Source organism: Adiantum capillus-veneris, chromosome 23, assembly GCF_014529385.1.
Source record: "Adiantum capillus-veneris isolate H3 chromosome 23, ASM1452938v2, whole genome shotgun sequence".
In the NCBI taxonomy this organism is placed as follows: domain Eukaryota; kingdom Viridiplantae; phylum Streptophyta; class Polypodiopsida; order Polypodiales; family Pteridaceae; genus Adiantum; species Adiantum capillus-veneris.
Window position 1 is genome coordinate 4,334,734 of NC_140953.1, and position 72,089 is coordinate 4,406,822.

The 72,089-nt window shown below is 43.4% G+C and overlaps 1 protein-coding gene across 2 annotated transcripts; it reads left to right on the top strand.

Annotated features, from left to right (window-relative positions):
• The first annotated feature begins 15,509 nt into the window (after positions 1 to 15,509).
• LOC147427347 (ARM repeat superfamily protein) lies at positions 15,510 to 56,807 on the top strand. Of its 2 annotated transcripts, none has more exons than XM_086497480.1 (7): positions 15,510 to 15,780; positions 16,548 to 16,639; positions 55,346 to 55,496; positions 55,587 to 55,714; positions 55,803 to 55,961; positions 56,110 to 56,292; positions 56,376 to 56,807. In XM_086497480.1, the coding sequence occupies exons 1-7, from the start codon at positions 15,537 to 15,539 to the stop codon at positions 56,589 to 56,591; spliced, it is 1,173 nt and encodes a 390-aa protein (XP_086353606.1). In that variant the 5' UTR covers positions 15,510 to 15,536; the 3' UTR covers positions 56,592 to 56,807. The 2 variants fall into 2 exon arrangements, with proteins under 2 accessions (XP_086353606.1, XP_086353607.1); XM_086497481.1 differs by lacking the exon at positions 15,510 to 15,780 and adding an exon at positions 54,955 to 55,208.
• Positions 56,808 to 72,089: the final 15,282 nt, after the last annotated feature.

A 72,089-nucleotide genomic window follows, 5' to 3' on the forward strand; every position in this document is an offset into this window, starting at 1 on the left:
TTACTGTCTCTATTACATGACAGCAAGGGCTGAACAAAATCTTCCACAAACACTACATTCCACAAAACCAAAATATTCTTTGTTTGCGGATGATACAACATGTAACCTTTGCTTTCAACACTATAACCAACAAAAATACATTTGACAGCCTTATCATCCAATTTTCTATGTTGCACTTGTGGCACTAAACCATAAGCCAAACAGCCCAAAACACGCATGTGCTAAATAGATGGCTTTCTATCATGCCATGCTTCATATGGAGTCATAGACTGAAATGTTTTCGTAGTACACCTATTGAGTACATAAGTGGCACACATGACAGCCTCAAGCCAAAACGAATGTGGTAAAGCTTGACTCTTGACCATACATCTTGCCATTTCTGTAAGAGACTTGTTTTTCCTCTTAGCAACACCATTTTGTTGAGGCGTATACAGCACTGTACATTGGTGTTTTATCCCACGACTAAAATGCATTAAATTCATGAGACATATACTCCCCCCCTCGATCGGAACGGAGGGTGCCCACAGTACATTTTGATACATTCTCAGCCATAGCCAAAAATTGTTTGAAGCACATAAAAACTTTGGACTTTGCTTTAAGCGGAAATACCCATGCATGCCTGGAGTAATCATCAATGAAAGTCATGAAGTACAGTAATTGCCCAAGGATGGAGTTTGCACGGGTCCACAAACATCACTATGCACAAGCTGCAACCTACATGTGGCCCTAACTGAACCATGCTTTAAAAACTTAGAACATTGCATTTTACCCAAAATACAACCTTCACAAACATGTTTGATAGGTGCTTCAAGAGGCAGCAAAGAAGCAACCATATCAAATTTCTGCAAATGCAGCAAAGTGGCAAAATTCAGATGCCCAAAACGTGCATGCCAAAGTTTTGCATCTGAAATAGCCCTTGAATCTGGAACTGCATTTGCAAAATTTTGTCCACACTTGTCATACAAAGTGAGCTTATACAACCCATGACACAAAAGGCCAGATGCAATTTCATCACCAAAACTGAGATCATGAATTGTACGTTTGTCATCCACAAATTTGACTACAAGTCCAAGTCTAGCAAGTGCGGATACAGACAAAAGATTCTTCTTGATCCAGGTGCAAAAAGTGCATGAACAAGTGTGAAAGAACTTCCATTTGCAGCAGTAAGCACAATCTTTCCAACCCCCTAAACCATATAAGAGGCATTGTTGGCACAAGTGACTAAATTCCCATGAGGGATAGACTCAAGAGAGGTGAACAATTCATGATGTGAGGTAATGTGCTTTGTAGCACCGCTGTCGAAATACAACACATGTGAATTTGCAGCAACTCACAAGCATGCATCATGGACAGCTGGATTGTAAGTGCACTCTACACTAAAGGCCCATTTTGCATCAACATCAGCATCACAGTATCCTTTTACAGAAGACTCAACAATCGCTACATTTGTAGTGGAACCAGCATTTGCAGTGGAACCATCCTCTTTCTTCTTAGCCTCTTTGGCCTTTACCTTAGGACACTGCTTGATCAAATGATGATTAGATCTACAATAATGGCAACGCATCTTCTTTTTGCCCTTATCATCACAATTTCTAGACAAGTTGTTGCCAGCAGAAGCATTAGGAACAAAAGTTTTGCCACTCGCAACAGAACCATAAGAAGTGGTTGCATTGTTGTTACGACCCTTTCTTTGAGAAGCAATAAAAGCATGTTCAAATGCACGCTACCTAGTCCTGGTCTTTTTGGAAAGTGACTCTTGCAACAGCAATGTGCATAATGCATCAGACTTGACAACTTCAGGATTTCCTTGGGTCATTAGTCTCCAAGTACTAGCAAAAGTCTGGTATGAATCTGGTAAGGCAGCAGAAACAGTCTGCACAAGGGAACTGTCTGAAATGACTTCACTTGCAGAAATCAGTTGCTCATTGATATCCTTGACACCAGCAAGGAAAGTGTCCATATCATCATGCATAATCTTCGATTCCAACTCTTTACGCAGCAAAGCAATTTTAGCCTCATTGCGGCTTGCATAAAGACCTGCTACAATATCCCAAGCATGTTTTGCAGATTTTGCTGAACGAATGTGAGGAACAATGGTGCGCTTCACAGACAACGCCATCAATGCATGAGCTTGCGCATCCTTTACATCCCAAGGAGCTTGTTCTGTCGTAGGCAAAACAACTCCTTGCAGCAAGACCTGCAACATCCTCAACATCACCTACATCCTCAGAACCAGGATGTACATCAATGCTCTGCACAATATTCCAAACGCCGTTTGACACAAGAACATGTTGCATCATGTAAGCCCACATAGGTTAATTGTCCCCATCCAACCTGTCCTCAGCAGCAAACATCTTGAACACATGTGTGTTGTTGTCAGCCATGGTAAATACTGCACCTGATGTGAAAACTGCCCGAAAAGACGAGAAACAAAGCGGGAGCAACATGTGTTATATAGCACAAACCGTAGAAGACTATAAGACACATGTTATGCAGAAAATAGCACTGATAGAAATTTTGCACAAAATGAAAAAATTGCCTGTGCAAACCTACCTGTAGTGAAAACGGAGACCGAAATGAGCCCGAATCAAAAATCTGAGCAGACTGAGCTCTACAAGCACTCCTGAAATTTTTATCGACCTGCGAACACTTGCCAAAGCTCACAAAAATCGAAGAAAGTGAGCATGCGTGTGCTGGAGATGCTGGCGACTAAGCCCGGGAGGACGCAACCTGCTCTAATACCAATTGTTGGAATTAGGGTTGCAAGGAAACGCACACAGCTTGGAGAAGATGAAGGAAGCTCAAGGCACACAATAGAGAGTATACTACTTAGTGTGCAATGGAAAGATAGGTAGCCCTAAAGTGATGGGCGTATATACAATGCTCGAGGGAAAAAACCTCCTAAAGTGGGAAAAAATGCCCCGGTGATCCTAGTGTGTTCACACACATCACTACCACATGTTTGTCGTTCAAAAGATAGACTTTTCCATGCAAAGGTAGCAATTATGTGCGGGATTACCCGAAGAGATGGCCGAACACATTAACTCTCAACGGCCTAGTACTATTAGCAAAGTAATCCATCACACCATGGTTGCTTCACACATCAATTTCCATCAATGGGCTAGACGTAATGTCAATCCCATGGACAACAAAGGGAAAAATGATGCAAAGGGAAAAACCAATGTTCAAAATTCTTCCCAAGGCACTTCCAACAACAACAACAACAATCAGTCCAAGGAGAAGGGAGTTTACAAAGGTAAAAACAAACTCTCTCCTGAAGAGCTTGAAGCTTTTTGCAAGGACCATAAGTGTTTCAAGTGTGGGGAGCAAGGACATGGCTATTGTTCTTGCCCCAAGAGGAATACTTGCAATGAGACTCCCAAGGCTTCCACCATCGAAGCTCCAAAAGAGGATGCACATTACAAATGATCATCACTTTCCTATGCTTGGGGAAAGGTAAGAGAGCATGATGCCTTCATCTTGTTTGACCCTGGCTCTACTCACAACTTCATATCAATGGAGTTGGCCACCAAGTTGGGCATTCAAGCTTTTGAGATGGGAGATATGGTAACGGTTGATGCAGCTTTCAAGGGACAACAAGCCTCCATTACTCCATTTATTGGGAAGTTGAGGCTTCATGTCCAAAGCTATGTCGACAAAGAAGACTTCTTCATCTCTCCTCTCCAACATGAGGATGCTATCCAAGGGGCGCCATGGTTTGATTGCATGGCTGCCAATATGAAGTTCCCTGAAAGGAGAATCTACTTCACCCATAGGGGAAAGAACATGTATATAGATGCTAGTGAGCGTGGTCGCACTATTCCACTTGTAAATCCTCCTGATTTTGATAAGTCAATGAAGAGCTCAGTTTCTGGGCACATGATTTTTTTCAAAGAGTCTCTAAAAGATCCTAATGTTTCATCAAACGTAAATGGTAGGAATCAAGAAGAGTTAGACTTGTCTAATTTTCTAAAAGGATTCCAAGATGTGTTCATTGATGATACCCTATGGACTTACCTCCAAAACAAGGGGATGATGACCATCGCATTGAGCTTCTTCCAGGAAGCTCACCGCCTAACAAGCCTCCTTATCGAGTCTCAGAAGCTCAACAAGAGGAGATCATGAGGCAAGTACATGAATTGGTAGACAAAGGGATGGTGAGGTCTAGCTCCTCTCCCTTTTTTTCTCCAGTCCTTTTAGTGCAAAAGAAAGATGGTACATACCGTATGTGTGTGGACTATCGAGCACTAAACCATATCACTATCAAAAACAGATTTCCCATGCCTCGGGTAGAAGGTCTATTTGATAAGCTACTAGGCTCTACCTACTTCAGTAGGATCGACCTTAAAAGTGGCTATCATCAAATAAGGAAGATATACTAAAGATTGTGTTTGCACAACATTTGGTCTTTATGAATATCTAGTCATGCATTTTGGCTTAACTAATGCACCAGCAGCTACGTTCAATCGTTTAATGGAGGAAATTTTTAGACCTTACCGTAAATTCACTAGAGTGTTCTTTGATGATATCATCATCTACTCCAAGTCTTTGGAGGAACATAAGCAACATCTCCAAAGTGATTTTTCAAGCATTGAGGGAGAATAAGCTTTTTCTCAACCAAAAGAAAAGTGATTTTTTCCTTCAAGAGATTCAATACTTAGGTCATATTATCTCTCAAGATGGTATCCGTATGGATCCATCGAAGTTAGAGGTAATAAAAGCATGGCCTAACCCAAGGAATCTACATGAGCTAAGAAGCTTTATTGGTATGTGCACATACTATAGACGCTTCATAGCAAAATTCTCCCAAGTAGCAGGACCACTACATGACTTAACTAAGAAGAACGTTAAGTATGTATGGACTGCTAAGGAGCAAAATGCTTTTGGCAAGCTCAAGGAGAAGCTTACCTCTCAACTAGTTCTCATGTTTCCCGATCTCTCAAAGCCATTTGAGGTCCAATGTGATGCTTGTGGTGATTGCCTTGGAGCAGTTTTGCTTCAAGAAGCGCATGCCATATCATATGAGAGCCGAAGGCTCAATACGGATGAACGAGTCTTGGGCATTTATGAGAAAGAGCTTTTAGTTATTCTACATTCCCTAGACACATGGAAGCACTACCTATTGGGGACTCCATTTATCCTACGAACCGACCACCAAAGTCTCAAGTATTTTATGACAAAAACCAAGCTCTCCGACAAAAAAATGATGTGGGCAAATTTTCTTTCGCAATTTAATTTTTATATTGCTCACATTACTGGTAAGCACAATCAAGTGGCCAATGCACTTTCACGACGATCAAAAGTTAATATGGTGTCTATAGCTACTCACAATGATCTATCTTCTATGATAGATGAGTATGTTATTGACCCTGACTTTAGAGACATAATGTCAGCCCTTGCTTTGGGGAAGAAAGAGGAACCATTCACCTTGCAGGATGGTTATCTTCTCCACAGCAATAGGCTATGTGTTACCCATTCCCTTCGTGAGAAAGTTATGTATGAATCCGATGCTCCTCCCTATGCAGGGCATAGAGGTATTCAACCTACTCTCTGAGGAGTAGAGACATATTTCTATTGGCCTACCATGAAAGTGGACATACAAGAGTATGTTTCAAAATGTGTAGTATGCCAAAAGACCAAATATGATTGAGGGAAGCAACCTGGATTACTCCGGCCATTGCCTATCCCAAATTCACCATGGGAGAGTATATCCATGGATTTCATCTTTGGATTACCCAAGTCTATCCATGGGAATAGGGGAATATAGACAATAGTCGACTGGTTTAGCAAGCAAGCACACTTTATCCCTGCCAAAAAGACTATTAAGGCACACCAAATGGCAACTCTCTTCATATCTCAGATTTTCAAACATCATAGATTACCAACATCCATCGTGTCGGATAGAGATCCTAGAATGACCAGTAATTTTTGGAAAGGTCTCTTTGAAAATCTAGGAACAAGATTGAATTTCTCTTTGGCCTATCACCCACAAACGGATGACCAAAGTGAGATAGCCAATCTTACGATACTCGATCTACTCAAGACTTATGTTATCGAAGTATATCAACGCTCACAATGGGAAAAGTACTTACCTCTGAGAGTATGCATACAATAATACTGTACATACTTCTACGAGAAAAGCACCTTTTGAGATCTTTGAGGGAAGACCTAAAAGTCCCTTGCTACTCAAAGTACATGGGAAGATCTTCGCCGCCGATGAGTATAGCTGTGACCTACAAGAATCTTTTCAAAAGATTAAGGAGGCTGTATCCATCTCTCAATAAAGGCAAAAAGCTGCTGCTGACAAGCACAGAAGGGCCTTAACGTTCAAAGAAAATGATTGGGTCTTACTTAAGTTTCCTAAGGCTCAATTAAGGCAAAGGACGGCCAATAATCCTACGGGCCATCAAAAGTATTATGTTAAGCTAGCAAAAAGATACTATGGTCCTTTCCACATCTTGAAGCCCATCAATGAGATGGCTTACCAACTCAAATTGCCCAACCATTGGCTCATACACAATGCTTTTCATGTGAGCCTACTCAAGCCCTACAAAGGAGAGCCACCAAGGGAACCAATTATTGAAGACCCTCCCGAAGTTGAAGACCAAGAAGAGGTGCTACAACCCGAAGCTATCCTTCGGCATGAAGACAAGGTACTACGACATGGTAATATTATCCGACGGTATCTTATTAAATTCAAAAATTATCCTTTTGAAGATGCTAGATGGATGCAAGGAATACAGCTTAAGGATAGTATGAACCTTGTCAATGTTTACAATGCTACATTAGAGTAAGCAAATGTACAAATTTCTTTTAAATGACTCGTGTTTTTGTCTCATACGACTAGTTTTCTTTTGTAATTATGCACAAATTTAACTAGTATGTATGCTTAGAATCATGTTTGTGATGACGACGTCTCTCAAACACCAAGTAGAATTTTGTCACTCTACTTCGGGAGAATGAAATGGACTAAAGAGTAGACATGCTTGCGGCAGCTATGTCTCCCAAGCACCAAATGGATTAGTCATCCATCTTGGAAAGATGTTGTAGGATTAAAAGGGATCCTCTACCCGGTAAGTAAGATTGACTCATGACTAAGGCTTTATCTCTTCTACCTCATAGTCGAGGACGACTATGATTTCAAGAGAGAGGTAATGTCATAAAAACTAATATCTAACCAACCCAAATGATTTTCTCATATTAAACTGATCACTTAATGTGGGAGAACAAACGAGAACAAGGGTTAAGATATTGAGATGTGCTTATAGATCTATCTCAATACGGTGGTGCAACCAAAGTTGGTCCGAGCTAGGAAGTGGTCTATGCCAGGCAAAGGTTGCAGGCAGGGGCAGTGCAGAAGGCTAGGGCAGGTACCAAGGTCCTGGGCAGCCAAAGGGTAGCGGAAATGTATGCCTAATGTGGTTTTTTAGGACAAAGGTGTGCTGCAAAGAGCTAAGTAAGGTGATGGCCTTCTATGCTCGAGATGTGGATTTTATGTGCTGGAATGTAGTGTTCAGTGTGCTGTAGAAATCTGTTCAGATGGCTTGTCAAACGGAGCCTCGGTGTGCAGGATATTGGAGTTTAAAGTTAGAAGGTTTAGCAAATTCCCGACAGGCAAAGCAGCTGGGGACAGGTGGTATGGGTGGATATTAGCGGATACATGTGTAGAGCTAAATTATAGAGCGTGCGTGTTTTCTCAAATTGCAAATTGGAGCTTTGGATGGCAAGTTATGATCAGTTGAAGATTTTTCGGGGGCCAGGTTTGATCCCACTTGCCCGCATTGGAGAATGCGCCATCTGACGTTTTTTAGGCCTCGACAAAGTTCAAGCAGATAGAGAGCGCCGAGGGGAGTCGCCAGGAATTGATGCTCGTGATTCTAGCCCTGAGCACCAAGCTCCGGCCTGAGAAAGCTTGGCACTGTTGGGAGTGGACTGGCTGCATATGGTTTTTTTTGAGTTTTGGTCACCTCAAATCGCAGGCCCGGGGAATTCGGAGTGCGGTGAGCACAGGGGAGTTCAAAGTCAAGAACAGGCTCCATCAATCAGGTTTTGCGGCTTGGGAACCCGGCCTCTGAGTAAAATATGGTAGGCTTGTGAAGTGGGGCCAAAAAAATGAGTGTGAAGAGTTTAATAAAAAAAAAGAAGGGGGCCTTGGATATTACCCCAAGAGGGGAGCGCCCAATTGCTGCCGTGTGGCACTGGGTAAATCCCACATGCGTTGGAGGAGGTGCGGCGCTCGGAGTATATAAGTTGGGCCATGCGGCCCATTTGAAGTATAGGTTGGAGAGGGGGCCCTTGGAGCTCCCGTGGACTATGGCATGAGCAGCTGGTGGCGCTCCCAGCGCTGTGCGTGAGCGCAGGGGCGGCGGGTGGTGGTTTTGGCCGGTGTTGAGACGGGCCTGTGCTGTGGTGCACCAGTGTCAGGGGAAGGACGGTGTCCGACCGATGATGTGGCCGCCCGACGGGGGTTCGTTCCCGCGGTCTTCAAGGCCCATTTTTTGAAAGCATAGGGGGAGAGCATTAGCGACCTTGCTAATGCCTCCCCAGCATGTAAGGGGGCAATCCCATGTGGAATGGGAAGGTAGAAGAGAGTGGCCGGCCAATGCAGCCACGGGCCCGTATACGGTCAATCCGGTCAAGGCAAGAAGCAATCTAGGGCCAAGAGGGAGAAGCCCAAAAGGGGCCGCCAGGTGTACAAGACAAAGGCAAGGAGCCATTTCAAGGCCGACTGAGCAAGCCCAAAAGCAAGGTGGGAGCCATACCAAAAGTGAAGGAGGAGAAAGAAATAGAGAGAGAAAAGGCTGGAGGGAGTCGGACAAAGAGGGTCAAAACTAGGCCAAAGAGGTAGTGCAAGGCTAAGCCCCCCAAAGGTGTAAAAAATGAAGGAAAATTAATAAATAATAAAAAATACCTAGGGGCAATAGCAACATCGCTAATGCCCCCCCCCCCCCCCCCCCCCCCCCCCCCCCCTCAAGTGCAAAAAGAGCAGGAGAGGGCAGATGAAAGCAAAGCGGGTACCTCCTCCAAAAGATGCCAAATGTGAATGCCAGATGGGCCAATGAAAGGGTACTTTCCAAAGTTGAAGGTCTCCCCCTATAAAAGTAAAATTTTAATCAAATTAGGGGCTTTTTTGTGTCATTTGAAGCCTACAAAGTGAAATTTCTCTGACAAACCTATCCCTTTGTACTTTTTCCTTGAAAATGGTGATGGTGATGGCAGTACAAGCCTTTGTATATGCCTTTTGAAGAGCAATCAAGCCACTTTTGCCCCGTCTTGTTGTTGTTCCCCTTCCCCCCTTCTCTTTCTCCCGCTTTCATGTTTCCCCTCGGTGCCGGTAGTGTGGTGTGTGTGCCCCCCCGGACGGACGGTGCTTTGTGTGACAGAGTGAGATTGAGCGGCTGTGTGAGTGTGTAAGGGTGGAGATAGACCGTGGCAGCAAGTGTGCGTTGTGTGGTGGATTTGTGGAGTGTGTGAGCAATGGAAGTTGAGCAGGCGGTGGTCTACCAGGGTGAAGTGTATTTTTTAAGGTGTTTTTCTAGAGGATAGGGGTGCTGTGGATACCCTGAGCTATAGAGAGGCCCTTGTGTTTGTGTCGGGCGTGTTCCCCCATTCCCCCTCTCCATCTTCTGGTGCCCCCACGGAGGAGTGTGTTGATGCTCCTAATTGAATTCAAAGTGGTGATTTTGGAGATTCCAAAGGTGCGGCCTGTGAAGAGCAGGTGCTGCTAGTGATGGCTTGGGCGGGATTTCCCATTTTTACTGTGGTTGAGGATGTGAAAACCTGGCTTCAAGATTACGGATTGTTCATGTTGTAAAGCGGTTTATCGAGAGAAGATGGTGCGGTACAGATGTTCCCGCTCCTAGATAGTGGTAAAGCGAGGCTATGGTTCGGTAGCCTGCGTGATGAAGACAAGGCAGATTGTGAAGCCCTAGAGGCGGCTTTTCGAAGTAGATTTGTAGCAGATGCACAGCTAGATGAAGTAAAGCGGAAGATGGACGGATTGAACCAAAGCTTGGAGGGTGATTTTCAAGCGTTCGAGTGGGAATTCAAATCCCTATGGGGGAAATTGATCAAGGTAACTACTGCAAAAAATGCTAGTTTTTTAAAATTGAGTAAATTCATGGATTGCCTACATGAGGAAGTGCGTGATAAGGTGGAAATAGATGGCCCGGTGTCATATGAAGAGGCAGTAGCTCTAGCGAGAGGGCGAACCAAAAATATTTTGAAGAAGCGCGAGGCTAGGAAGGTTTTGTAAGGTGCAGTGATGCCAAAGCAGTGTAATGCGGTGGTAGCCGAGCCGCAGGTGGTGCAGAGGGAAATGCAAGTGCGAGAAGAACCAAGGGTTCTTTGGCTACAAAGAGACAGGGTGGTTCCTATGCCGAAGATGCTGACTAGAGCGGTTCCAATTGTGGAGGAAGTGCAGGTGGTTCCAAAGTGGACAAAGGATGTGCTGTCAAGTTCAAGTGCAGTTGTTGAAGCTCCATTGAAGTGTGGTAAAGAGCAAAGGGTGCGGTTTGTAGACGAGGTCAAAGCAGTAAAGCTAGAGGAGATTTGTGAACTTGAGACAGAAGAGGAAACTTGATCGATGACAATAGCTCTATGGATGAAAACACCAGTTGGGAGACGGAGTCGTCTCAATCCAGGTATGATGAGTTCGACCTCTTACATGTGAGTGAAGAAACAGTAAATGTGTGCGAGGAGCAACGTGAAGTGCAAGCCGAGATGCCTAGTTTGACGGGCCTACGCGGTGGTGCGCCAGTGTGAGGGGAAGGACTGTGTCCGATTGATGATGTGGCCGCCCGACGAGGGCTCGTTCCCGCGGCCTTAAAGGCCCATTTTTTGAAAGCATAGGGGGAGAGCATTAGCGACCTCTCTAATGCCTCCCCAGCATGTAAGGGGGCAATCCCATGTGGAATGGGAAGGTAGAAGAGAGTGGCCAACCAATGCAGCCAGGCCCGAATCTGGTCAAGGCAAGAAGCAATCCAGGGCCAAGAGGGCGAAGCCTAAAAGGGGCCGCCAGGTGTACAAGACAAAGGCAAGGGGCCATTTCAAGGTCGGCCGAGCAAGTTCAAAAGCAAGGTGGGAGCCGGACCAAAAGTGAAAGAGGAGAAAGAAATAGAGAGAGAGAAGGTTGGAGGGAGTCGGACAAAGAGGGTCAAAACTAGGCTAAAGAGACAGTGCAAGGCTAAGCCCCCCCAAAGGGGTAAAAAATGAAGGAAAAAAAAAAAAAGAAAAAAAAAGCCTAGGGGGCAATAGTGACATCGCTAATGCCCCCCCCCCCCCCCCCCCCCCCCCCCCCCCCCCCCCCCCCCTTCAAGTGCAAAAAGAGCAAGAGAGGGTAGATGAAAGCAAAGCGGCTACCTCCTCCAAAAGATGCCAAATTTGAATGCCAGATGGGCCAATGAAAGGGTAGTTTCCAAAGTTGAAGGCCTCTCCCCATAAAAGTCAAATTTTAATCAAATTAGGGGCTTTTTTGTGCCATTTGAAGCCTACAAAGTGGAGTTCTCTGACAAACCTATCCCTTTGTACTTTTTCCTTGAAAATGGTGATGGTGATGGTAGTACAAGCCTTTGTATATGCCTTTTGAAGTGCAATCAAGCCACTGTTGCCCCGTCTTGTTGTTGTTTCCCCTTCCCCCCTTCTCTTTCTCCTGCTTTCATGTTTCCCCTTGGTGTCGATAGTGTGTATGTGTGCGCCCCCTCGGACCGACGGTGCTTTGTGTGAGAGATTGAGATTGAGAGGTTGTGTGAGTGTGTAAGGGTGGAGACAGACCGTGGTAGCAGGTGTGCGTTGTGTGGCGGATTTGTAGTTGAGCAGGCGATGGTCTGCTAGGGTGAAGTGTATTTTTGAAGGTGTTTCCCAAGAGGATAGGGGTGTTGTGGATACACTGAGCTATAGAGAGGCCCTTGTGTTTGTGTCGGGCGTGTTCCCCCATTCCCCCTCTCCAACGAGGCCAATGGTAAAGGGGCCCAAATGAGAGATGGTCTATAAAGAGCAAGGCTAATCAATGGAGCATAAGACCTTAGGGTTAGCTTCATTGAAGACCGCCAATAGTTAGTGTAAAAGTCCTTTGACCTTAGGTAAGGTAGGACTGAGCTTGAGGTGGGAACCCAGCCCAAGCTTGTGGTGCTTGAGGTGGGAACTTGGCCCAAGATTAAGGTGATTGAGGTGCTTGAGATGCTTGAGAGGCTTGAGGTGCTTGTCATACTTGAGATGCTAGGGTTGCAATTGAGGTGAGAACCCAACCCAAGCTTAAAGTGCTTCAAGGCCAAGCTTGTGGTGGGAACTGGGCCTATGCATGAGGGGCTTGAGGTGTCAAAAGGTAAAGATTCAATCCCTACAAGGAGGGGGCAAGCCCTACAAGAGGGGGGATGAGAGAGAACACCCACACACTCACACAAGGCATGCATGGTACAAAGAAAGCAAAAGGGACACTTGTCAAGTTCCTCCTCATGTTGCCCTCATGGTGTGCCTGAAGCCTAATGGTTGGCCACCCAAGGGGTCCAATGATAATTTAGGAGATTTAACTAATTGATTTTGCATTTATCAAGTCCTCTCTCTCAAAGGGGAAAGGGGGACACTTGTCCCAAGGCTACCCTTGCTGCTTGTAATGCCTCCTGCTTGTGATTGGCTAGGCCTGGAGGGGTCCAATGAGCTTCAAGCATGAGCTACAAAGGGGGGGGGGGGGGGGGGGGGGGGGGGGGGGGGGGGGGTCGACCCAAGCAAGCTAGGGGTTGCGTAGGGGGTATATTCACCCACACACACTCACAAACACTCTCATGGTGTGCTATGCAAAGTGCAAGAGCTCCGTCTCCTTCTCCAAGCTCCTTGAGAAGTTGAGAGCCTACACCAACACTCTTGGCTATGGAGTGCAAATCCAACCAAGAGCCATGCTTCCATACTTGAGCTTGCCATCTTCTCCATCTTCATTACTATGCTATTATGTATGCTACCAAGAAGAGTTATGATAAGTTATGAAAGGTTTCTTCTTCCTCTTCCCTACCCTCATTCCCTGCTAGCTCTCTCCACCTTCGAAGGTGTTTGAGGTCTTGGGACTAAGGCTTGGGATAGTTAAAGCTTTCTTCAAGTTTATGTTATGCTTGTGATGCATGATGCTTTCCATCTTCATTGCATCACCTAGGTCACAAGGAGCACAAAGATTGTATTGTAACAAGTCTCTCTTAATGGGAGAAATCATAATACAAATGCCTATTGGAGGGGGGACCGGCTCCACATAAATCCGGTCCTCAATTGTTGTCATGTTCTCTAAATTCTCTCTCTTGCAAAAGTATTGTTCATGCCAAGTTAACTAATTGCTATGATTATGTTGCTATCTTCAATTATGTTCACCCGCTATGCTCACAAAGTCATTTCTCAAAAGTACTCTCATTAAATTCTGCTACTCTCAAGTTAAATAGGCCAATTCCATTACAAAACCCAACAATTACTACTTTTGGATATTTTATTAATTCTGCTTATGTTTTATTCTCAAAAACCAATCAAAAGAAGCAATGTAAATATAACTCTTCGTTACCTACTATTCCGAGAGTTAAGTGAACAACAACCACTTCTATTTTGGGTGCATGCATGCAAGTGATAAAAAGAGAAAGAGAATCCTGAAATCGTGTCATTGCATGCATCATACATTTTCAACAAGAATTATGTTTTCGACCCTCCTCACGAGGAAGACGAGTGCTCTGGGAATATCCTGACCAGGTGACCTAGTGTCTTCCTCCACCAATATGATTGAATGTTTGCCTTCTGCCTCTTTATTCATCTCATGGAGCATGAGTTACAATAAGATAATTATATGAAAGATAAAAGAGCATGAGCTACGTAATCAAGAGAGTGTATGTCTTGATTAAGAGAAAAAATATGCATAAAAGGGGGCAAAAATGTACCTATTGTAGCTTGGCTCTAATGGAGATTCTGATGGCTCCATTGGCTTTAAAAGGGTGGTAAACTCGGGGCCACCCGATAGTCCTCGAGCACTCATCTTCCTCGTGGAGGAAGATGAGTGCTCGTGGAGGGTCGAGAAACTAATTTTTCCTGAGAAAGTGCAGTGCACGCGATGACACGATTTCGAGATTCTTTTTCTCTCTTTATCACTTGCATGCATGCACTCAAAATAAAAGTGGTTGCTTTTCACTTAAACTCTCGTAATAGTAGGTAAAGGGGAGCTTTATTCACATTGCTTCTTTTGAATGGTTTTTGAGAATAAAACATAAGCAAAATTGATAAAATGTTCAAAAGTAGTATAGTGATAACATAAATGCTTGTGCTTCTTCGATGCACTCCAATTCCTCCAGACAAGTCGTCAAGATGAGTGCAGTTCCCTTCCTTAATCTCTACATCGCTCCCTTCATCTTGGAGAGATTCATAAAGTTGGGTCGTGTCTTTCAAGATGGTGCATATTTTTTGATTTTACCTAAATACAACCTCTTATTCTGAAAGAAATTATCATCATCAATTTTTCTTCTCAAATTAGGTGTCTACACAAAAATTCCTTTGCTGCCAAATAGTCCATAAGAACGCAAGATCGAACTTTATTCTAGAAAGCAGACTAGAGGCGAACATTCTCTCGTAACAATAGGTGCTATGAGGAGGAGAAAAACCGTAATACTTTGACTCGAGAGGCTAATACAAGTACTGTCTCATAGGCTACACACATGCATGTGTTCAATCGTTCAACAAACCAAGAAATAAGAGACCCACCACCAGCTCATCACACCCTTGTATACATCCATCGCCTCTCTCAACGGCTCCATCGAAACTCTCCAACCCAAGACCTTAGGGCCACTTATGGTCATCAAGCGATTAGTCGAAAGCGGATTGATTGGCACAAACGTTCTAATTAGGCGTTTTCAGCTTGTGAGAGGCCTCACATCAGCATACATGTTAGGTCTTCTTCACCGTTCTGGAGACACGTCACACTCTAATTCAAAGGGAAAATTACCAAAATACCCCTCTAATTTGTGGAAATTCCCAAAATACCCTTGCATCTATTTTGGTTGGCCTGTTCAAGATTTTCTAATCTTTATTCCTTTTTGACAATTTAGATCTGTTTTTGAGTGCTTAGCATGTAATTTGTCACGAATTACCTTGCAAAAAGGGCAATAAGGTCTAAAAATAATGGAGAAATTCATCTGCAAAGCCTACTTAACATACCCAAATTCTAGTTTTAGCATCTTGTATTGATAGACCATTAGTCTTCTTATGAAAAGCTACAAATTTTTTCATCTTTCAAGAAATTTAATCTCACGACCAGGGGTACTTTGGGAAGTTTGGAAAAATTGAAGGGCATTTTGGGAATTTGTGACAAAATAATGGGGTTGTTTTCGGAATTTTTGAAATTTGAGGGGTATTTTGGGAATTTCCGCAAATTAGAGGGGTATTTTGGTAATTTTCCCTAATTCAAATTATGCCGAGTTGGCGATTCTTCAACTTCCAACCAATGAGGAAAACACTACGACGTAGACTAATTTTCACCTGACTATAAATAATGAACCCCTGGCCACTTTCATTTTTCAGTTTACATGGCTATGGCTATGGCTATGAAGCGTCGGTTGCTGCTGCTTGTCGTAGTTTTCTTCTTCGTGCAAACTTCTCCTGCCTTCGCCGCGGAAAAGAAGGGCGACTCTCTAAACGTTTCCTCCATCAGCTGGACCACTGCCACGCATACAGATTACCTGCACAGCGGCTCTGAAGGTGCCGAATTTGATGACAATGATGCCGACGGAGGCTTTGGCTCCCTTGATTCCATGCTCCAATGGGCCATTGGTAAATAATCAAAGCTGCAAGAGAGAGAGAGAGAGAGAGAGAGAGAGAGAGAGAGAGAGAGAGAGAGAGAGAGAGAGAGAGAGAGAGAGAGAGAGAGAGAGAGATATTTTTCCAACTACATTTTTAACAGATTCTGTAGCAAAGTATTTTTCATTTCCAGTTTGTTGAGAACCTTGGCTGAAATTTTGTTAGCAGCTGGATTGAAAATTGAGAGCACTGTGAAAGGTAGATGACCAGATGTGATATTTGACCTCCTCTGAGAGTTGCATCAGTTAATGGTTTCAACTTTTGAAGCGAAACTTTTGTAGATGCGAGTGCAGTGATGTGATTAGAGATTAGAGTGCAGTAAGGCATCTTTGTTCAGAAAAAATGTAGTCATTTTAGATCAAATAACCAGCTGCTTTACTTAAAACTGAAATAGCAATCCCTTCGTCTGTTGAATATAAGTACAACACGTCTTGTTTTGTGGAAATCATCAGGCTTATGGCTGTGACATTTTTTCATTGACAGCGGAATCTTTTTTTGAAAAAGAGAAATAATGTGACTCTTTTTTTATTTGTTCTTGCAGAATATTCATCACCCCTTTAGATTAAACCCTGCATGCATATGTTTTTTGCAAGCTGGCTGCTTTATGAAACAATTCTTTAAAATGTGTTTTTATTGTGTGTTTTGCTTACTACAATAAGTTATGGGATCGACACTTGTTCGGAGGTCTCTAAATGTATGTTGATGTTTTTTCTCATGCATCTCTTTTGGTCTCTTTTCAGGACATTCTGACCCTGTGACTTTAAAAGGAGCCGCCCGGGCTGTTCAAAATCTTTCTGCTCCAGAACTGAAAGCTAGGGGATCAGCGATTATGGTAACTTATCTTAATTTTTGAGCAACATAAGCGATCACAAGAAGAGTGATTTTTTTTTCAGAGTCAATTGTATTTTTTTGTTATGTTTCCATTAGCACTTCTACAAGGTCAAAAGATTGAAGATAAAACCTGCCAGACACATTATGCAAGTGTAGCTGCAGGATTCTAGTGTGATATGGCCATTGCAATGAAACATTGGAGAATAATAAGCAATTCATTTAAGAGTCTTGAGTCACGAGTGTGCCGCCTGCAGGAGGTTGACAGCGGGAGGCAGGAAGGGTACTTGATATGGACAGGGCAAGATCTTTGGGGTGCCATAGGACATAGGTCAGAATAAGTTGCCCTTTTTACCCCCCTTGCTTGAAATGCCTAGTGTTAGGGTCAGCTCAACTTGGGCGACTTAGGCGTGAACCTCTTTGTATGTAATACCTATAAAGGCCAACAATCCTAAATGATAATTTCTCTTTTTTGTGTGCCTCTCTCGTGTGCTCACTGCAACCTTATCTCTTGCTACTCTTTGTGTTCATGGCTACCGTAAGACTCTATCCTCCCTAGCTCTCTCCTCACAACTGGTATCAGAGCAAAGGCCTCATTTTGGGAGTTTGCAGCACCTTGGAGATGCATGATCTTTCTGCGATGAAGCGATTGAAGGAGCTGCGAGCCAGATTGGAGCCCCTTCTCATGCCCATTGGGGCTGCGGCTCCGGCCAAAGCTCTCCCTCTTCGCTCTGCAGATGAGGGTGTGAATCCTGTTTGTGTACATGGATGGTCTCACTCTACCTCGGCAGTCATAGAATCTGATGGCCATTCTGGTAGAGGGGCCACAGCAGCGGCAAGGGAGCCAGGAGGGGGAACGCTATTCTCGCAGGTGATAGAGAGGCCAGAGCTGAGCGTGAAAGTAGTGGCATTGGTGGCAGCCGAGAGCAACAAAAGTAAGAGGCGAGCAATGGGGGGGAGCAAATATGCACAGAGCTATGGAGGAGCGGTGCCAAAGTCGATGCTAGTGCAGGGACAGCGCCACACACACACACACACACACACACACACACACACACACACACGTACGTCATCATTGATGCTTGCATCCCACCACGACTGCACTTTTTTTTTTTCTTTAGTCTTCTTTTGTTACAAATTCAAATGGCCTTGCTCATTTTGTAAGAGGCTATTCACACAACTTCATGTATGTCCATGATCAACCATGTGAAGTGTATGTTTGATTACATTCAATCAATCCCCTATTTTCAAAATTTGTGTTATTTCCTATGATGATGAAAGTTTGTAAGGGATTAAACCGTGGCAAGGAATGTGAGGTTGCAGGTAAGCCTTCCCGAATGTGAAGCCCCAATTTTGTAACCATCTCATAAGGTTACTGGGTAAACATAAACCGAAGGTTAGCTAGAGTTATCCAAAAACTCTAGGGTTTGGGAGTAAACCAAAAACTCCAGTTTTGGTAGCTCGTAAGAAGCGCCAAGTTATGGGTACACCTAAAATCCTTGGTTGTCAGAAAACCTAAAATTCACAGTTTACGAGTAAACCAAAAACTCGTGGTTAGGAGTACACCTAAAACTTTGTGTATCATGAGAGTGGTGAGCCTAGTTCAAGGGGGCGTATGATGACAATTATGCTAAGTTTGGCTGAAGGGGGCGATTGTTGGGGTCAGCTCAACTAGGGCGACTAAGGTGTGAACCTCTGTATGTAATGCCTATTAAGGCCAACAATCCTAAATGATAATCTCTTTTTTGTGTGCCTCTCTCGTGTGCTCATTGCAACCTTATCTCTTGCTACTCTTTGTGTTCATGGCTACCGTAAGACTCCATTCTCCCTAGCTCTCTTCTCAAAGTCAATGTTTTGATAGTATGCATGGTGCATGGCTATGGGTTGGTCCGTTGTCACTTGTGAGAAGTTAATGTAGCCTCTCATTTTCTACACAAAGTTATAAAAATAAATCATTAAAATAATTTATTAGTAAACTTGACTTAGGCAAAGTTTATGGGTGAAACTGTCACACATCTGCCAACTTGGGAATCCGATTGACGTGGGGAATGGCTTGTTGGTTTCCGCTAACCTAAAATTACATGCACGTCATGCTAGATGCCCACCGAAGTGCAATAACATCCGTTGTAAGATGCAGCGGAAGTAAATGTTGATATTGCTCAAAATGAGTGCTCCGAATTGTGCTCAAGGGTTCCTTTTACTTACGAAAGGGAGAACCTTTCGTTCCTTTAGAGAGAGAATGCAATGATCACAAACAAAGTGAATGCTACTGTGAATGAAGGTGGAGAGAGAGAGAGAGAGAGAGAGAGAGAGAGAGAGAGAAGAATACGACACCACACGGAGAGAGAGAGAGAAGAATACGACACCACACGGTTCTCAAACCCTCCTTTAAGGGCCCCCTCTCTATGGCGAGAGAGGTCTATGCTATAGATTGCACAAATCTAGTACAATGGTCTAGATGCAATGGACTTGCCGACGATGTCGACGACAATGACGACGACGATGAGGACAGGCTGAAAACTGAAAAACGCTAGGGCTGAAATGCTGAAATCTGCAAAATGCTGACTTCCTGTTGAATACTGACATTGTGTCGGCGAGGATGGCGATGATGACAACTCGACGACGATGCGCTGAAAATGCAGATGCTGAAATCTAAAAACAGCGGGCTGAAACTATAAACGTTGGTTGACTCGACGGTCCGACGAGGATTTTCTGTGGGTAGGTATGATCTGCGAGGCTAAGTGTTGGATCTGCTGTGGCTAAGTGCTGAAAACTGAAAACACTGATCTGCTGGGTTGATCTGGCGCTGGAATCTGCAAACGCCTTGCTAGATCTGCAAACTGGAAACGCTAGGTTGATCTGTAGCAAAAACGCTAGAGGATTCGCATCCAAAAACGCTGTCTGCTACTGCTGGCTGAAAACGCTAGGCTCTCTTCTGTTGGTCTTGCTGTCACAAACGGGAGCGCATAACAATATAGAATACATTCGGATAAATAGGATTTATCACTTAATACTGAAGCCAAAGGATATATAGAGAGAAATAAATAGTGAGATAAGAGAGTGAGAAGATCGACACAGTACTGGGGACCAGAAGATGGGCTGGTCCCCCCCCTTAAAGAGAATTCTTTAGTAGGGGGAATCTTTTTACAAGCACAAGAACCGGAGAAAACCCATCCGTTCTAAATCTATGACTCGATGGTCGTTCCCTCCCGTAAGGAAAGACAAGCTCTCAATCCTTTTTCCGTATGTACTCGGAGTTGAGACTCCGCAGACAATTTCCGGAATTCCAAAGGGTAGGCCGAAGCCTTCTCGCTTCTCCTTTGCGATGAAGTACCTACAAAAACACGCACGCAAACACACGACAACAATTCGTATGGCGAATCCACAATAGGTACCTGTCGCTCTTGCGCGAGAAAAGCGACTTCCGTGCTTCGTAGTCTCGCGATCTCTCGCGTCTTCTGGCGGCAGAGTCTTCTCTTGCTGGCGTTGGAAACTTCCCTTCAGTGAGGGCATGTGGTGCTTTTAATATCATAGTTACCAGGAATGGGAAACCGGAACGGGAAAGGGGAACGGGAACGCGGAACAAAATGCCATTCCCTGTTACGGGTACTCACGTTTGAAACACGGAACGGGAACTTGGAATGGGAACGGGGAACGGAGACCTGAAAACGGTCATTCCCTGTTATTATGGCTTTTATAGCTTCTTCACCACGGCACGAGTAGCTGCTCGCGGAGAGATTTTTTTTTTCGTTTTTTTTTTTTTTGTTCTACCCGAAATAGGGAGAGAGAATTTGCTGGCTGGTTTTGTTGCTTTATTTTCTAAGTGGCTGCCCACTTATTAAGTGGACGGCCGGTATATTTTTAAAATTGGTATGAACCTGCCCAAAAACTCAATAAAATCTTATAAGTTAAAAACAATGCTTTCACAGCACTTCCCAGGCGTCCCTGGATGCAACCACATGCATGAATGCAATGCAAACATAGATTCCTCGCGGGAAAGCGTCTGCTCTTCCCGAAAAACTCGTTAAAATATTCCGCTTTTTAAGAAAAGCTTCTCAGAACCCATCTTTATTCTTGTGCTTGCGTCTTTACGCGTATTCCTCTTTCCAGTTCGGATTTCCTCTCGACTATGGATACCCCCTTTTTGATGCACCAGTCACCCACCTTGTGACGCATCAGGAATACCCATCACTTAGTCCTTTCCTACCGAACTTACGGTACAATCCCCTTCACGATGCTCTGTCACCCATCCTATGACGCATCAGAGATGTCCGTTCTCGGATGGTTGGATACTTCTTCCCGATGGTCCCTGTCACCCATCCGATGTGACGCATTAGAAATACCCGTTCTTGGTGGCCTTACAGATATTCCTGTTCACAGTGCTCCCGTCATTACTTTGAATGACGCACTAGAAACACTCTGTCCTACTCGGATGTCTCCAGTGAGAAAAACTCTCTCACTTAAAATTCGAATAATTCATTTAGAATTAGTTTCTTGGTGTTCCAAGCGAGAAAACCCTCTCACTTATAAATCCAATAATTCATTTAGAATTATTTTTCTGTCAGATAAAGCCAATTTAGCAACATCCCTCTTACTTATAAAGAGTTGTCCTCAGCTGTAGAGGTCCAACTGAACTGCCGGGGAGAAACTGAAAAATTTCAAATCTTGCTCAATGGTGAGTTGAGCCAGTCCTTTCTCAAAAGAGAACTTAGAAATTAAATTAAACAAAAATTCAATAATTCAATACTTACCTTACCAGTTCATGTCCTTCCTCTAGTACCTCGAGGATATCCTTCACCGTTCGTTAAAGTTACGAGCCACGTAAGAACTCGTCATTCGCGTCTTTCCAACAGATTGGAAGTTTTCTCATCCGAGAATCTGTTAACTCAATTCCACCTTCTCAATTCCGAGAAGAATAAACCTCCTAGAAATCAATCTAGGTCTATGTCCTTGCGCATAACCTTGCGCTATTAATCCTGAGGATATTAAACCTCTTGTGTCCTCCCGCATAGGGCATGTCGAGAGCATTAAGCTCATGTGAATCTTCCTATGGCAGAACAAGTGTGTCATCTTACCAAAGTAAGTTCTTATTCTGGGCCTTTGCTTTGGGTAGGCCAATTGTTCTGATCCAAAGTTTCCTTATCTAAGACTCTGTTAACTTGATTCTGTCTTCTCAAATTCGAGAAGAATAATCTTCCTAGAAATCAATCTAGGTATTTGTCCTTGCGCATAATCCTACGCTGGTAGTCCAGAGGGTATTAAACCTCTTGTGTCCTCCCACATAGGGAATGCCCAAGTCATAGAGCATTAAGTTCGATGTCTTTCTTCCACAATTTGCGATCACCTTTTGTTCCAGGCCGTCGCTCAACGTAGGCGGACGGTTCCAGTCCGAAGATTCCTTGTGCACGACAGCACTTCCTTCCAATCGTTTCCTCCTGCTAGTTATTACCACCAACAGTGATTTCCCGATGCCCATTAGCGTCTCTTCCTTACAAAATCATAAAAAATGATCCACCTTGTGAGCATCAATGACGATTTGCAAAACCTCAGGCAGATAGGATTCTAGCCATAGCATTTTCTGAACGTACGTTTAAACCCGGTTCACAATAGAGCGAACCCTCTTTGATTCTCAGGGATATTCTCCCATTTGTAATCCTTACCATTTTGAAACGGTTGGCGAATTATATTCTTACAAACAAAATAGTTCAAATTTATTCCAGCAGCGTGTAAATGCTACTCCACCTGCTCATGGAGAAACATATACCGCAACCAAAAGTTGCTACTGTAATGGTAAAAGCACATAACGTACTCAATGATCAACGACCATCGGAAAACCTCTTCCCGTAGAGAAGCTCAAATTCCTTCTACCAAACACATCTCAAATAGAGATTCTCGTGTCGGAATATTCTTGCGCGCAAAAAGGCGCTCAAGAGAGTATAACAAACTATCGTCCAGTTCCTTGGCATAGGTCTGCATCTTCGTGTGTTATCCATGTACTCAAAAGTGTACATAATTCTTAAGCCGTGTTAAAGTTTCGGTGAACCTGAAAAATTACCTTCCCTTCGTAAGATCCTTAGAGGGAAGACGCTCAACTTGATGATCACTTGGCTCGATCTTAGAGCAAAACCCACTCATCAAATAATCTAGGATTTTAATCCTTGGATTCCTCAAGCACAAGCCGTAGTCGTCGCTTGTTACTTCCCTCCTAAAGAGAGTGTTCATTCACTTGTGCAAAAAGCACTACCATATCTTCCCTTACCGTGTAGGGGGTGTGGGCTTAAAGAGTACTCAAGCTTCATGAAATCTTTTCTTTGCTTGAAAGCTCAGAATGGTTCCTTCATAATTTCCTACCCGCAATAGCAGGTAATCTGTTCAAGAATTACCGGATACAAGATCATGACCTTCCGGCTAGTTAAGCAAACCAATTTATCTCAGAAAACAATGTTTCAGTTTGATCCTGCTCTCATAAACACTCGAGAGTGGTAGTCCCGGTTAGACATAACCATATCTTGTGCAAAAGAGCAAACAAGCACAATGCACTTTATGATTTCCTCAAAGATGTAACTTTGATTGAAAACATGTCCTCTCACTTAAAGTTCGAGGGTCTTCTATTCAAGAACTCAAGAGTTAGATTGGATTTCCTTACTCCAAACTTTCTGTGTTCAATGATTCCCGTCCCACTACGGGGATTGGATTCTATGTACACTAAGGTGTACACTTTCAGCTTTTATTGCTGACTCTACCATCTGCTGCAAAGTATTTTGCAGATGCGTCTACAAAATTCGGGCAAAAGTCCTTTGTTGAATTTCTTCGTCTTTCCTTCCTCAGAGAGGATCGAGAGTGGAGCTACCGTGGCAAGAGTGAACCACTACTTGCTTTGACTCACTCGTGTTCCTATTGGGCAAACCCATCCCAATCTTCTTGGATGCCTTCCTCAAAGTGTAGAGGAAAAACATTTGTCGAAAAATTCAGCCTTGAATTGAATCCAAGTATTGTTGTAAGTTCCTTGCAGAGCTTTGGTATACCACCAAGTACTTGTAATCCCCTTGAGGTGTTTAATCACATGCCTCATCTTCGACGCTTTTTCAGAAATTGCCGTTTGCAAAGGCAACTTCAAACGTGAAAGAGTACGCGAGGAAGTGCAGTGTGTGTACAGAGAGGGGAGGCGAAGAGCAGCAGGAGAGGAAGCGCCAGCAGAAGAAGAGGGAAAGAGAGAGAGCTCACGTTTTTGGGGAAAACTCAATAAGTGAGTTTTGGGTTTTCCCACTTTTATTATAAGTGACCTTTAAAAAATGTGTCCAGGTTCATATTGAACCTGGACAAAGTATAAAAATGTACAAAAAGGGGTTATTTAGGCCTTTAATCCAACAACCTCCCACTTAAAGGCATAAATGGCGTCTTTAAGCTACGAGACTCCCACCATCTCTATGTATAGATGATGTTGTGCTTTGGGTAAGCACTTAGTGAGAGCATCGGCTGGATTTTGTGATGTATGGACCTTAACCAATGTAATAAGGCCATCCTCAAACACTTCTCGTATGAAGTGATACCGCACATCAATATGCTTTGTGCGTGCATGAAACATGGCGTTCTTTGCCAGACATATAGCACTCTGGCTATCACAACCAAGCATAGGTGCCTTGGCAGGCAAGCCAAACTCACTACATAGGCATGCTAACCAAATAGCTTCTTTGGAAGCCTCAGTGGCTGAAATATATTCAGCCTCTGTAGTAGACAATGCAACAATCTTTTGCAATCTAGAACACCATGAAACAGCACCTCCCACAAGAGTAAATACATAGCCACTTGTGGATTTCCGTGTATCGACATCACCAGCCATGTCAGAGTCACAAAATCTCTTCAACTCCATTGGTCCTTTACCATAGCAGAGGCATTTGTTTTTAGTCCCTTTCAAGTACCTCATAATGGACTTCACTGCATCCCAATGCAACGTGCCTGGATTAGCCATAAACTGGCTCACAACTCCCACTGCTTGGGCTATGTCAGGCCTAGTAGCAACCATAGTATACATAAGTGAACCACAAGATGAAGCATAAGGCACACTTTGCATGTCATTGGCTTCTTCCTTTGACTTGGGACAATCATCCTTGGAGATTTTGACATATGGCTGTAATGGCACACAAAGAGGCTTTGCTTCAGCCATGTTAAATCTGTTTAGCACCTTTTCAATGTACATTTCTTGCGAAAAATACAATAGGCGCTTGTCTCTTTGCCGTGTAACACGCACTCCAAGTATATGTTCAGCTGTCCCAAGGTCTTTCATTGAAAACGCAGATTTCAGCTGCCCTTTAAGAGCATCAACAGTGCTTCTTTTCTTTGCAGCTATCAACATATCGTCTACATAGAGCACAAGAATAATAGGATTGCCATCCTCATCACGTTTGGTATACAAACAATGGTTTGCATGGCTTCTTTTGTAACCATGTTTAAGCATGAAGCGATCAAACTTCTTATACCACTGCCTACATGATTGTTTCACCCCATACAAGCTTCTATTGAGCATATATACCAAATGTTCCTTGCCAGGGATGACAAAACCCTCGGGTTGCTTCATGTAAAGCTCTTCTTCCACATCACCATGCAAGAAAGCGGTATGTACATCCATTTGGTCCATTTCCAAATCAAGAGCAGCCACAATGGCAAACAATACACGCAAAGTGGTCATCTTCACAACAGGAGAGAACACTTCTTGAAAGTCTATGCCCTTGGTTTGAACATATCCCTTTGCCACAAGCCTTGCCTTATATTTGGGTTTTGCATCAACAGTTTTGATTTTATACACCCATTTGTTAGGAATAGCCTTCCTTCCTTTGGGCAATTCAACCAACTCCCAAGTATGATTAGCATGCAAAGCTTTAATCTCTTCCTACATAGCAAGCTCCCACTTGTCGCTGTGCTCACATGTCTTTGCCTCTTTATACGTAAGAGATCTCCCTCATTTGTCAACATAATGTAATGCAAAGAGGGGTCATATCGACTCACAGGCCGTCTTTGACGAGTAGAGCGTCTCACTCAATGATCCACATTATCTGGCAATGGGTTTATATCAGGTGGCACTATAAAATCATCAACAATGGGCTGTTGTATATCATTTTCAGCACCATTTTCAGCATTGTTTCTTGGCTACAAATGCCCTTCAAGAGCCTCAATTTGCTGTCCAACATCATCTGGCTCAAACACCACTGGATCATCTACATTTTTAGCCATTTGTGGTGCATCCTGAGAGTAAAAAATAGGCCTAACAGGTGGCTGGTCATGCTGAAATTTCACCCTTTTATGGTCATGCTTTGAGGCACAATTGTTTTGAAGCAGCCTTATCTCATTAAAAACATCATCTCGGCTACGTACAACCCTTTTGAGCTGAGGTAACCAAATCCTATAACCCATTTTGCCTTCTTCACCATATCCCATGAAGAGGTCTTTAGTGAACTTCGCATCTAGTTTACTCCTCAACTCAGGTCTAACATGCACAAAAGCTTCGCAACCAAAAATGCGTAAGTGATCATATGAAGCAGGCTTGCCAGACCAAACCTCTTCAGGGATGTCACCTTTCAAAGACATGTGAGGGGATCGATTGCATATATGCACTGCAGTTTTCAAAGCTTCTCCCCAAAATCCATGAGAGAGATTAGCTGTGGACAGCATGCATCTCACCCTCTCACAAAGTGTCCTATTGAATCTTTCAGCCACACCATTAGAAGAGGGGTTGTATGGCACAGTAAGCTCCCTCTTAATGCCCAAATTTTCACAAAACTTGTTAAATTCAGCACTTGTGTACTCCCCCCCATTGTCTGTACGCAAGCATTTTAGCTTTCTACCTGTTTGGGTGGTCACAAATGCAGGAAATCTCTTAAACGCAGCAAAGGCTTCATCCTTAAGACTTAAGCAAATAAACCCAAATTTTCCTAGAATGATCATCAACAAAGGAGACAAAATAACATGCACCACCCATAGACTTAGTAGGCATGCTACATACATCAGAATGTACAAGATCAAGCACACAAGATTTACGAGAGACACCAGAGTAATAAGAACGCTTTACTTGCTTGCCATATTGACATTCATTACAAAAATCAAGCTTTGTGCCTTTAGCATCAAGCTTGTTCAAAGTACAAAGCTTAGAAAGGCCCTTTTGGCTCATATGGCCAAGCCTCTTGTGCCACAACTCCATGTGAGAGTTAATTTCAGCCAATGCAATAAACTTGCCCAACACGGCCTTTTCATGCATGCAGTAAAGTGTCCCTTTCTTTGTGCCCTTTACAATCAACCTTGAGCCTTTGGTCATTTTTCATGACCCTCTCTCAAACAAGATGCTGTAACCATGCATATCCATCTGACCAACAGAAAGCAGACTCTTCTTGATTCCCGGCACATATCAAACATCGTGCAAGACAAGCTCATTTGTGCCATCTATGGAGAGATGCACAGTGCCAATAACCTCAATGGAACATGCATGATTGTTTCCAAGGTATACATGGCCACGCTTACCTGCATCAAAAGTAGAGAAACACTCCTTGATAGGAGTCACATGAAATGAAGCACCGGAATCAACAATCCAAGTCTGGGATAATGCATCATTGACAGTCAACAAAGCATCAATAAGATCACTCTTGGTGATCTGCATGTCATGTGAATGAACATTTAGAGAGGCATCAAAGTCATAGCATCATCATCTGACAAAGTGGCACACAAGATGTCCTCTACATCTGACAGCTCCTCAATCACGACACTAGAAGCCACATTGGCCTTCTCTTTGTCCTTTGAGCTATCCTGTGCATCTGCCTTGACTTCCTTCTTCTCTTTCTTTTTGTCTCCGCCATTCTTTTTTCTTTCTAACTCAGCTTTATAGTACTGATAGCCATTTTTCGGCTCTCCGTAATTGCCATAGTGAGTTACTCCACCCTACCAAAATCACCTAAACACTGTGGCTATTTTTACCTTTTCATTGTACATAGGTTAGGGGGCTTTTCCCATATCTTCTTAAAACCCTCAGTTAGCTAGTTATTGAGCTAGTTAAGCCAAAAAAATAAAAAATAAGATATATTATGACCCATTTGTGTGTAAATATTTCATTGTATATAAGGTCTAAATATAAGGAATTTTCATAATTATTTTGGTATTTATTTAAATATTTCTACTTAGGTGTGTGTTATTTGCTTATGTATGCTGTGTACATTGACTCACCATTACCACAATTTTCTTACCATTTTGCATGCTCTTTATTCCTTATAAAAATATCTTCACACAAGCTTCTCTTATTTTTGATGTGAATCCACCCCTAAGAAAACACCTCAAAAATACTTTCCACCATCAGTCATTGCCTTTCACTAAATTCCTATTTCTTACAAGTATTATTTCTTACCTCTTGTAAATAAATATATATCAAAAAAACAAATGAGGGCCCTCCTCATTTGATTCCCTATATTTTCATATATTTATTTTTTATATATTTATAGCCCACACTATTCTAGATTCCATAAATTGTTTATATATACTAGCCTGTCTTTTTTCATCATATCCATGTATTATATTTGTGCATAATCCACAACCATGCATATTTTCAAACCCCTAGGAATCAATTATGTCATGTTCTTATGCAAGGAGGGGCTCCCCTTTGGAGTCATGCAAATTCAACAAAAGGAGGGCCACTGAAGACTTTTTGTGAAGGAAAAACAGGTCTTTTGGTGGGATTTTTAATATCCATCTCCACTCCGAATTTGAAGCAGTGGTCAAAAGAGAAAATGTGGACCAAGAGCTGAATAATCACCTCAAAAATTTTGGTGATTTTTGGAGCAACCACCGGTGAGCTATGATTTTTTGAGTGGACCCCAGTTTGCCCACTTTTCTTACAAGTAGCCCATAGTCTTCTCTCACCTGTTTCCACACTTCTACACACACACACACACACACACATTCCTCTCAATCCCTCACTCAAACCTGCACCACAATGGTTTCCCTCACCTTCTTCATCATTAACCTCTCTTCTTACTCCCATAGCTCTCATATGAGTTCGATATGTACATACACCATCTCTATGCCTCTCTCTATTATCTCCAAAGTACAATTTCATCTTACCCCTTCTCTATATACATGAAATTCAGCATGTAAACCATGCTTAAACTCTGCAAATCAAGAGATCTCATCAAAAAATTTATCATTTTCATCGCGATAATCAACCTTGGCGGCGGTGGCGTAAAGAAAAGAAGACAAAGAAAAAGATCGATAGTCATTTTGAGAACCTACACAAGTAAGTCCTTCTTCAAGCTTCACCATCACAAGGATTTCTTCACTTCATTCAACCATCTTACTTCAACCATCCACCCCATTCTACCCATTGTAAATATAATTTTCTAGTGATTACTAACACTAACCACTAACATACTAACACAAAATAGCCATTGACCTAACCATAAAAGACATCTCACCTCAAGACATGTGTATAGTAACTCTAACTCTCTCTCTCTCTCTCTCTCTCCTTACTTACTTTTACCTTATCTACCATCAATAATGCTCTCTTTTGAGCCCACACCCATGATTTAAGCAGACAAAGAAGGCCCACAATGTTTTGATATTCAAAAAAATCATAATCCTGATTTGTTAGCTTGTAAATTAGGATTTCCAATAATCTTTATGAGAGGTCTCCAACCTATAAATAGGCCCCTCTCCTTCTTGTAAAACATCTTCCAATATCTCACATAGCACCCCAACACTATGTGTGAGGAGAGACTTAGGTGTAGCAACCACTTGTGAGCTTCACTCTTGGTGTGAGAGAAGCTTTTAAGCTACACATTGCAAGTGAGAGAGCGTGAGTTCCACAAATCTCAAAACCACTATTGTATATGCTTCTTCATCATCAATAAATTGAGGTTTGGTGCATCAAAGGCGTGATTCGACGTTCAAATCTTCGTCCTTCCATTTGTGCAATACGATTTGGTGAATTCAAGGTGACTTGTGTATTTTGAGTTTTTATCGGTTGATTTTGATTTTAGAAAGTGTTTGTGTGTTTTTCATTGCCAATTTTGTGTCCATTGTAAGAGGGTATTGTGGTGAAAGGTCTCCCACACCCTAAGACAGTGTGTATGTGTTTTGGCAATGTTTAGCAATCACTAAGCATTGAGTGAGTTTTGTACAAGTTCTACGATAGCATCATAACGAACCATTTCCATTTGCAAGTCACAAATAAGGTATTACGCAAGATCCTTTTCTCTCTCTTCCCTTTGCTCTAGCTCTCTCTGGTCCATTTTATGTGTGTCTTGGTGTGAGGTTGCTTGTGTGTGTTGTGTGGTGCATCTTCTTGGTTGTGCCAAAATCTCTCTTGCGTCCTAGTTCGCATACCATAACTAGGTGGTGCCCTTTCACTTGTTTGGCTGTGAGTTTGTTGTTGTTTATGTGCTTGTGGTTGTCCCAGCCCCAATTGAGCAGCACGGGAGCCTTGAGGGGTGTTTAGAGTTCGCCTCTCTTGTTGTCCGCCCCGGACCGCCTCAGTACCTGCAATCGGGTTTCTTGTGACCTTTCCTGCCACATTGATAGCAAGTCACATCACCCTTGCCTTTGCTTGCATTTCCCCTTTCTTTACTCTTACTCTTACTCCTTTGTGCATAAGCATTCTTCTTTTCTGTCCTGCCTCTAACCATGTTGGCAGAGCTGCCTTCCTCTCCACTTGCTTTTCTCTTGATTTCTTCATTCAAGATAGAACCCCTAACATCATCAAAGGTCAAATTGGGGTTATTGGACAACGAAACCACCAAAGTTTCCCATGACTTAGGTAAGGTCATAAGCAAGAAGATAGCTTTCAGCTTATCATCAAAAGGGGGCAAGCCAGAATCCTGTAACTGCGACAAAGTACCTGCGAACAATGACAAGTGCTCTGCCGTGCTCTTGGATTCATCTAGTTGCATGCCAACAAGTTTTCGCATCAAGTGCACCTGGTTGACAGGCGTTGTATTTTCATACATTCCCTTTAACTTCTCCCACACATCAAAAGCAGTCGTGAGACCTTTCACATCAATGATGGTCTCATCTGTCATGGCCATTTTAATGTATGTAACGGCTTTCCTGTTCATGCTAACCAATGCTTCATCTATCATATTCTGTGGCTTCACCTGTTCAAGTGCCTCTTCGCAATCCTTAAGAAATAGGATTCCCCGAATCCTGTCTTTCCAAAGATCAAAACCTGTACCATCAAACCTCCTAATCTCGAAGAGGTTCTTCACATCCGAAGACGATGAGGCCATAGTTGCACGAAATAAGAGGGATAATACGCTGAATTTTTGGGCAAAATGCGCAAAAATCGGAATATAGCCTCACAAAGATGTGCACTACAGCTCCAAACGGTCACAGGAGCAATTTGGAGCAAAATAGGACGTTTTGGGCACAAAATTCAATTTCTGAAATTTATGCGCAGGAAATTTCAGCGAGCGAATTTGTGCTCGAAAACAACGAATTTATTGTTTTTAGCCTCAGAAGATATACATAAGGCTAATACACAGCCTTTAGAAGCATGTAAGCGCAAAAGCCCCAATTTGTAGCATCAAAATTGCATGAAATTGAGCCACAAATGGTCATACATCGACAAAATTTGTCAAATGTGCATAGATTGTATCAATTTGCACTTTTCCGAATGTAATCGCACCATAAAAACACTTGCAAAAACCTGCGTAAATCTGAAATTTGCTTAAAACACCTGTTTTAGGGCTTGTTTTTCGGCAATTTCAGGGTTTTCGGGTTGCGGGGACTTGGCAAAAGTATTCCCACACCTTAATACATCATTTGCAAAACCTGTATTTTCGCTGTCATAACCTGTAATTTCCTGTTTTTGACCTAATTTCAGCCTGTTTTAGGTCAATTTGGGTTGCCGGGAGCTCTCTAGTGTCCGTGGACGAGTCCTTAGGCGACGAAATTGCAAAATCTCGCGATAAAGTTGACCTTCTTGGCTGAAATTCAGCGTTTGCAGATTTGGGGGCAAACCCTAATCGGGCTCTGATACCAGTTGATGAGCGCGTGGCGGTGTGTGCAAGTGAAAGAGCACGCGAGGAAGTGCAGTGTGTGTGCAGAGAGGGGAGGCGAAGAGCAGCAGGAGAGGAAGCGCTAGCAGAAGAAGAGGGAGAGAGAGAGAGCTCACGTTTTTGGGAAAAACTCAATAAGTGAGTTTTCGGTTTTCCCACTTTTATTATAAGTGACCTTTAAAAAATGTGTAAGTATAAAAATGTACAAAAAGGGGTTATTTAGGCCTTTAACCCAACAATCAATTAGTACCACGCATGGCAAGAGGCACAGCTAGCCGCGCACCTAGAGGAAGCCGACGGATTCATGCCCCTTTCTTTCGATTGGGCTGATTTCCAAGACAAGCTCAAGGCGCGGTTTATGCCAACTCAATACCTTGCACGATTGAAAGAGGATTACCGCAATCTCAAGCAAAATGGTATGCCAGTCATGTCTTTTTCTAACCGTGTTTTGTAGCTAGGCACTCAATTACGCAAATCGGATGATGAGCGCAAAGAGGCTTTTCTCTTTGGGTTAGATGAATACATCAAGTTTGATGTCGAAGTCTTTGACCCCGCGGATCTCAACAAGGCGGTAGCAATCGCTCTCTCCCAAGAGATGAAGCACAACAAGGGGAAGCCTAAGGAGAACAAGAGTTCCACAAATACCGCGCAGACTTCTCAGAACCCTCAAAACGAAAAGAACGGTAAGAATGACAACTCTTCTAACCAATCTTCCAACAGCCTCTCATCAAAGAATTCTTCCAATGAATCTAAGGGTAAGGTTAACACAATTGCTAAACCTAAGCTTACTCCAGATGAAAAGGTAGCACAAGGAATTGTAGGAGAATACATCACGTCAGAAGAGCAAAGCACTTATTCTAAGGAAGGCCGTTGTTTTCATTGTCACATTAAGGGTCACATAAAAAGAGCATATCCTAAGCTTGAATCAAATGAATCTAAAGAACCCACAGCACCCACTTCCTCTGTCAATGCAATGAATGATAACAAGAGTGTGCCCAAAGTTTCTCAGGACCCTCCCATTGATGATTCTCTCATTAAATGTTATGGTGGTACGTCGGGGCACCGTTTTGTCATATTGTTTGATCCAGGTAGTATGCATGATGTGATCAGTTCCTCTCTTGTTGAGAGAGCCCGCTTCGAAGTTAGTCCGAGATCTCCTATCAAGGTTTTCGGCTTTTGGCCTGGTATGGACGCTCTCATCACGGAGGAGTGCCTTGATGTGTTGTTTGCAATTCAACAGACTGCCTTCACTAGAAGATTTGTTGTGTCTCCTCTCTTCAAGATGTGATATGATTTTGGGCATTCGATGGTTTCGTGATACTAACGCTCTCATTGATTTTGAGGCCAACACTTTAACTCTCAATGCCAAAAGTGATTCTCCTGTTGTCATTCATGGAGAGGACATTGCTCATTCTCCATCTCTCATTGCTAATATGCAGGACAAGATTGAAAGGATTCAGGAAAAGAAGACTCTCTCAGTCTCTTTTTCTCCACAGCATGATACACAGGATTTGCATGATTATGAGAAGCATGATGATTTGAATGATAATGATTTGCATGATGGTTTGGATGATAAAGACAAGCATGATGATTTGCATGATCAAGATGTGATTTCTTACAAGCATGATGAATTGCATGAAGATAATGTGATTGTTCACAAGGATGATGTGTTAGTGGATGCTTTTCCTAGCGAAGCTAACCTCGTTGTAGATTCGATCAATCACGAAGATCCGATCTTGGCTTTCGAGTCGAGGTCCAAAGAACCCCCATAGGACGATTCGATCATTCATGAAGAACCGATCTTGGCTCTCGAGCCTTGGTCCAAAGAACCCTCACAGGAAGTATTATGTGTTCGCATGATTGATGCGTACGCATTGTTCGAATGTTTCATTCGTGATCGTTTCCTGTATTTTAGTCAGCATCATTATGTGATCCCTTTTCCTAGGCATGACATATTGTATGTTGAGCACGTTTCTCTCATGCATGAGCACGAACGTATGCAATGTTTTCATGAAAAGCTGAAAAGCATGTATGTAAGGAAGTCGCATTCCATGTCTCTTCCTTGGCATGACAGTCCATGAACGAGCACATGAAAGTATGAGCACCAAGCATGGGAATTTCCTTTGTGATTTGCCACAGTTGACTGATTTCGATCAAACAGGAAAGATTCGATCTCATTGTTTGTATGTGTTTGATGAACGGGTTGTCATTCCGTCTCTATGTTCTTCTACATTGCATAGACAGTCTTTAGAGAAGACAAGATTTTTTTCCTTCACTTTACATGGAATGGGTATGCTCATGGTTTTGTGTTGGAGATGGTTTCAGGAATTTTCAGCCATGAAGATTCTTGAAGACGAAAGAAGTAGGTCTCTAGACGAAGTTGAAGCATCGAAGGAGCTATAGAAGACTTTGTGTCGCTTTCGGCACGGCCCAAAGAAGCAAGCGTTGCAGACCTTTATGAAGTTCAAGTACCGCACGACCCACACATCAGGGTGGGCCGGCGAAGAGTCCCTTCCAGGATTCCGGATGCTATTGGCGATCTCCCTCGACGCCATACAGTTCGGTACCAGTACCTCACTTTGAAAAGAAGGGGATGTCACGTGACACATCCAGCCCTATGTGTCCGTGGACAAGCTACAGCACGATCAGGGTTCAGTCTAGTCCAGTCAGTCTAGATTAGAAGTGATCTGGCACTTTTGTGAGTCTATTCGTAGACCGTGCATGCCCAGTCACTGAGTGTAGATGCATATCCTCTGGTTGCACTCAACATGATCATCAGTATTCCCTTCAGAATCCATCAGATTCAGTCAGGGGAATTTTCCAGTGCATTTAGCCTATTTTTCCTATTTTTGGTATTTTCACTTATTATTTTTAAGTGACTTTCCAACAAAAGTAGGTAGGGCAATTTTGCTAAGTTAATATATAAGCAAACCCAAGTTAGCACAATTGGGCAGATGAGCAAGGAGCACAACAGGCCCCCAAGCAGCAGGTGTTTTCCCTCTCTCAACAAGACCCTCTCCAAGCCTCCCTTGGTGAGACCTCCCCCCTTCAGCCATCATTTTTGCTAGTGCTACCTCCCACAGCAGATTGGCGTTTTTCCCAAGCAAATCCTCTCCATAGACACATCAGTCCTTAGCGTTTTGATCGCCAGCAAGTCTCTCTCCCTTGGTGTTTTTCTCCCCAACAACCATCGCCAGCAAGCCCCTTCTTCTTGGCGTTTTTCCCCATGACCGGCAGCCCGACACCGGCAACAAGCACTAGCGTTTTTCAGCCAAAATGCTGCAGTCTCATTGGCGTTTTTCAGCCCAGAACATAGCAGATGAAAACGCAGATTTTCAGCAGACAAAAACGCAGATTCAGCAGCCCATAAAAGCGCAGCAGATTCAGCCTAGTCGGTTGAAGATACACCCCTCTTTTCAGCCTTGAAAACGCAGCCAAAACAGTCATTTTCAGCCACCGAAACAGTCCCGAATTTCAGCAGTTAGAAGACCACAGATTTCAACCCTAAAGTCGTCGTCGTCATCACCGTCGTCGTTATTGACATAGTCCCCGTTTGCATCAGTCCATGCATCATCATTGTACACCTTTGTGCAATCAAAAGTAGACCACTCTCGCCCACGAGAGTGGGGCTTTCGGAGGAGGGTTTTACAACCTCTCGGGTGTCGTATCTCTTTTCTCTCCTTCTCTCAGTCTCATACACTCGCGTGCACAATATCCACTCACTTTGTCCGTGATCATAGCACTCTCCATAAAGACGGAAGGCTCTCTCCTTCCCTAAGAACTAAAAGGAACCTTGAGCAAATATAGATCACTAATCTTGAGAAAATACAACATTCATTCTGCTGCACCTTACAAAACTGCTAGCGCTAGGTTTCTTTTATAGTGACTTAGCAATTTGCCCTACTTACTTTTCCATCAAAAGTCACTTATTAATGAGTGAAAAATGTGTATTTTGGGAAAAAGGGTTCTATGCTCTGTAAAATGCTCATGATGGGTATTGAATGTCATGGTGATGATCATGCCATGTGCAACGAGAGGATATGCAACTAATCTAAGTGCCTGGACATGCATGGCCTGCGCATAGGCTCACAAGGGTGCCAGAACACTTCCTAGGCTGACCTAAACCCTAGAACTGAGATAGCTTGTCCACATGCACATAGATTTAGATGTGCACGTGATATCTGTCACAAGGCGTGTACAAACCATATATACACGAGGATTCCCAAATTGGAATGGACTTGTCTAGACATGCAGGTCCTGCAAGTAGGCTGTAAGGTGCAACGGAAGTGAATGTTGAACTTTGCTCAAGATGAGTGCTCTGAATTGTGCTCAAGGGTTCCTTTTACTTACGGAAGGGAGAGCCTTCCGTTCCTTTAGTGAGCGAGTGCAAGTGATCACAAACAAAGTGGATAAACACTGTGAATGAAGGTGTCGAGACTGAGAGATAGAGAGAGAAGAATACGACACTAGAATGTTGTCAAGCCCTCCTCCGAAGGCCCCACTCTCTATGGCGAGAGCGGTCTACTATTGATTTCACAAATCTCTACAATGCAATGGACTTGCCGCGCTGTCGACGACGATGAGGACGGCGACGAGACGGGCTGAAAGCTGAAAACGCTAATGGTTGAAATCTGCAAATCTTGTATCTGTTGAATTTTGACACTATGTCGGTGACGACGGCGATGACGACGATGCGCTGAAAACGCAGATGGTGAAATCTGCGAATAGCGGGCTGAATCTACAAACGCTTGCTGATCTGACCGTGCGATGAGAATCTGCTGCGGGAAGGTGAGATCTGCGAGGTTTGGGGGACTATTCTGCGGTGTCTATATGCTGAAAACTGAAAACGTTGATGTAGAGGGTACTTATGTCGCAGGAATCTGCAAAATGCTAGGTGCTCTGCTGTCCCAAAAACGCTAGGGCTGGATGAAAAAACGCTATGGATCCTGCTGTGGAAATCTGCTAACGCCAAGCTTGATCTACTGTCTGCAAAACACTAGGCTGTCCTTGATGAAAAACGCTAGGTTGCCTGCCGGGGAGTCTTGCTGAGAAGGTGCTTTGTTGGACGCTTGGTCCCTGCTGCCTCCTCTGCCAGAAAGTGCTAGCGCTAGCTTTCTTATATATTAACTTGCAAAGTTTGCCTACCTAGTTTCCCAACAGTCACTTAATAATAATAAGTGAAAAATGGCTAAAATAGGGAAATTAGGTCTGTGCACTGTAAAAATGCTCCTGATGGGTATTAACTGTAATCTGATGATCATGCTGTATGCAACTAGAGGATATGCATCTACTCTAAGTGCCTGGACATGCACGGTCTGTGAACAGACTCATAGAAGTGCCAGAACACTTCCTAAGCTAGGCTAACCGAACCCATGTCATGAAGTAGCTTGTCCACGTACATATCATAGTAACAGGGAATGGTCATTTTCAAGTCCCCGTTCCCCGTTCCCATCCCAATTCCCCTTCCGAATCCCCGTTCTGTGTTTCAAACGTGAGTATCCGAAACAGGGAATGGCATTTCATGCATGTTGCCGTTCTCCGTTCCTCGTTCCGATTTGAAAAGGAGAAAAATCACTGTGGCAAATCACAATGGAAATGCCGATGCTTGATGCTTGATCCTTCTTGTGCTCTTTTAGATAGTGTGTCATGCCAAGGAAGAGACATGAAATGTGAATTCCTTGGGTGCAAACATTTCATCTTTTCATGAGTAATCCGCATACATCCGTGCTCATTCATGAGTGAATCGTGTTCATCGTACAATATGGCATGCCTATGAAAAGGGATCACATAAGGACGGTGATTAAAATACAGGAAAACATCAGGAATGAAACACTCGAACAATGTGTGCTAACTAATCATTCGAACACAGAATACTTCTTGTTGGGGTTCTTTGGACCTCGACTCGAGAGCTAAGATCGGTTCTTCGTGATTGATCGAATCTGCAATGAGGTTAGCTTCACTAGACAAAGTATCAACTAAACCATCATCCTTGTGAACAATCACATCTTTATCTTGCAAATCATCATGCTCGTGAATAATCACATCTTGATTATGCAAATCATCATGCTCATTATAACGCAAACCATGTGTATCGTGCTTTGGAGAAGAAAAGATTGAGAGAGTCTCCTTCGCCCGATTCTTTTGAATCTGCGCCTGCACGTTAAAAAATAGTAGGACTAACTGTTGCATGCATTGGTCTCTCTGCGCTTCACGCTCTTTGCGCTCACGATCCAATTCGGCTCTTCTTTCTTTGTGCTCGCGATCCATTTCTGCGTTTCTTTCTTGGTGCTCACGCTTTATGGCTGCCATTCTTTCTTTGTGTTTCGATCTAATTCTGCCTTTTTTTCTGCTTTTCTTGCTTTGGTTCACGATCAAATTTTGAATTTCTTTCTGCTTTTCTTTCTTCGCACTCACGCTCCAAGGCAGCACATTGCGCTTCGTGTCGTAACTTAATATCCATCATCGTCTTGACCAAAGCCTCCATAGGATTTGGTGCAATCCTTGGCGTAGATGGGGAAGGGGGAAGGGGGAAGGGGGGGGAGAGTCGGAAAAACCTCATGGTGGGGAAAATTCTTCTTCACCACTGCCATGCTCACCACCTCCATGCGAAGTATCCATTCTTAAGTTCACGAGGAACTATGGTTCTTGTGGTTCTTGGGTTCTTGAGGGTCTTTAGTTCTTGAGGTTCTTCTTTAGCTTGCAATCTGTGTTAGAGAAGGATCTTCTCTTGCTCGAGCTGTTCTTTCTCGCGGGCGCACCCCTTGGCGGCCTTGCGCTCACACCAAGGTTGCTTCTTCCCACCTAAGTGCACGGTCCGCTCTCAATGAGTGAAAAGAGAAACAAGGGGAGGCTGGACAAGCCCTTCTTTCTTGGGTTTCCTGTCACTCTTCAAAACACGATTAGGAATCGACACGCCCAAGTGGACTTGGGTTACGTGCAACCGCAACAAGCAAAAAAAATTAAAATTCTTGTGGTTCTTTCCTTGAGTGATACAGAACACTGCCAAAGCTCTAATACCAATGTAAGGTGCAGTGGAAGTGAATGTTGAACTTTGCTCAAGTGAGTGCTTCGAACTGTGCTCAAGGGTTCCTTTTATTTATGGAAGGGAGAGCCTTCCGTTCCTTTAGTGAGAGAGTGCAAGTGATCACAAACAAAGTGGATAAACACTGTGAATTGTAAGGTGTAGCGGAATGAATGTTTGCGCTTTGCTCAAGATGAGTGCTCCGAACTGTGCTCAAGGTTCCTTTTGTTCTTATGGAAGGGAGAGCCTTCCGTTCTTAATGAGAGAATGCTATGATTACAAACAAAGTGAATGGACACTGTGCGTGCAAGTGTATGAGACTGAGAGATAGAGAGAGAAGAGAATACGACACCAGAGACGTTATAAAACCCTCCTCCGAAGGCCCTCTCTTGTCGGCGAGAGTGGTGCACAAATTGGTAGAAATGGAATGCATGGGACTGATGCAAGTCTAGGCTATGTTGATGACGACGACGGGGATGACGAGGCCAATACTAGGGCTGAAATCTGCAATCGTTTATCTGCTGTCCAAAAACGCTATGGGCTGAAATCTGCGACTAGTCCAAAAACGCTGATTCAGGGGGCTGTTTTCTGTGGGTCTTTGTCACTGAAAATCTGCAAGTTCTTAAGGCTGAAAACTGATGGTCTTTCCGAGGCTGAATCTGCTACTTTCTTAGGGGCTGATCTTGCAGGTGCTTCATTGCTGAAAACGCTGTGGCTGAAAACTGTCAAAACGCTAGGTATGCTGAGCTTTCCAAAAACGCTAGGGAAGGTCTTCAAAAACGCTAGCTTGCTGGGTTCTGCTGGCGATGATGTTGATGCAAAATGCTAGGCTTGGGAAGGTCTTGTGGCGATGGTATCCTGATGCAAAAACGCCAGACTGATGTAGTGGATGGCGATGGTGCTTGATGAAGAAAACGCTAGAGGGATGAGTCTTGCTTGGAGGGAAAGTCCACCAAGTTCTTGTTGAGAAGTTGCCTGCTGAGCTTGGCTCCTGTTGCCTCTTCTGCCATTTAGTGCTAGTCTAGGTTTGCTTATATACAAACTTACTCAATTTGCCCTACCTACTTTCCAACAAAAGTCACTTAAAAATAATAAGTGAAAAATGTCAAAAATAGGTAAAATAGGCTAAATGCACTGGAAAATTTCCCTGATGGAATCTGATGGATTTTTGATGGGAATACTGATGATCATGCTGTGTGCAACGAGAGGATATGCATCTACACTAAGTGTCTGGGTATGCACGGTCTACGAATAGACTCACAAAAGTGCCAGATCACTTCTAATCTAGACTGACTGGACTGACTGAACTTTGATCATGCTGTAGCTTGTCCACGGACACATAGGGTTGGAGGTGTCACGTAACATCCCCTCCTTTTCAAAGTGAGGTACTGGTACCGAACTGTATGGCGTCGAGGGAGATCGCCAAGAGCATTCGGAATCTTGGAAGAGACTCTTCGCCGGCCCACTCGGATGTGTGGGTCGTGCGGTACTTGAACTTCATAAAGGCCTGCAACGCTTGCTTCTTTGGGCTGCGCCGAAAGCGACACAAAGTCTTCTGTGGCTCCTTCAAAACTTCGCCGAGAGTCATGCTTCTTTCTTCTTCAAGAATCTCCATGGCTGAAAATTCTTGAACCCATTTCCAACACAAAACCATGAACATACCTATTCCATGTAAAGTGAGTGGAAAAAATCTTGTCTTCTCTAAAGAGCGTGCATGCAATGTAGATGAATAAAGAGACGGAGTGCTAATCCGTTCACCACACACACGCAAACAATGAGATCGAATCTTTCTCTTTTGATCTAAAGCAATCAACTGTGGCAATTCACAACAGAAATGCGCATGCTTGGTGCTCATACTTTCATGTGCTCTTTCTACAAATGTGTCATGCCAAGCAAGAGACGTGGAATGTGACTTCCTTACATGTATACTTTTCAGCTTTTCATGACAACTCCGCATACGTTCGTGCTCATTCATGAGTGAAACGTGCTCAACATACAATATGTCATGCCTAGGAAAAGGTATCACATAAAGACGCCGACTAAAATACAAGAAACGATCACGAATGAAACACTCGAACAATGCGTGCGTATCAATCATGCGAACACCTAATACTTCCTGTGAGGGTTCTTTGGACCTAGGCTCGAGAGCCAAGATCGGTCCTTCGTGATTGATCGAATCTGCAACGAGGTTATTTTCGCTAGAAAAAGCATCAACTAACTCATCATCCTTGTGAACAATCACGTCATCTTCATGCAACTCATCATGCTTGTGAGAAATCACATCTTGATCATGCAAATCATCATGCTTGTCATAAATCACATCTTGATCATGCAAATCATCATGCTTGTCATTGTCATCCAAATCATTGGCATCCAAATCATCATGCTCATCATTTTCAGTCAACTCATCATGCTTCTCATAATCATGCAAATCTTGTGTGTCATGCTTTGGAGAAGAAGAGACTGAGAGAGTCTCCGTCTCTTGAATCTCTTGCATCTGTGCCTGCACTTGAGAAAAGAGTCGCAAGAACTCTTTCATGTGTCGGTCGTTCTGTTCTTGTCTTGCTTTGGCTGCCTTTCTTTCTGCTTTTCTTTCTGTGTGTCTGCGATCCATTTCTGCCATTCTTTCTGCATTTCTTGCTTCGCATTCTTTCTTCCTTTCCATAAATAATTGCTCCAACTCCTCCATAGGAGTTAGTGCAATCCTTGGCGTAGCCGACCGTGCGGCGAGGATCTGCTGCGGGAAGGTGAGATCTACGAGGTTTGGGGGCTATTTTGCGGTGTCTATATGTTGAAAACTGAAAACTCTGATGTAGAGGGCACTACTGTCACCGAGAATCTGCAAAACGCTAGGTGTTCTGCTGTCCCGAAAACGCTAGGGTTGGTCTAAGGTGTGATGCAAAAACGCTATGGATCCTGCTGTGCAAATCTGCTAACGCCAGGCTTGATCTGCTGTCTGCAAAACGTTGGGCTGTCCTTCATGAAAAATGCTAGGCTGGTCTTTGGTCTGTTGGCTGAAAAAGGCTAGGTTGCCTGCCGGGGAGTCTTGTTGAGAAGGTGCTCTGTTGGACACTCGGTCCTTGTTGCCTCTTCTGCCAGAAAGTGCTAGCGCTAGCTTTTTTATATATTAACTTGTAAAGTTTGCCCTACCCAGTTTCCCAACAAAGTCATTTAATAATAATAAGTGAAAAATGGCTAATATAGGGAAATTAGGTTTGTGTACTGTAAAAATGCTCCTGATGGGTACTGACTGTAATCTGATGATCATGCTGTGTGCAACCAAAGAATATGCATATGCATCTACTCTAAGTGCTTGGACATGCACGGTCTACGAACAGACTCACAAAAGTGCCAAAACCAAGGTTGCATCCGTATGTACATATGGATTCTATCCGTACTGTACTGTTCAGTATGCACGGATAGATTCCGTACACGTTTTTTTTTTTTTTTTTTGGTGGGGTTTTTTGGGTCTCCTGGTGGATCCCCCAATCCTATTTCAGCCAATTTCAGTCCTCATCATCATCTTCAGTCCTGTTTCAGTTGAGTGTGCGGTTTTTAGTGCTTACTAGTTATTAGAGTCGGGACTCCAGACTTCAGTCTTGGATTTATCATTTTCATGATTCATTATGTATTTATTTTGATGCTCTTAGTTTTATGTGACCATGATAGCAGACATCTAATACTATTTATTTGTAGACATTGGTCAATGGTTAGCTAATCTTAGCTTTGCCTTTTCATTGTTCAGTTAGAGTCGTGGACTCCATTTTTGGCATTTGTAACGGTGTACTGTTGATTTGCTAGTCTTTATTTGAAGTCTTGGTGAATACATAAGTAAATGTATGAAGTACTCTCAGTTTTAGGCTTTGTGGAAAAAAGGATGAATTTTTACGTACCTAAAAACTTAATCCATTCTGTACTACGTACCTTACGTACCGAATTTGTACTGAACACTACGTACCTAACTACCTTGGCCAGAACACTTCCTAAGCTAGGCTAACTGAACCCATGTCATGAAGTAGCTTGTCCACGTACACATAGGGTTAGATGTGCACGTGACATAGGCTCACAAAATTGCCGGTACTAATCCTCCTGGGATTCTAGACTGTCACGTGACACATCTAACCCCATGTGCACGTTGACAAGCTACTTCATGACAAGGGTTTAGTTCAGTTCAGTCAATCTAGAATAGGAAGTGATCTGGCACTTTTGTGAGTATGTTCGCAGACCGTGCATGTCCTGACACTTAGAATAGATGCGTATCCTCTGGTTGCACACAGCATGATCATCAGATTTCCATCAGGAGCATTTTTACAGTGCATAGACCCATTTCCCCTATTTTTGACATTTTTCACTTACTATTTTTAAGTGACTTTTGTTGGAAACTAGGTAGGGCAAATTTGACAAGCATATATAAAAGAAAACCTAGCGCTAGCACTTTTTGGCAGAAGAGGCAACAGGAACCTTGTGTTCATTAGGCACCTTCTCAGCAAGACCCCCTGGGCAGGAGACTTAGCGTTTTCAGCCAAGAACAGCCAGCGTTTTTCAACGTGCACATCAGCCCTAGCAGTTTGCATTTGCAGGACAACCCGGCAACAGCAGGACTAGCAGAAAACTAGCGTTTTTGCAGCAAGACTTAGAACCAGCCCTAGCGTTTTTGGATCAGCAAGGAAGACTAGCGTTTTGCAGATTTAGCGTGATGGAACCAAGATTAACATCAGCGTTTTCAGTTTTCAGCATTTAGACACAGCAGAACAAGTCCAGAACCTCGCAGATCTCACCTTCTCGCAGCAGATCCTTGCCGCACGGTCAGATCCAGCGTAGTGTGTGGATTCAGCCCGGAAAACGCAGATTTCAGCATCTGCGTTTTCAGTGCGTCGTCGTCGCATCGTCGCCATCTACATCGTCATCGACATAGAGTCAGAATTCAGCAGATAAAGATTTGCAGATTTCAGCCATTAACATTTTCAAATTTCAGCACAGTCTAGTCGTCGTCCTCTTCGTCGTCGACATCGTCGGCAAGTCTTGTGCAATCAATAGTAGACCGCTCTCGCCATAGAGTGGGGCCTTCGGAGGAGGGTTTGACAACATTCTGGTGTCGCATTCTTCTCTCTCTATCCCTCTCAGCACCTTCATTCACAGTGTTCATCACTTTGTTTGTGTCCATTGCACTCTCTCACTAAAGGAACGGAAGGCTCTCCCTTTCGTAAGTAAAAGGAACCCTTGAGCATAGTTTGGAGAACTCATCTTGAGCAAAGTTCAACATTCACTTCCGTTGCACCTTACATTGGTATCAGAGCTTTGGCAGTGTTCTGTATCACTCAAGGAAAGAACCACAAGAACTACATAATTTTTTTTTGCTTGTTGAGGTCGCACGAACCCAAGTTCACTTGGGCATGTTGATTCCTAATCGTGTTTTTGAAGAGTGACAAGAAACCCAAGAAAGAAGGGCTTGTCTAGCCTCCCCTTGTGCCTCTTCTCACTCATTGAGAGCGAACCGTGCACTTCGCGGCTGACCAATTGACATGAGGTGGGAAAAAGCAACCTTGGTGTGAGTGCAAGGCCGCCAAGGGGTGCGCCCGCGGAACAGAGCAGAACTCGGGTGAAGAGAAGATCCTTCTCTAACACAGATTGCAAGCGAAAGAAGAACCTCAAGAACTCAAGAACCTCAAGACCCCCAAGACCCCCAAGAACCCAAGAACCCAAGACCCACAAGAACCCAAGTTCCTCGTGCACTTAAGAACCCAAGACCACAAGCACCCACAAGAACCCAAGACTTCAGTGGATGGTCATCACTCGAAGGGGAATGGATACTTCGCTCGGAAATGATGAGCATGAGAGAGGCGAAGAAGAATTTTCCTCACCAAGAGGTTTTACAAACCTCTCCCTTCCCCATCCACGCAAAGGATTGCACTAACTCCTATGAAGGCTTTCGACATGATGATGATGGATAGGAAGTTAGAACGTGAAGCAAGAAGAGCAGAAAGAATGGTAGAATTTGATTGTTAATACGGAGAAAGAAAAGCAGAAACGGATCGCGAGAATAAAGCAAGAAAAGCCATGAACGACCGACACATGAAAGAGATGTTGCGACTCTTTTCTCAAGTGCAGGCATAGATGCAAGAGATTTTGGAAAAGGAGACTCTCAGTCTCTTCTTCTTCCAAGCATGACACACAAGATTTGCAGGATGATAAGCATGATGAATTGCATGATAATGATGAGCATGATGATTTGAATGATAATGATAAGCATGATGATTTGGATGACAATGACAAGCATGATGATTTGCATGATCAAGATGTGATTTCTCACGAGTATGATGATTTGAATGAAGATGATGTGATTGTTCACAAGGATGATGTGTTAGTTGATGCTTTTGCTAGTGAAGCTAACCTCATTGCAGATTCAATCAATCACGAAGAACCGATCTTGGCTCTCGAGTCGAGGTCCATAGAACCCCCACAGGAAGATTCGATCAAACACGAAGAACCGATCTTGGCTCTTGAGCTTAGATCCAAAGAACCCTTACAAGAAGTACTACGTGTTCGAATGATTCGTCAACACGCATTGTTCGAGTGTTTCATTCGTGATCGTTTTTTGTATTTTAGTCAACGTATTTATGTGATCCCTTTTCCTAGGCATGACATATTGTACGTTGAGCACGTTTCACCCATGAATGAGCACGGATGTATGCGGATTATTTATGAAAAGTTGAAAAGTATGCATTCAAGGAAGTCACATTCCATGTCTCTTCCTTGGCACGACACAGTTGTAGAAAGAGCACATGACAGTATGAGCACCAAGCATGGGCATTTCCGTTGTGAATTGCCACAGTTGATTGCTTTAGATCAAAAGAGAAAGATTCGATCTCATGGTTTGCGTGTGTGTGGTGAACGGTTTCGCACTCCGTCTCTTTGTTCATCTACATTGCATGCACAGTCTTTAGAAAAGACAAGATTTTTTCCAGTCACTTTATATGAAATAGGTATGTTCATGTTTTTGTGTTGGAAGTGGTTTTAGGAATTTTCAGCCATGGAGATTCTTGAAGAAGGAAGAAGGAAGAAGCATGACTCTAGACGAAGTTGAAGCATCGAAGGAGCCATAGAGGACTTTGTGTCGCTTTTCGCGCAGCCCAAAGAAGCAAGCTTTGCAGACCTTTATGAAGTTCAAGTATCGCATGACCCACACATCAGAGTGGGCCGGCGAAGAGTCCCTTCCAAGATTCCGGATATTATTGGCGATCTCTCTCGATGCCATATGGTTCGGTATCAGTACCTCAATTTGAAAAGGAGAGGATGTCGCGTGACACATTCAACCCTATGTGTCCATGGACAAGCTACAGCATGACTAGGGTTCAGTCAGTCAAGTTAGTCTAGGATAGGAAGTGATTTGACACATTTGTGAGTCTGTTCGCAGACCATTCAGTCACTTAGATTAGATGCATATCCTCCGGTTGCACACAGCATGATCATCAGCATTCCCATGAGAATCCATCAGAATATATCAGGAGAATTTTCTAGTGCATTAAACCTATTTTCCCTATTTTTGACATTTTTTACTTATTTATTAAGTGGCTTTTGTTGGGAACTAGGTAGGGCAATTTTGCTAAGAGAATATATAAGCAAACCAAAGCTAGCACTTTCTGGCAGAAGAGGCAGCAGGAGCATACACTCAACAGGCAACTTCTTAGCAGAACCCCCAAGAGGCCTAGCGTTTTTGCTCCACAGCATAACCTAGCGTTTTTACATCAAATCAGCCAGCGTTTTTGCACTTGCAGATTCATGGCGACAGTAGACAGCATATTAGCCCTAGCGTTAGCAGATTCCCCCACAACAGCAGATCAACCTAGTGTTAGCAGATTTCCACCACAGAACCCCAAATCAGCCTAGCGTTTTTGGATCAGCCAGAGATCTAGCGTTTTTGCAGATCTCCGCGACAGAAGCATTAGCTTTTTCAGTTATCAGTACTTAGACATCACACACAGATCTCACCTTCCCGTAGCAGATCCTCGCCGCACGGTCAGATTCCGCGAAGTTTGCAGTTTCAGCCCGGAAAACGCATCTGCGTTTTCAGCACGTCGTCGTCGCATCGTCGTCACTTTCATAGAGTCAGAATTCAGCAGATAAAGATTTACAGATTTCAACCCTTATTATTTTCCGATTTCAGCCCGTCTTGTCGTCGTCCTCATCGTCGTCGACAAGTCCAAGCATTGTAGAGATTTGTGCAATCATAAGTAGACCGCTCTCGCCATAGAGAGTGGGGCCTTCGGAGGAGGGTTTGACAACATTCTGGTGCCGTATTCTTCTCTCTCTCTCTCTCTCTCTTAGTCTCAACACCTTCATTCACAGTGTCCATTCACTTTGTTTGTGTCCACTGTACTCTCTCACTAAAGGAACGGAAGGCTCTCCCTTCCGTAAGTAAAAGGAACCTTGAGTACAGTTCGGATGTGCAGGTTGACAAGCTACTTCATGACAAGGGTTCAGTTCAGTTTAGTCAATCTAGAATAGGAAGTGATCTGGCACTTTTGTGAGTCTGTTCGCAGACCGTGCATGTCCAGACACTTAGAATAGATGCATATCCTCTGGGTGCACACAACATGATCATCAGATTTCCATCAGGAGCATTTTTACAGTGCATAGACCTATTTTCCCTATTTTTGACATTTTTCACTTATTATTTTTAAGTGACTTTTGTTGGGAACTAGGTAGGGAAAATTTGACAAGCATATATAAAAGAAAACCTAGCGCTAGCACTCTCTGGCGGAAGAGGCAGTAGGAACCTTGTGCTCATCAGGCACCTTCTCAGCAAGACCCCCTCAACAGGGGACTTAGCGTTTTCAGCCAAGAACAGCCAACGTTGTTCAGTAGTGCAAATCAGCCCTAGGATTTTGCATTTGCAGGACAATGCGGCAACAACAGGACCAATAGAAACACTAGCGTTTTTGTAGCAAGACTCAGAACCGGCCCTAGCGTTTTTGGATCAGCAAGGAAGACTAGCGTTTTGTAGATTTAGTGTGACGGAACCAAGATTAGCATCAGCGTTTTCAGTTTTCAGCATTTAGACACAGAAGAACAAGTCATGAACCTTGCAGATCTCACCTTCCTGCAGAGCAGATCCTCGCCGCACGGTCAAATCCAGCGTAGTTTGCAGATTCAGCCCGGAAAACGCAGATTTCAGCATCTGCGTTTTCAGGGTGTCGTCGTCGCATTGTCGCCATCGACATAGAGTCAAAATTCAGCAGATAAAGATTTGCAGATTTCAGCCATTAGCATATTCAGATTTCAGCCCGGTCTCGTCGTCTTCCTCACCGTCTTCAAGTCCAAAGCATTGTAGAGATTTGTGCAATCAATAGTAGACCGCTCTTGCCATAGAGAGTGGGGTCTTCAGAGGAGGGTTTGACAACATTCTGGTGTCGTATTCTTCTCTCTCTATCTCTCAGTCTCAGCACCTTCATTCACAGTGCTCATTGCACTCTCTCACTAAAGGAACGGAAGGCTCTCCCTTCCGTAAGTAAAAGGAACCCTTGAGCACAGTTCGGAGCACTCATCTTGAGCAAAGTTCAACATTCACTTCCGTTGCACCTTACATAGACACTCCTATCTAGAGATATGTATAGAACTGGCTTTGGAAAGCTCCAAATAACTCCTCAAAGATAAAGGCTCCTCTTAGGGCTTCGACTAGATTGCCGTATGATGGAAGCTCTAGATGAATACTCGTCTCTGCAGTAGATGTGGTTGCCAACGTAGGCTTGCAATGCTTGCGAATCCTCGTGGTGGTTGCCTCGGATTGGAATCCTTTGGCTCCGGATTGATGGCTACCGATCGCTTAGAAGATGCAATTGGTATGGATCTGATGTGTTGCCAAAGATGTGTATAGATCAATGATGGGAATGATGGAATTTTCCAAGCAGATGGGAGAGATGGTTGTTCAAACAATGCCGAGACTCTAAAGCTAATAGGGCTGATGTGGATGGTGTGTTTCTTTGTTGTCATAGGCTGCTAACAAATCCTGATACTCGCAATCAACATCTTCATGTTTCCAACGCATGTCTCTAATGATGTGATCTGTCATGTCGAAGAAGTTATGATTGCAAATATCCATACTAGGATTTCTTATGTCGAGGTGGTTGAGTGCGCAGACCAAGTCAACTACCCTCTTGTGTTAGATTCACACCACTTTGTTGCTTCACACACAGGTCTAAGGCATACATGTACGGCTAGTGTGCCTTCGGGCTGGCGACCCATGCTTTGCATATGCATATAATATGCATATAGGTTGCATTGTCCGACCGTCGACTTTTGGGCTGGTCGCCTTCATGTCTAGGCGCCCTATATTCATTTTGATGCTGGGTCGTGGGGTTTTTTCTCTGCATTGCCCTACCTCCCCTTGGGCACCTATATATGGGGCCAGGGCAGAGTTACCAAGGAACGCCCCCTTGTGGGCTGGGAACGCCGGAACGGCGTTCCGGAGGGTTTTCACGGCCCGGAACGGCCAGATGTTCCGGACAGGGATTTGGTACCGGAACGGCCAGCCCAGAACGGCTCGGAACTGTCCGGAATGGCCCGAAACGGCTGGGAATGACAGATTTTCAGATTTATGAGCTTTATCTTGTGAGGCTCCCCCTTATTAAATGCCCTTCCACCCCCTTACCTTCACAGTGCACACAAGCTTTCAAGAGTCAAAGCTCAAGCTCTACCCTCTCGAGTCTCGAGTCTTGACTCTCAAGCTCTAGCCTCGTTAGTCTAGACTCTAGACTCTAGAGTCGACAAGGCTCTCTCCCTCTCCCCCTCTCTCTCAAGCTCTCTCGAGTCTCCCTCTCTCTCAACTCTTAAGCTCTCTCTCTCTCTCTCTCTCTCTCTCTCTCTCTCTCTCTCTCTCTCTCCGCATCTCTCCCCCCTCAAGCTCTCAAGTCTGTACGACACACGTTGGCCATAGTAAGGTTAAATGGTCTTCAAATCAAGTTTTTTGTGAGTATTGGAGTCAAAGGACTCCGACACTAATATTCAATCACGTAGAGCTTAAAATTGCATTATTTGGGTGTTTTTATGTTAGGTGCAGCGGAATGAATGTTTGAACTTTGCTCAAGATGAGTGCTCCGAACTGTGCTCAAGGTTCCTTTTGTTCTTATGGAAGGTAGAGCCTTCCGTTCTTAATGAGAGAGTGCTATGATCACAAACAAAGTGAATGGACACTGTGCGTGCAAGTGTATGAGACTGAGAGATAGAGAGAGAAGAGAGATACGACACCAGAGACGTTGTAAAACCCTCCTCCAAAGGCCCCACTCTCGTCGGCGAGAGTGGTCTACTTATGATTGCACAATCTGGTACAAACGGTATGCATGAGACTGATGCAAGTCTAGGCTATGTCGGCGATGACGACGGTGATGACGAGACCGACCTAAGGGCTGAAAGCTGCAATCTTCCTACTGCCGTCCAAAAACGCTGTGGGCTGAAATCTGCGACTAGTCCAAAAACGCTGATTTTGGGGGCTGATTCTGTAGGTCTTTGTCGCTGAAAATCTGCAGGTTTAGGGCTGAAAACTGATGGTCTTTCCGGGCTGAATCTGCTACTCTTTAGGGGCTGTTCTTGCAGGTACTTCAATGCTGAAAACGCCTGCTGGATACTGCCAAAAACGCTAGGTAATGAAGCTCTCAAAAACGCTAGGTCAAGGCTCTACAAAAGGCCATCTGCTGGGGGTTCTGGCGATGATGCTGAGTGAGAACGCTAGGTCATGGATTCCCAAAAACGCTAGGCATGCCGAGGTAAAAAACGCTAGGCAAGGGCTGTTGCGATGAAGACTTGCTTGCGGTTGCTATCTGTTGCAAAAACGCTAACTGAAGGGATGTGTGGCGATGATGCAAATGGAAAACGCTAGGCTTGGCTGGTCTTTGCTTCTGGCGATGATCTCCTTACTGAGAAAACGCTAGGACCGATTCTTCTTGCTTGGAGGAAATCCACCAAGGGGTCTTGTTGGAGAAGTTGCCTGCTGAGCTTGGCTCTTGTTGCCTCTTTGCCATTTAGTGCTAGTTTAGGTTTGCTTATATACAAACTTGCTCAATTTGCCCTACCTACTTTCCAACAAAAGTCACTTAAAAATAATAAGTGAAAAATGTCAAAAATAGGAAAAATAGGCTAAAATCACTGGAAAATTTCCTTGAAGGATTCTGATGGGAATGCTTATGATCATGTTGTGCGCAACCAGAGGATATGTATCTACACTAAGTGACTGGGTATGCACGGTCTACGAATAGACTCACAAAAGTGCCAGATCACTTCTAAATCTAGACTGACTGGACTGATTGAACCCTGATCATGCTGTAGCTTGTCCACGGACACATAGGGTTGGATGTGTCACGTGACATTTTATGCCTCCCGTTCCGGATCCCTCACCGTTCCCCCTTTCCGCGGGGGATCCCGTCGCCGTTCCCGTTCCGTGTTCCGGGTAACTATGGGCCAGGGGGTACCCACTTCTTAGTCAGTCATAGACTCACATCATCTGATGTATTGAGGGTCTCTTGCTTTGGTAGTCAGTTGGGGGCTGATCGCCCCCTTTCCCCATCTCTGGCGTTTTGTGTCTCTCTCTCTCTCTCTCTCTCTCTCTCTCACGCTTCTGCACACGTGCACTCTGACATGATATCATAGCTTCAAGCTTTCCATGGTCTGGGACTGGGCGCATCACCTTCTGCAAATCTGTCAACGTTACACCAAGAGGGGGGCGCCATCAGTTGGAGGATATCCATCGCGAAGACCTCATCCTTCCCCTTGCGTTATTGTTGGAGAACACCAGATCTCTACCCTCCCCCATCAGTGCTAGCAGTAGGAGGGCTTTTCATCACCGGAATTGCCTCCTGCCACCCCCGTTTTGGGCAGCCAGCACTTGCGTTTTTGGGAACATCTGCGTTTTCAGCCAGCAACCCGCGTTTTGGGCAGCCAGCAACTTGGCCACACCCTCTACGGATCTTGCCTACCCCACCCGGCCTTGCATCCGGTGCATGGCCGTCGTGATTCCTCTTCATTTGCTACAGACTTCAGCCATTATACACCTGCCGTTTTTTCTCTGTTTTCAGCCCACCAAAGGGCTGTGACTTTGATTCCCCACCTTGCCTACACCCTTTGCACCGCTCCGGACCATGTTAGGAGCGTACGAGCATGCTGAAAATAGCTGGACAGCAGCGTTTTTATCGCCTCGCAGTTGTGCTTTTGGGTGGACAGAAGCCACATGGCTTGCGTTTTTTACAGAGGATGAAGTTACCTCCTGCCAGGACACCATCTGGTGGTGGTCCATGCGGTCTCTCATTGACTACTGCAGTACACGGTACACGGTATCTTCGACATCGTCTGGATCATCTACGGGTGCATGATCCTTGGGAGATCCATTCATTCCAGCCATCATTCGGCGGTTGCACACTCCAGAGGGGGTGGTGAGTTGTGGTTTGCTATGGACACACCTATGCACTCCTCAGAGGAGTTCACACGAGATATGGCCATGCTCATGGCATATGGGATTCGACATTCCCAGAGAGGACACCACCATCTTGGGTGAACAAAGTCACCCAGAGCTTGGCTTGGATGGTAGTGCAGTTGCTCTTCTACACTCGTGATCATTTGGATTGCTACCTTCAGAGTTGCTTACACTCACCCTCGGTAACCTTACAACAGACTTATCCCTTGACCTGGGGAGTAGGTCAATCCCAACTCATTAACATTGAGAGCCACATGGAGATGCGGTTTGGTGGCGTTCTTGGTAGGATTCTGTTTTGGTTGACAACGGAGGATTGGAGGCAGGAGTTATAGACAAGACGGCGCATAGAGATTGGGTTGGTCTTTCCTCTTCTCAGAGGATCTTCACAGCGCAGACTGCTCAGTTTGGCTTCCTTGCTTCTACAGGATGATTATGGTGCAGACAGCTTGGTCTGACCACACCTCTTCTTAGAGGCCCTTCACAATGCAAATTTTGGATTATACTACCTACTGACAGGACACCATCCGGTGGTGGTCCGTGTGGTCTACCGATGACTGCTGCAGCTTATGGTAGCTTCTACAGTGCAGACTGTTTAGTGTGGCTTTCCGATTCGGAGGACGTTTATGGCACAAATTGCGACCTCTGGCCTCCCTAGGTTTTACACAGCACCTGGCCACATTGGGTTGCATGTTCTTGCATTGACAGGCTTCCGGTCATTCTCATGACGGTTCATGGGCTTCCCATTTTTTCCAAACGGTTTGACTACAAACACCATAGATCCTATCGGGTAGGAATAACAAGTGTCACTAATCCTCCCTCTCGGTAAATGTACAAGTCGGGGTCAGCAGAAGATCGTCGAAAGGAGTGTCGTAGGAAGAATGAATCAATTTTTTGGTACCACGCTTGAGGGGATTGCTTTAGGCCATAGAGAGCCTTGAGCAACCTACAAACCATGTCTGCGAAGTTTGGATTCTCGAACCCTGGAGGTTGCTCCACATACACCTCCTCCTCTAGCGTATGAAAAACCGGCCACCGGAAAATGGTAGCGAGGGCAAAACAATCTGAATGGTTGCCATCCTTGCGGTCGGTGCAAAGGTCTCCTCATGTAAGGTGCAGCGGAAGTGAATGTTGAACTTTGCTCAAGATGAGTGCTCCGAACTGTGCTCAAGGTTCCTTTTACTTACGGAAGGGAGAGCCTTCTGTTCCTTTAGTGAGAGAGTGCAAATGATCCCAAACAAAGTGGCAAACACTGTGAATGAAAGTGCTGAGACTGAGAGATAGAGAGAAGAATACGACACCAGAATGTTGTCAAACCCTCCTCGGAAGGCCCCACTCTCTATGGCGAGAGCGGTCTACTATTGATTCCTCAAATCTCTACAATGCTTGGACTTGGTGACGATGTCGACGACAACGTGACAGGCTGAAATCTGAAAACGCTAATGGCTAAAATCTGCAAATCTTTATCTGCTGAATTCTGACTCTATATCGGTGACGATGTCAATGGCGACGATGCGACGACGACGCGCTGAAAACGTAGATGTTGAAATCTGTGTTTTCCGGGCTGAAACTGCAAATTTTGGTGGATTTGATCGTGCGGCGAGGATTTGTTGCGGAAAGGTGAGATCTACGAGGTTTAGGACTTCTACTGCTGTGTCTGAGTGCTGAAAACTGAAAACGCTGATGCTTCTGGGGTTTCTGTCGCAATTAATCTACAAAATGCTAGGAGTCTTGCTGATCCAAAAACGCTAGGGCTGATCTGCAATCTGATGCCAAAACACTAGGTATTCTGCTTGATCCTGCTATCGCCAAACTGCTGCAATGCAAAACACTGGATGATCTGCAAGCAATGAAAAACGCTGGCTGTCTTGATCTTTGGTCCTTGGCTGAAAACGCTAGGTTTTGTTTCCGGGAAAGGTCTTTCTGAGAAGGTGCCTGTTGAACAAAGTGTTCCTGCTGCCTCTTCTGCTAGAAAGTGCTAGCGCTAGGGTTTCTTATATACTTGCATGGCTAAATTCCCCTACTCAGTTTCCCAACAAAAAGTCACTTAAAATAATAAGTGAAAATTGGCTAAAATAGGGAAAATAGGTCTATGCACTGTAAAAATGCTCCTGATGGGTTCTGATGGAAATCTGACGATCATGCTGTATGCAACCAGAGGATATGCATCTAATCGAAGTGTCTGGACATGCACGGTCTGCGAATAGACTCACAAAAGTGTCAGATCACTTCCTAATCTAGGTTGACTGAACTGAACTGAACCCATGTCATGGAGTAGCTTGTCCACGTACACATAGGGTTAGATGTGCACGTGACACCTCGTAGTCTATACCGGGTTTCTGAGAAAAGACTTTGGCAACTAGTCTTGCCTTGTGCTTGTCCAAAGAACCATCAGATTTATACTTGGTCTTGTAGACCCATTTGACACCAATCACTTCACGCTTTGCTGGCCGCAGAACCAACACCCAAGTGTTGTTCTTCTTGATGGAATCAAGTTCTCTCTGCATAGCCAACTTCAACTTTGGTTGTGAAAGTGCCTCCTCAACTGTAAGAGGATCTCTGCCCTTGATCACTGTAGACATCAAAGCATAGTTAACCTAAAGTAAAGGGTCATCCACCTCAGCAAGTTGAAGTTGCTGAGATCGTCGTGAAGTACCCGGCTTCACGCCGATTGGGTGGAAAATCTGAAGCTGCTAAATCTCGCAAAGTCTCCAATAGCCACTTTGGTAACTTGTCGGTCATGCTGCCTGAGGGAGGAGCTACTGTTATATCAGGCTCTAAGTTGGCATTATGATGAGAACCACTGTCATCTGCAGGTGCATGCTCCTCTGAAGCCTAAGGGACAGGGGTAGAAGAAGAGAGCTCGTCAAGAGGCAAATCAAAATCCGGGTCTCCAAGTGTCGGCAAGTCGGGGGTCCTTGTGGAAGACTTGGGAGCGGAAGCCCCCCTCGAAGGTTGTGGATTTTCTATTTGTTACAATTGCCGATGCTTGGTAGAGCACTCTTGCAACTCAAGGAAGCTTTCCAATGTCCTCAAGCAAGAGGTTCAAGCAATGACATGTACATCTAGGGTATAATTATTGTCAGCCACTTCTGCTCAATGAATTTCCCAGCATGAACACAAATGTATTCGTAGCTGTCATTCAAATGACATTTGCTGTTAGCGGTGACTTGTGAGGTTTTGAGTTATATGTTGGTTGGTTATCAGGAAATTATGGAGTCATTGCGGATGCCTTCAGATACAGATTTGATGAAGGCAGCCATTGCAGACCTACAGAATGGGACTTCATCGTTGGAAGATAAACGACGCGCATTACAAGAGCTACTGGAGCTTGTGGAGCCTATTTTCAACTCGGATGGTATTCAAGCATGAAAGCTTTTCAGTGCAATTTCTAATGGTCTGTTATCTAAATAATCTGTACTCATCTTCTTAAAGTTGGCAAATACAGATTTTCACAAGCTCGGTGGTCTTGTGGTAGTTGTGAATGAACTTGATAGAATGGAACAGGATTTAAGAATCTTGGCTGCATGGGTTTTGGGAAAAGCCAGTCAAAACAATGAAGTCGTTCAAAATCAGGTACTTTGTTGTAGATATGATAATTTTATGTGAGAGGATGGTGCTCTTTGGTTGTGCTGATACTGACTTTGATTTCAAACTTCTGAAGCTGCTGGAGCTCGGTGTCATTCCCACATTAATGGCGATGACTAGGTCAAATTCAACAGAAGAGGCTGTGAAAGCTCTTTATGCCTTGTCTGCTGTCATTCGAAACCATCCATTGGGTCAAGAGCAATTCTATTCAATTGAAGGAGCTTCATTACTAGAGGTGTTGTTGACAACAAATCTAGCCAAACCTTATTACATGCTACACATAAGTTCGCGTGCAATTGACACCTGCATAGCTTGAGCAATTTTATTTTCTGCTTTTTAAAATTTTTTGCGCTGGTGTAAGAAGGTGCTGTTGTTGTGACCAGGACTTGATGAGAGATAAAAGCTCTGACATGCGTCTGCGCAGGAAGGCATTGTTTCTTGTTGCAGATCTGGCTGAGCAGCAAAAGCAATCAGGTGGAGTACTCGCTGAACACGAGCCTAGTAAAAGTTATCTCATGGCTGTGGTAAGGCTTGTGGAAGCAGAGGACCTTGACATCCAAGAAAAGGTTTGTATAAGGATAGGTCAATTTTGAGAAATGATTTTTCTGAATTCATTTATTTATAATTCTTGTTGTTGACAAATATGCAGGCCTTGATGGCTATTCACAGCTTGGGTGGTTCGAGTGAACATGTGCGCAACTTGCTTAAACATGAATGCAAGGTTGAATCTGCTTTACGTAAACTGCAGCTTCGGCTGGATGTTTTGCGCCAGTCAGAAAATCTCTCAGATTTTACCGAGGACTTGGAATTGCTGTGTCAGAAAGTGAGGTCCATCTTTTCTGATGAAGAAACATCTAGCGAGTAGAATCACTTGTAAACAAAAATCTTTCATGGCGAAGGTGTAAGGGTTACCGATTGTCTCCACTATACGAATTCTGGAAGGGAAAATTTAACGAGTGTACAGAGTCAAAAGTAGCAGGTTTTTCTGCTGATTAAACTGGTTCAGTTTCACCTGCCATTGTACATGTCGTCGCTGTACATAATTGAGTTTTGCAAGGGTTAACAATGTGTCTATTCTTTTTCTGAGTTTTAACCACACTAACATCAGCTGTCCCAGATGCTTTTGAAGGATTAACATTGTTGGTTTGGAAACAGTGAATACTTGCTCATCTCCGACATTGTTGAGCATAAGATGCATTAGTTGAACTACTAGTGCACCTTTTTCATGCTTGGTCTATCACACCCTCGGTGTCTGGCCCATTGTGTCTTGCCTCTTGTGTGTTTGTTATTTTCAGTCTAATTGTGGTGGTGTTTGTTTTTAACACCTTGTCATGCACCTCATAGCATCCGCAAACCCAATTCATAATCAGCAAACCAATCGGCAGCATACCTGTCTCTATGCCTTTGCCCTACCGTTGCTAGCACGACTGTTTTTGGCTTTAATGCCTTGTCAGTGCCCATTGAGACAATTGATTTGGCGCCCCGGGGCGGGGAGGGGGCTCGTCAGTATATGAAATACTTGGTCGGTAACGCAACCGTGAAGAGTATTACATATACAAATGTATGAACCGTCTGTAATTGTTGTTTTTTAATGTTTCTTGTGAAAATATATACTATTTAATCATATTCAAAAGAAAGTTTTATTCATCAATCATCGTTGCTATTTTAAATGTTACATTTACGAAAGTCACAAAAATTATAACATATATGATGTAACTTTTATGCAGCCTCAATAGTGTCTACACTAATGGATAACATCCTTGTAAAACTAAATGTTATATTTTCAGCCTCAATAGTGTCTACACTAATGGATAACATCCTTGTAAAACTAAATGTTATATTTTCGCTAAAATTCACACTGTTATTTCTCTATGTCTACAAATACCTAATATACTTTCAATTTAATATGGTATATGCATACATTTTGCATGTAAGACATGCTATTTAATTTTTTAAAATGTAAGATGTTCTATTCCATTTATGAGTGTTCAAATCGTATTAGATTTTCAATGTTTTTTCACGGAATTATACACTATTAATATTTTAAAATGAACTAAATGAGATTGGCATTATGTACATCACGATGGACATGTCTTTTATTGTAACATTGTTTTTTGACGTGGTAACGTGAAAAATATAAACTCACGTATGATGGTCTATCACAATATTTTGAAATGTTTTGGGTTTTTAAATTGTATTGTTTGATCTACATGATTTTTTGAAGAGTTACTTGTTTTTAATGCATTTTGTACGATTAAACATAGCAAGACTTGATTCCATGTTGTCCATTCAATCATAGCTCCTTCATACAAGCCTCTTAGTTCCTACACTATCTAAATACACGTTTGCTAATTGCCCAGTTCAATATAATTGGGATATAGTGTTGGAAAGAAGCTAGGGAGCTCAACCTCTTTAGCAAGTAAGGCATATATAAGCACTAGAGAATTGGGAGAAAATTTGATGAAGTTCATCACCATCTGATTCTCCTATTGTGTCATCTTTTTGGAGATACGAATAAGATGATAGAGACTTATTAGATTCTTCTCCTTCTCATTGAGAGTCATTCTAGTTCAAAGCCCTTTGCTACTAATGGCATTAGATTCCACAAGCATCTTGATCTTGTTATCCAAAACTCCCCTTGCAATTTATAGCGTAACGAACATGTCCTTAACCTAAGTTCTTATATCTTTTATGTATTTGTAGGTTGGATTATCGCCTAATAGCATCTCTAGTTGTAGTCCAAGACTCTTGAGATCAACTGTGGGTGGGTCCTTTATGTGGGAGTTGACCATAATGTCTTCAGTTGTCAGAAACCATTTAGGCTGATCCTAAGTTCTGAGTCTGACTACCAAGTTGACTGTCCTAGTTGTTTGGCCTAGTGCTAATGTTGGTTTGGCCTTCTCGAGTCGCTAAACTTGGAGGGGGTTGACCATCATCATTATCATCGTCACTATTTTGGTCTACTCTAATGCCATCCCCCTACCCTTGGTCGTCGTCATCATCTTCCTCATCATCATCAACATCCCATTTCTTTATATATTCCACCAACACTTAGTTCACCAAGGTTGTTGTGTGCTGCTCAAATTTATCTTCATGATTAGATTTCATTGATTCCAGTAATTTTTGTAAACCCTCCATATTCAAGTTAAGGTTCCCATCAACATCAGCTATAAACTATCGAGGATTGATAGATATATTTTTTTGTAATGGCTTGCTTCAGGGTGTTATGATTGGCAAGTAGTGCTTTCAAGCTTGTTTTCCTCTCCTCAAGCCTTCCTTGGGTCTCCTCCCTTGCCTCTTCTACAACCCGTTTCTGATCCTTTTGGTCTTGAGTTGCTCCGTTTCTTTCTTTTGCTTCTCTAGTTTGGTTTTGGTTTCTGAAAGTTCTATTTATAGGGTAGTTATCACCAAACTAGGAACCGTTTGCTAAGCTTCTATTATTAGTCCCATGACATTCATAATGGTGTACCATTCAGACATCATCGTGGCTACACATCCATCTGTGATGGTATCCACATCAGTTTGAGAGGTCTCATATGTTGGGTATTCGAGCTCGGGTCGCTGTGAGAAAATCCTCCTAAAGCATGCAGTTGAACTTCACTTCATATACAAACTTGCATGAGAAAGATAGCTCATCTATATATGTGAGTTTTTTTTAGACTAATGAAATATAGCGTTATTTTCTTGTGACTCTCTCTCTCTCTCTCTCTCTCTCTCTCGGTCATCCTCTACACGCTTCTCCAATAGGTGCACCATGGCTAGCCTTCACCCACCATAGCCGGGATAACCAAAAATTGGTATCAGCGCTTTGGAATACTGTGCCTCGAAGCTTGTGTTCAAAAGGCTCTACGCGGGATCAGTCGCATGTAGAAGGTTGTTGACCTGCAGAAAATAGAGCACAGGTCGCATCAAAGCATTCGCCATGTCGAGTTTTTCGACACATTGCCCACTGCTAAAACCCCCGCCATAGCTCGCTGTGAGCAGCTTTAGCATCGGTGCCGTTGTTGTACAAAACTACGTTTTTGTTTTAATTTTCACATTCCCTTCAAATGTGCGCCGAGTCCTTTTGACTTAATTTGGAGCCTATTCACACCCTCGGTTCAAGGCTCGGTCCTCGATAATGTACGCCTTATATTTGAGTCCTTTTGACTTAATTTGGAGCCTATTCACACCCTCGGTTGAAGACTCGATCCTCGGTAATAGCAGATTGACAAGGTTTACAAAACTTTAATAGCCGATTGATAAGACTTAACATTGTCATGCATTTTTTGGATGAGAATAAAGTCAGTAGATCATGTCGAAAAGCTTGCTAAGTAGCCTCATGTGTATATGTGTAAATAGTGCTTCGAGTTTTGGGGGTGACCATGTAAAACTTCATGTACAAAGGTTTGGTTTTTCAGCTATTTTCAGCCGTGCTTTATAGCTTGGGAATCAGACTTGTACATAATGAGTTATATGCGTCCGAAGTGGGCGGTCTCGACTTAAAAAGTGGTTTGCAGATGTATTCAGCAAAGGCAACTGGTCCAACTTGATGATAAAAAATTAGAAATACTGAGATTTTAAAGTTTTGTAGATAGCCGAAGTAATGGGCTCTGAGCCGTGCTTTACGGCATCGCATTTGGTGGTCGGAGCAATGCTCTATGCTCCTGGGAAGTTGGTCCTGAGAAGGGGTCAAGTTGGACATTTTCTGTGCGGAGAGAGGGAGTTGGAGAAGTGCAAGAGGAAGATGCCATGTGGCACTGGGATAATCCCACATAGGGGAGCTTGGGCCTAAAGCAAGGGGTATAAGAGGGGGAATGGGTGCCCACTTGGGGTGTATCAAAGGAGAGAGGAGCTTGGCTATGGGGGCTCGTGGACATTTGGGGGAGAAGGGGGCGCCAGTTTGGGTTCCCATCTGCTGCCAGGCTCCTGACCTTCATTTTAGTCCATTGGGCACTTACCCCCACCCCTTCCCTTTGCCAAAAAGTCACCGGTTGCCCATTTCATACCAAAATTGAGCCCAAAAAAGGACTAAGTAAATGGAGCCTTGCAAGAGAGCCTTGTCGGCTGAGGAGAGAGAATAAATATTATGGGATAAAAGATAAGAAAATCCCCCCTTATTATAGGTGCAATTCTCTGCAACACCTGCAAACTTTCCAGAAAGCTCATTTTTGAGCAAGAGAGAGTACACCCCCAACTTCGAGTGGCCATAACTTTCTCACCTTTTATCTGTTTTTAGTTTAGAAGGGTTCTTCATAAATCTTTACAGGTGCTTATCCACAGGTGGTTTCAGCGGTGCAATAGTTCTTCCTTCTGACGGTGTGACTCGTGCAAGGCTATAGAGGCGCTCATTTTCCTTATCCTTTGCACGCTAACATTGTTTTGGGGGCCCACCCGAGGGTCAAGTGCACATGTGCTCCAATTCTTGTGAAACATGTCTATTTTGCAGGCAGAGAATGTAAAGGGGACATCACTTGAGGCATTGCAGTCTTTGGAAGGTCGTGAGGTTTTGTGAAGCCAAGCATTGGGGGCCAGGTTACCCAGTGTGAGGTGGATTAGGTACTGGAGTGATCCATCAACATCCCTTGAACTTGCAACATCACATGTAAGTGTTTTTGTGGCAATCGAACATGGCGGACGAGTTTCCACAGTTTCATGGGTTGCCTAATGAGAATGCATGAACTTTTATTGAGAAATTGGAAGTTAATTGCTTACTGCTAAATATACTAGATCAAACTATATTGTTGCGGTTGCTGCAATATAGTTTACAGGATGAGGAAAAAGTTTGATTACAAAATTATGAAGAGGTGGTGCAGACACAAACTCCAGGGATGGGTTTGGACTACAATCATGTGAAGCAAGCTTTTCTGGTGTAATATAAGAGCATTGAAGTACTTGATAAAGTTTGGAATGAAATTTTGGGGTACACTTAGAAGGCTAATCAAAGTTTTGATGATTTTTTCAAAATTGAACATAAAAACCCCTTATTTTATTTTATCTCTGTTAATTGTCTAAATTTTTTGTATTTTAAAATCCCTCCTTTCGAACTCACGCTATACATTAACATGATTACATAGTACACCCTCCGAGGACCATGACCACCTCCAAGAACATTGAGCCACAATTCCAGCATCATGGTCATCATGTTTTGCATATTCCGCTGTAAATGTTCAGTGTTCACAACCCTTTGAGCAGGTTGGGCTTCAACCTTTGCCTTATTTTTCTCATTTTGGCCACCCTTACCTTGCACATAGACCGCTTTCCCATAATCATTGAGTCTTTGAGCTTTCCATTCTTTCTCCCTGGCAATAGTGAAAGCTTCCTCGAAGGTAGCGGGCCTTTTGAGCTCAACTTTGAACTTCAGAACGCACAAAACGGTCCCTTTTTAACATGGCTGGAGGGATTTCATTTCCCAAAGCTCTGGCCCATTTATCCCATAAACGGGTAAACTGCATGACAAATGGGGCAGGCCGCTATTGGAGAAGCGTGTAGAGGACGCGAGAGAGAGATAGATAGATAGATAGATAGTTCTATTATCTTCCTGGGAGGTCAAATATGACCTATGGGACCAAATGAACATGTCACGTGGTGTGAGTGGAGTTCATAAGTGACTCTCGATGCTTAAAAATGGCTGAAATGAGCGTCGCAATAGAGAGTCCACATCGTGGTTGGGAGAGGAAGGTATGTAGGGAGAGCTCATGGCTGAATATATGGGGAAAAGAGGACCTAATGTGGTCAAAAGCTGAGCACTCAAGTAGTGTGTGGTACTCACTCTCTCGCACTTGACGAGGGCATAAGGTGCAAAGTCGATGACACTCCTCGCCAGTGCCCCAACGTCCTGTCTCGCAGCGTAGAGAATGGGAGCTAAGACGAATGGAGGCAATGGTGCGGATCGCACTCAACGGGATGGGCTCAAGGATGTAGGAATGGGTTCGGTTACCTCGTTTCGAGAAGAAGAGAGATTTGTAGTTTGGGGCAACGTGTGTGGTGTAATGGCTGAAGCGAGAACCTCCAGATTTCTCCCAAGCCATGATACATTGGCATTGTAAGAAGGCCTCATTAACTTGGGAGTCGATCGACGCATCCTTGACCAAGTGACATGCATCCCATCTTCCAAACCATTTCTTGATATCAAGCATCCACCCCGAACTTAGTATTTTGCTCTTGCATGTCTTTTGAACCTTTTGACTTGCTTCATATGCGATTCTAGGAAGTCGATGCAAAGGGCTACGTTGTGTCTTACGCATGTACTCCACAACCCTTTCCATGCCCAAGACCTCAATGGGAAGCGATCCGGACTCAAGAAGTAAGAGCATGTAGGGTGTTTGTGTCTTGACTTGGAGAAAGTTGGTGAGAAAACGCTTTTGGACATTCTCAAACTTTTTCCAAGTAGACTTCCCGATGCTTCCACCCCACACCTCCACTCCATAAAGAAGCACCCGTGTCACCAATGTGTCAAAGAGGTACTTTTTGAGATCCCAACACTTGATCTCTCCTGCATTGCACATGTTCTCAAATGCGTAATAAGCCCTCTTTCCGGCTTCCAAGCGACGCATTGCACAATCCTTCCATTTATGATTGGATGGAACCTCAAGGCCAAGGTACTTGAAGTGATCTACCACTTCAAGTTTCTCATTGTTGTATACAATGCATGGATTTTCGTCATTGAGGGTCTTTACAAGCATAACCTTGGTTTTGGATCCATTCACGATTAGCCCGCTATGTAGGCAAAAGCGTTCCAAGACACTCATAAGCTTTTGTGCATCTTCTAAGGTATGTGCCAAGAGCACTACATCATCGGCATAAAGCAAAAGCATGATCACCGCATTTCCAATCTTAACCTCTTCTATGCCTTCTTGCTGCATAAAATCAAGAACCATGTATTCCAATTCATCAATGAGTAGCCCAAAGAGGGTTGGGGAAAGTGGGCATCCTTGTTTGACACCAATAGTGCTTGCAAAAAATTCTGAAATTCCATCCCCCATACGTAATCGACATATCACTTTTTGGTAGATGCGAAAGACTGCATGCATAAATTCTCTCGGCACTTGAAGGCTTTGCATACGTCTCCAAAGATTTCCTCGCGGTACCATGTCAAAAGCTTTCTTGAAATCCACAAAGCAACAATACAACTTTTTTCCTTTCAATCGAGACGCTTCCATAAGAACTCGAAGAGTGACAAGGTGATCAATAGTGCTATGATGCTTTCGAAAACCTGCTTGGCCAAGTGCACGTTTGCCATTCTTTTCAGCCCATTCACTTATCTTCATCTCCATGATACATCCAAATAACTTTGCCATCAAAGAACCAACCATTATAGTGCGATAGTTGTTCACATTGTTTACATCTCCTCCTTTGTGCAAAGGTTTGATCCAATTTGCACTCCAATCATGAGGCATGCCATACTGAAGTGCAAGGTTAAACATATCGCATATCCAATATCGTGTTTTCTTGCTTGTCCATTTAATCATTTCAGCCTTGACACCTTGAAGGTCACCTGCCTTGCGAGTAGCAAGTTTCTCAAGCGCGCGGCATACATCTTCAATGGTAAAGAAGGGAGACATAAATGGAAGGGAGCTACAACCCTCCATCTTATCAACATTGGGTTGCTCATAGAGGTTCTTACAATGCATATACATATCCTCAAGAGTCAAGTCACCAAAGCTCTCAACGCGCTTGCCTTTTAGATCTTGCCAAAACTTGCCACATGCATGTGCTTTCTCTTGTGCTAAAAGAAGTTGTTTTTCGACTTCCCACCTTCTCCTCTTCTTTTGAACAAGTGCTTTGTATGTGTGTGAACATTCCAAGTAAACTTCCTTGTCTTTGATTGCATCCAATCTTAGCAAGTGTTTTCGGGCTTGACTACATTCCATGTCAAACCATTTCTTCTTGGTGCTATCCTTCTTAGACCTTTTGCAAGACATGTGTTTCGCCGAAAAGCATTCCTTCGCACAAGAGAAAATTACTTCTTTGAAAACTTTCCACTTGCATTCTAATGTTGGGCTCCCTTGATGCTCTATCATGCTTAACATTTGGTCCACCATATCAGCATATATAAGTGCTCGTTTGAAGTCTAGACGTAGGTACAAATGATTCACATCATGATTGGAGGCTACATGCTCGGGCCGTTTACCACACTTGAGGTCAATGCATAACATCCTATGATCCGATTCCGGATTCCATTCACCAAGTGTAAAGCTTTGTATGCATTCTAGAGTGGCTTCTGAGAACAACATATAGTCAATCACGCTAGCACCATTGTGCTTTCTACATGTAAAGTCATTGGTGCCTTGCCATAGAGATACACCATTTGCAATGAGCATTCCGGTACTATTGCACATATGTAGAAGTGACTTTCCATAGTGATCCACTTCTTTTGCATCATTAGAACTTCGATTATACATGTATGAGTCATCCACTCTTCTTGATACATGCGGCATGTCAACTTGTTGTGTGTCGTGTTGTAACATATTTGTGCGAGCATTCATGTCTCCAAAAACAATGACTTCACCTTGATTCTTGTAATAAGCAATGTCTTCCTCTAGTTCAACAAAGGGCTGATCTCTATCCATATTCAAGCGAGCATAAAAGTTGGAGTCATAGTGAGGAATGTAGCAGCCGGCCACAAACATGACTTGACCATTTGGTGGGCTGATTTTCAGCCATAAGTAGCGTTTATACTTATCTTCTTTGATAATGGAAACATCTTTCAAACCCTTTTTGGTCATACATGCTATGCCTCCTTGGCCTCTTCGTTGCTTTGTATTTTTGGCCCACATCAAAGAATGTACATCGTATTTGTCAAATCCAAGAATTCGTTGCGCATCATGCTCCCATGTTTCGACAAGAAGTATCACATCGGAGTCATTGGTAAGCTCATCAATGCCAATTCCCGCATTCCATGGATACCCGTTACAATTCCAAAAGCTTATTCGCAAGCGTGAGTTGGTCTCATAGATCATGTGTCCCTATTTGTTGGGTGGACTTGCATCCTCCTCAAGTGCCTTTTCTTCTTGAGATGATACCTTAACCTTCTTGCTTCTTTCCTCGTATGCTTTGCGACGTATATTTTGTTGCATAAGAGTGCGATCCTCATATACATTACAACCCGTTCCTTTGAGGTAGATCCAACCATTGTCAAGGATGATCTTTCTCTTTACCTCATCAGCCATGGTACATACAATAGGTCTTTCTCCCGAGCGAGGGACTCCTTGTTTTCCAACTCGATGTGCACCATAAGCCATGATTCCTGACATGCCAAAGTGTGTAGCAAAAAACTCTTCAATAGCAACCGCAAGAGATTGGGGTGTTTCCATGCTTTCCTCCTTGATTCCACGAATGACGATGTTCTTTGAGCGTTTTTGTCGTTCTTGCAATTCTTGAGTGTCCACATTCTCTACATTCTTTGCTTGGACAACGGCTTGCGTGATAGGAGATGTAGAAACCACATTATCCTTACATATATCAGCCCATGATTTGGATGCATTTCTCATCTCACATACATCATGTCGTATTGTATCTATCGTTTCCTCTTTCAATACATGATCACTCTCAACTTTGCTCAAGCGCTCTTTCACTACATTCATGTCCACAAGAGAGCGTTTACATTCTTGAACTTCATTCTCAAGATGCATCAAGCGCGTTGTTTGCATTTCAAGAACCTTCTTGAGGTGCTCATTCTCCACAACGAGAACTCTTAAAGTACCATTTTCCATTGCAAGTGCGCGCAACTCTTCACCTTGCTTGTTGACGGTTTCTTGTAACGAGATCAAGTAAGCCATGATCATTGCTTCCGTTGTTGTAGACGATGTGGTTGGATTAGCATCCAAATTCCTTGGAGATTTTGCATCATTCTCCATGGCGAGTGTGGCTTTTCCACCCTTGCGAGTTTTGTCTGACATTGCCTTCAAGTCGGCAACAAAAACGCAAAGTTTTGACAGTTTTTTTAGTTCTGAGATGCTGTTACAGCAAAGCCTTCCATTACACAGAAAAATTCTGTCTTTACATCAATGCGTAGAGGGCTTCGTGCTCTTCGATTGAGGCTATGGATCACCTAAATCGGAGTTCGGATGAGCAAGTTATGGTCAAAAGAGTGAACTGCTGTCTACTAGGTCAAAAAACGGCTGTGTGTGTGTGTGAGAGAGAGAGAGAGAGAGAGAGAGAGAGAGAGAGAGAGAGTCACAAGAAAATAATGCTATATTTCATTAGTTAAAAAACCTTACATATATAGATGAGCTATCTTTCTCATGCAAGTTTCTAAATGAAGTGAAGTTCACCTGCATGCTTTAGGAGGAGTTTCTCATAGGCTTTGTCACACGAACTAGACTCGAGCTTGAATACCCAACATCGTATAAAATGAGGGGAGTGGGATAAGGCACCAATGCCTTATCTTCCTATTGGATGACCATTCTCCCATGAAGGGGTTTTTTCTAGAGCCTTTGTAGATTGTCCACTCAAGTTGGTTGTGTTGAAGGAGCGATCAAGGCTAATTGGGACCATGATATATCCTTGTTCCCAGTTTCAGCTCATGGGTCCTACTCTCTAGTAGTCTTCTTTTTCTCAATTGATGCTAACAGAGTCTGATCCAATTTAATGGGCTGATCTATCTCCCTTTAGTAGGCTTGCTTTGAGAAGTCTATTTCAGATTTAACACGTTTAGAAAAGACACTATATTTTGTTTCGTTTTAAATGACTTGGTACTATCATTGGTGATAGCTCTAGTTGTGTCAGCTTCTACTTGGGCTACTGTTCTGTGCTCTAATACTAGTGTAAGGCAAAGGGGACTAGAACATGCTAATATCCACCCAACCATGCTCTATATAGGCTCTTGGCCTCCTAAACATAGAGACCCCCTTGACTATAGGTCCGTCCTGGCCCTTGGCCTGGTCCTACCCTTGGCAGCAGTGAACACTTCCTAGCATGCATCGCCAACTCAAGGCATGCACATGACATACGATTCTTTCCGGTGTCGAAATATGTGCGGTCTAGCTGGGAAGGTGCAAAACCTCTGGTTGTGAGAGTTCGTGATGAGAGTCACAAACACTTTGTGAAAAGTGTTTGTGGAGAATCACCAACCCTCTTTCTAAGGGTGACTGAAAATCTAAGAGCGTTCGTGACAGCAAAGTGACAAACCCTCTTTCCTATCGTGCTTGGAGTCTGTTGTTTTTGTAGTCGAGATTATGATGAGAGGAATACCAAATCACATTCAATTTCACTTTAATATACCATTTAAAAACACTAAAGTTTTAGCCATGAAACCTCAATGCTCATACAAGCAAAATTCTCAATCAAAACCCAAACCTCTTTCATGGTATCATGTAGCCTTGCCCCCAATTACATAGTCGAAACATCAAACAATTGAAAGGAATTCTCGAGCTTCCACCCTCACGAAGATAATTTTTTGATTTTGCAGAGATTTATGAGCTTCTAAAGTGAAGACCACACACCATTTTGATAAGGGAAACCCTAATTCACTCCCTCACAAGCTCAAATACAAGATTGCAAAGAGGCAGGACTACAACACACATAGATTGGGCAACCATGCAAGCTATTGCACAGTAGAGTAAAATTGCTGGTTTTTTCGGTAAAAATAAGCCATCTCTCTCTTACCCACGGCAATATGAGCTGATGTGTCAATTTTTGGGCCATTTTGCCACTTTGGACCAAAACTAGGTCATTTTCAGCTCATTTTTGATCCAAAAAAGGCCATTTTTGATGCGAAACGGAGTCAAAAAAATCCCTAAATTTATGGGATCACTTGAACAAGCCTAAAAAGCATAGATAAGTACCATTTTTCATCACTATACCATTTTGGGTCACTTTCCATGCAATCGTGCAACGAAGCCTGTTAGCTCCTATTTTTGGCAGTTTTTGCCTGCATCACTCTTTATAGGCGAGATGAGTGTGCCACCATGAAACACTTGGACTATGTACATTGTCAAACCAAATTAAGCATATTATCAAGTGGAAAAGAACGCAAATGCGCCACATCCAGGGCCACGACTCCCCGGATAGGTATGTACATGATAGGGACTGCAGTAGACGCTTCAACATATATCTGAAGGAGTACGAGCGGAAGTGCGACGTGAGAGAGAGTGCAAGAAGAAGAGCACAACGATATGGTGAACTCGCTCTACTGTATTGTGTAGAGCATAGTGAGTTCTTATTAGGTTTTTACAAAAGAATATGTGTACATACCTGGCGGCCCGTCCACTTACTTGGGCGACCACATTGGGCTTTATACCCCAACAACCTCCCACTTAAAGTCCAATGTAGTACTTTAAGTGTGAGAGAAGCTACTATACAAGCTAATATACAAGAGATGTAGAGAAGTGATGTACTACCCTACACCTAACTGCTTGCGAAAATGCGCAAAGCTCTCTGAGGGAAGTCCTTTTGTAAGTAGATCAGCAGGATTTTCTGTGGTGTGAACTTTGACAAGCTGAAGTTGCTTATCCTCGAGCATTTCCCTGATGAAATGATACTTCACATCCACATGCTTTGTCTTTGAGTGATAAACTGGATTGCGAGCCAATTGTATAGCACTTTGACTATCACAATATAACACAGGCATCTCTTCTTTGATTCCCAAATTTGTTACTAGTCGATTAAGCCAAATTGATTCTTTGCATGCCTCTGATGCTGCAACATATTCAGCCTCTGTAGTAGACTGAGTAACACAATCTTGTAATCTAGAACGCCATGATACTGCTCCACCAGCCAATGTAAAGACATACCCTGACGTAGACCTTCGGTTGTCTAAGTCACCTGCATAATCTGAGTTTGTAAAACCCTTTACACTTAGATCCTGACTCCCATAGCATATACGCATACTCTTTGTAGCTTTCAGGTATCTCAATATTCCTTTCACTGCCTCCCAATGTTTCTTGCCTGGGTTTGACATGTATCGACTTACTACTCCCACTGCAAATGCAATGTCTGGGCGAGTAGCAATCATTGCATACATCAAACTACCCAATGCAGACGCATATGGAATCTTATCCATTTAAGCATGTTCTTCCTCAGACACAGGACAATCTTGTTTGCTAAGTTTCACATATGGTGGCAATGCACGTAGTGCCTTTCCCTTCTCCATATTGAAACGTTGCAAAACCTTGTCAATATACTCTGTTTGAGATAACCAAATCAACTTCTTTGATCTGTCTCTCTCAATGCGCATACCAAGTATATGACTTGCCTCACCCATGTCTTTCATGTCAAACGATTTTTCCATCTTTGACTTCAAAGCTAAAATTTCTTCCAAGTGCTTGCCAGCAATCAACATGTCATCCACATACAAAATACGGATCAGCCAACTACCATCCTTAGCCTTCTTTGTATATAGACAGTGATCGAACTCACTACGTTCGTAGCCTTGAGAAAGCATAAACTTGTGGAATTTATGGTACCATGCCCTCGGTGATTGTTTTAAGCCATAAAGACTCTTTAACAACTGGCATACCCAATCTTCCTTTCCTTTCTCAACAAACCCTTCTGGCTGCTGCATGTAAATTTCCACATCTAAATCACCATGCAAGAACGCTGTCTTGACATCCATTTGGTGCAACACCAAATCTAATATGGCAACCAATGCAAGAAAGCATCTCAATGTAGTCATCTTGACCACCGGAGAAAAGACTTCATCAAAGTCAATGCCTTGTTCTTGCTTAAAGCCCTTGGCAACAAGCCTTGCTTTGTACTTTGGCTGACTATCATGAGCGGTGATCTTATACCTGTAAACCCATTTACAAGGTAGAGCCTTTTTGCCCTGTGGTAATTTAACTAGCTTCCATGTCTTGTTTTTATGCAGAGCTGTCATCTCTGACTGCATGGCCAATTGCCAATTCCCGGAGTCCTTCATTTGCACTGCTTCCTTGTAACATGAAGGCTCATTGCAATCAGTCAACATGACATAGTTCATAGATGGAACAAACCTATCAGGAGGTCGCGTGACACGTCCAGATCTACGCACAATAGGTGGCTCAGGCTCAGCCACAACCTGTGGTTCCACTCTATCCTGTCCTTGCTCCTCTTGAGCCCTGACATTTTGTCTTGCACGTGCAGGTTCATCTTCTTGGAAGACAACTCTTCTAATCTCCTCAACCCTCTCTGGTTTAGAATGATATTTGGATTCATTAAAGTGAACATCATTGCTGCGGACAACCTTTCTGGATTTGGGATCCCAAAGTCTGTACCCCATCTCACCAGAATTACCATAGCCTAGAAAGATGCACTTTCTACTCTTTGGCTCAAGTTTATTCCTAAATTCCTTTGGAACGTGAGTATATGCCTCACAGCCAAAGACTCTGAGATGTTTGTATGAGGGCATTTTGCCTGACCATACCATCTCTGGCACTGAATCCTTCTGCAAAACCTTGCTAGGAGATCTATTTACAAGATGAACAGCCGTTGATACAGCTTCAGCCCAAAACCCATTTGGCAGCTGTCCATTAGACAACATACTTCTGACCTTCTCTTGTATGGTCCTATTCATCCTCTCAGCAACACCATTTTGAGGAGGATTGTAAGGAGAAGTAAGTTCACGTTTTATACCTTTTGACTCACAAAAGTCCTGAAAGGCCTTTGAAACATACTCTCCACCATTGTCAGTGCGTAAGCATTTAAGCTTCTTGCCACTCTGATTCTCCACAAGTGTCACAAACGTTTTGAAAACACTAAACGCTTCATCCTTGTGCTTGAGAAAGTAAACCCATACTTTCCTCGAGTAATCATCTATAAATGTCATAAAGTAAGAAGCTCCCCCTAGAGATAGGTTAGGCATAGGTCCACACAAATCACTATGAACAAGTTCCAACTGTGTATCTCTTCTACTGCTTCTATGCTTATGTGGCTGCTGTGTTTGCTTACAATACAGAAAATGTTCACAGAATTCGAAATCATTAAATGAAAATCCAGGAAAATAACCAGAACAAGACAAGATTTCCATTCCCTTCTTGGACATATGTCCTAATCGGCTATGCCACAAAGAAATGTTCGGCTACTCGGTTACATTGATTACATTTTTAGAGACATTTGATACATAAATAATGTAAAGTCCTCCAGACTTTACTGCATGTGCTACTGTCATAGAACCCTTGGATATCTTTCACATGTTTTGTCCAAAAGTGGTGACGTAGCCAGCATCATCAAGTAAACCTGTGCTGATCAAGCTCTTTGTAATTGCGGGAACATGTCTCACATTCTTCAGCGTGAAAGAAGAGCCATTCTGAAACTTCAATTGAACATCTCCAAGACCTAAGATCTCACATGTCTGCCCATTGCCTAGCCGAACATGATCTTTAGTGGTCACATAAGAGGTAAACCACTCCTTGTTTGGAGACACATGAAGTGATGCCTCTGAGTCTATAATCCAGTCACTCAGTGC

Coding starts and splice junctions, on each gene's coding strand:
- LOC147427347 (XM_086497480.1), top strand. CDS start 15,537: ATGGCTATGGCTATGGCTATGAAGCGTCGGTTGCTGCTGCTTGTCGTA. Junction 15,781..16,547: donor CATGCTCCAATGGGCCATTG/GTAAATAATCAA, acceptor GTCTCTTTTCAG/GACATTCTGACCCTGTGACT. Junction 56,293..56,375: donor ACCTTGACATCCAAGAAAAG/GTTTGTATAAGG, acceptor ACAAATATGCAG/GCCTTGATGGCTATTCACAG.